Here is a 72,089-nt window from a genome sequence, read left to right on the forward strand (position 1 = left end):
TATGAGTTTCTTTGGTATAAGAATAAATCGAAAAATAGACATATAGATTTAGGTTGATCGAAGTGGTATAATTAATTTCTATTTATGTAGTTTCTCTTTTGTTTTGGTGGGGCTTCTCTCCAGCTTGTAGAGGTTGCGAATTTTGACGTTTTTATTTGTTTATAAAAGTTTACCGTTCGGGAGAAAGAACAAGTCAGTTAAACCTCTTTTCTTACGGAAAAAAATCACAATTTAACACCAGCTTGACATCAGTTGTTAGCAAGTTTACACACCTATGAACGTCAAAACACGAACTGTTCAATTACTTCAGTGACAAAAAAAGATTGTATTTATTAAGTTGTTTCTTTTATATATATATATATATATATATATGAAAATGCATCGTGTTCTTTTGACGTTCACCTATGATTATTATAATCATATAAAATATAATTGTTGATGCTTGCACGACGGGATTAAATGCATATTATAACATTTGTCACATCATTAGTACTATTAATTTATGAATAAAATGTTCTGAACGAAACTCTTTCAGTGCCTATGTGTTAGTGAATGTGTGAATTAAAATGAGTTGTATGTGATACGTAGCAAGTGAGGTTTTCACATCTCACACCACAAAAGATGTGCTATCAAGGATCACGGAGGAGGCATGGTAGCCACGTACATCAACAATAGCGGCGTAGCACACTGCACACCCGACGGTAGGGGCGTGTGAACAAGTGAAGTACTTAGCGGGCGTGAGGGTCTAATTTGTTGTTTGTTGTTGTTGTTATTGTTAAACAAATAACTTTTTCTCCGCCTCACCCATACCACATTTCTCATAACACCTTGTCCATACCACATTTCTCATAACACCTTGCTATAACACATTGTTTTAACGTGAAATGTGAAATTCTCACCGCCTACTTGACAAAATCACATCTCACATATCACATCTCTCGTAACACATAACTAACTTGTGAGAAAAAATATGATTGTAAAATGAGGTGGAGGTGAAATAATTAGTTCTACTATTAATAATTAATAGTTAAAAAAAATCCCTTGCCCTCATGCCCTCTCACACCTTGCCCTTTCGTGCCCCACGTGTGATGGTGTGTCATGCCTGTGATGCCTACGTGGTAGGGGCTCGCAGCCACTCATTACCAATGTTTTAAAAAACGGTATTTTACCCGTACCGAATTTGGTTTAAAAATGGTACAACCGGTTGAACCAGAATGTACTAGGAGGTTCAACCGGGTTAAATAATTTACCTTGTAATTTCATATAAATGCACTTTCAACTCAAAAAATAACCAAAAAACATTAATAAACATGACACTTGAAATAAATATTGCACATGAACAATAGTCAAGTTAGATAGAAAGTTTATATACTTTGTATACAAAATTAGTCAATTACAAAAGATGTAAATAAACAAACATGGATTTGCATGATACAAAATTGGTTAAATAACTAATCGTCGTTTATCGTGTTTACTCGTTTCACCTTTATCCGCTATGTTAAAAGTCATTTTTAAAAATATGGGCCGCAAAAAATATCAAAAATCTTTTGGATTTAAAACCGGTTTGCCGGTTTAAACCGGTATGTTCAAAAAAAACCGGCGGTACGATGTTCTACCAAACCACCCGAAAATACCGGACTCTAAATATCGGCGACCTTACGAAAATCCTGTATAACCGGTTCAACCGGCCTGTACGTACCGGTTTTTAAAACACTGCTCGACATAGCACATGTTTTAGTATAGGAAAGGAAAATATTTAAGATGGCGTCTTTATTCATGTGGTAGGATGGATTTGTGTAACACACGAAAAGAAAATATGTAAAAATTCATGTGTAGAACTCGTGTTACATATATGTGTGTGTGTGTGTGTGATATATAGATTTTAATGAATTTTAAACGTCAGATAATATAGCATTATTATTATTATTATAAGGTATTACATTGCTATTTTAATTAAAAGAATCTAACATACAAAAGACAAGTAGAAAAAAATAACAATTTAAAACATAATTATAAGTCATGCCACATATTTCTAACTTATATCATGAAACAAAAAAGACATATTAATTAAAACTTCATCATCTACTGAAGTCATATGTTGTAAAATATGAAACGTAAACATTTAGATGCTGTATCATAAGTTGTGTGTTATAAAAACTATTTTTATTGAAATTATAAAACATTTAAGTACACAACATAAAAAATGCTAAAAATATGAAGATAACAATGAGATATAATTAAAATTTTTATAAAACCACGTGTTTAATAAAGCAACAATATAATCCAAACCTCGTGACTTAAACCACCATTTCAATCCAAGCATCCATGCATCCCATCCAAACGTTTATAAATAATTTCCCAAAATCCAAAAAAAAAATAACAAAGTCTCAAAATTAAAAAAAAATAACAATGAAAACAATTAATTGTCTTTATTACTCAATAAATGATTATTATAACAATTTATTTTGAAACTTTCTTGAACTTAGGAGTTAATATTTAAAATTAATGTTCAAATTAGCATGTGGAAGTTATATAAATGGAAAATTGATGAATTAGAAGCCTATGTAGACATGCTAGTTGAATGTCATGTGAAAACCTTGTATTGCTTTAATAGTATAGTACGATTAGAGCATGTTTGGAATTGAGTTTGAAAAATGCTTATTGGTTTATTGGTGTTTTCAAAAAGCCAATAAATTAAAATGTGTTTGGCAATCACAAAAATCTTTTCTATTTTAGTTTTTTGAAAGGATTAAAAAACAGTTTTCCAAAAGCCCCAAATCCTAGCTTTCAAAATGGCTTTCTGAAAAAGCCAATAAGCTAATAAGCATTTTTCAAACTCAATCCCAAACACCCCCTTATTACGGATTGTTTTACATTATTTATTTCTAATATTTGTATATATTTTATTTTTATTTTATTTATTGTAAGGAATTTAATAATATACTTAAGATTTGATAATGAAAGGATTTCACAAATAAATGAGATGTTATAACCCGATTTAAAAGCTATATGGGTTATGTGAGACCCATGACCCGCTTATTTTTTATTATAAAATTATTTATTAATTATAAATAATGCACTTTAAGGGGAAAAAACGGGTATTAATTTTTAGTATATCCCTACTTTATAGGATTTTCTATTCAAATATTTGATAAGATTAATTTTTAATTCATTGAGATGTTATAACCTGTTTAAGAGCTATTTGGGTTTGGTGAGACCCATACCTGTAAATTCGGATCAAATGTATGAGAAGCCACCATTTACAAATAAAACAATCTAGTGACTTGAGAGAATGTAGGGGGCAATCAAAGAAATTTTAAAGAGTTCGTTTATATATATTAAAGATTAAGAATATTGTAAAAACTTACAAGTTTCTAAATATCAAATTTAAGGGAAAAGATGCAAAATTTGACAAAAATAATAAGTGTGGGAAGGATTTGTGGCCATACAAAAACCACTTAAAACAAATTCAAAAAAATAATAAAAAAATCATAAATCAAAACATAAATAAAATATGAAAAAAAATAAAAAACCAAAATCCCCCCCCCCCCACCCCCCGTCATTCCCTTTCTAAAAAATAAAAAAAAAACGAAAAGACACAACGCCGAGAAAAAAAACACAATGTCGAAAATGAACAAACAGCACAATGATAAATAAAAAAAAGACACAATAGGTCGTAAAAAAATATAACACAATAATAAGTAAGATAACACAATATCAAGAAAAAAAAACACAATTTCAAGGAAAATAGACACAATCAATGACGAAGATAAACAAAAAACACAATGATAGACACAATGATCTTCTTTCCTCGACATTATGTCTTTTTCAAGGTTTTTTTTTCTTTTCTTTTCTTTTTTTTATGAACGAGGAAGACGGTGGAAACATTTTATGTTTTTTTAATTAATTTTTGAGTTATGATTTTTTTATTAATTTTTAATTATTTTTTAAGGTGTTTTTTTTGCTACAAATTCTTCTCATTTTGTCCCCATTTGTATAATAACTTGACCCCAAACTTTAAAGACTATTTAAATCTTGATTTTTAAAATTTTGTTTTGTGTATAAAAATATACTAAGGTGCTGTTTGTTTTTCTGAAAAAGGTATGTGTAGACTCTTTTGTCAACGTCGCGCAGACATTGCCATCTGCATGCTGTTTGTTTTCTCGAAAATGTTTCATTAAAAAACGTCTTTGCAAGCTCTTCTTGAAACAAACTCGGTCCATTCACTTCTGAGATCTTCTAAGGTCTACAGAGGATTAAAACACTACACTCTACCAGCACTCACTGTCCACCACCACCACCCACTGTTCGCTACCGCCACCACCCACCCATCGTCCGCCACCACCAACACCACCCACAGTTCGCCACCATTACCGTCCACCCTCACCAATTACCCACCGTCCGTCACCCACCACCATCGTCCGTCACCACCACCACCACCGTCTGCCACCCACTGTCTATCACCATCGTCCACCACCAATATCCACCACCCACCACTGCCTTCAACCACCACCATCGCCTTCTACAACCACCACCATTCTATCACCACCACCGTCCGCCACAACCCACCACCCGCCACCACCACCCACCACTATCACCATCCAGCACCACCATCACCCACTACCACAGTTTGTACATCACTACCTGTTTATTTTAGCAATCTACAGACGTTAAAAAATAGTTTTCTTATTACAAACTACAGGGGTTTGGTCCGTCTCTTCTTTTACAGATATCTGCAGATGTGGTCTGCAGACTACAAACATTTTACCTATTAAAAAACAAACAGCACCTAAGATTTTCAAGCAGATACTTTTGCCACTTTTCAGCAACTCTTACTATAATTTCTCGCCTTTATTACAATGTATACCTTTTTTTTCCTTCCTTTTTATTTGATTTTTTTCGTGGTAACTATCTACTGAACTTGTAACAAAAACACAATTCAAGGGTTAGGTTCAAATAAGAAATTTGATTTTTCTAGGAAGGAGGGTATTTTAGTCTTATACTTTAATATCAAAACCCACTTATTTTAATCTCAAAACCCACTTAAATTAATTTCAAAAACCCACTTACATAAAACTCAATTACATCTTCACTCATCTCTTACAACCACCACCACTCCACCGCCCACCGCCACCACAACCGTCACCCACCGCCACCACATCGCCGGAAAAGTCCGAAAAAACATAATGAAAAAAACACAATGGAAAAATACACTATGAAAAAAAAACACAATGATAAAAACACAATAAAAAAACACAATTGTATGACACAATGTAAATAACACAATGGAAAAAACACAATGAAAAATACTATTGTATAACACAATTTTGTAAAACACAATTCGGTAAAACACAATTTGTAAAAAACCCACTAATTTTTTTTTAATTTTTATATTACAATATGGTACTCATATAAAAGATAAAAAGACACTCGTTATTATGGTGAATTTGTTTTTCAATAAAAACGTCGTAAAAAAAAGTTATGGACGTTTTAAAATGATGGGGGAATTTGGCATGCGTCTTGCATGTGGAGAGAGAAAGTCAACAAATGTGTTATTCCTTTTATGCCCTTTACCTTGTGTTCACACTTGATTTCTCCTAAACTAATCTCAACCCTCCATATTCAAAATCAATGGATAAGATTACTTCTTATCTTTCCTACAAAAAGTATACTTCCTATTATAACCTAACCCCACAATTCAATACAAGTTAAAATATTGCGTAAGTATGAGATTTTAAAGTTTAGAACTAAACAAGGTAAAATGATTATTTTATTAATTCTTTTAACAAAAATATATTCACTTTTAGAATGAACGTATATAATTCTTTAATTACTAAAGGGGTGGTATACAATCTTATCTTATCTTATTTTACAATACTAATAAAAGAAAACGGAGCAAAGATAATGTTGAAGATTAGGTGTCAAGCCTATATTTCTCCTAATTTCTAATCTCTCATTTCATTCATTCTAGCTATTCATGAGTCATGGGTTAAAATCATTTTGTCAAACGGGTTATAACATGGTGTGGATTTTATAACATAGTGTTATTTTCATATCTGAAGTTTGACCAACTACGCAACTTTAGCACATTTTTTAAATTTCTTGCAAATCCACACCTGACGTTTCCAAAACCATGCTATTTTAGTAACTTTCGTTAACCCGTTTATTTTTCCTTTAAGTCTACATTAAATTAATTCATAAGTATTTTGAGAATCACAATTGAAATAACAGGCCTTATTTATTTTTATTGTTTGATAAATCCCATATAATACACGTATTCAAAAGCTAGCTATACATAATATTCATAACTTTCTTTGAATAAAAATTATTGAACATTGTGGGCCTATTTTATTAATTTGCATTTTTGTGGGCCGATTGCTCTTTTCGTTATTTATGGCAATGTGGCCCATTAATAGGCTGGACCGAGTTCAATTTATTCCAGGCGTAAATAGAGGTGCATATATCGGGTTTTTCAAATACCCGGGTTTGGGTATGGAACCGGGTTCGGATATGACCGGGTATTAGAAAATCGGGTATTGGCAATACCCGGGTCGGGTTCGGGTCCGGGTATTCTCTCTAAAAACCATACCCTATGCATCGGGTCGGGTATAGAACCGGGTATTTGAATACCCTATTTTCGGGTATTGAAAAAACCCTATTTTTGGGTTTTTTTGGGGCTTTTTCCGGGTTTTTTTTCGGGTATAAATTAGATTTTTTTAAGGGGTATTTTTGAGGTATTTTTCGGGTACAGATCGGGTATTTGAAAAACCCGATTTCAGGTATTGGAAAAACCCGGTTCCGGGTATGGAACCGGTTCCGGCCATACCCGGAACCGGGTTTCGGGTATTACTGGGTATAAATCGGACCCGGTTCCGGGTACGGGTTTTGGTACCGAAATGCATACCCTATTGGCCTATTCGTACCCTACGGGTAGGGTCGGGTTTGGGTATAAAAAAAACCCGGTTCCGGATATTTTTTCGGGTCCGGTTTCGGGTTCGGGTTTTTTGTGCACCTCTAGGCGTAAAACCCCAAAGAAACTGAAATTAGCCGGGCCGACCCAAAATATGTTGAAATCTGGAACCCAAAGGGCCTTGGATCTCAGGTTTTATTGGGCCGGGTTTCAGAATGACAATGACTTGCGTAAAAAAGAAAACATTTTTACATGGTTTATTCATGTTCTTGAAACAAAACACAGCAGCATTCATTTGTCATATGGCCATTTAAAGTACATATTCATCAACTATAATCTTCTCAAAATACAAAAACCTATCAAGTGGAAACAACAAATGAAATGCTACAAATGGAATTTAATATGAGAGACGCACGTAAAGAAAATAAGATCGTGGATTAATAAAAGTCGGCTGTCCCGTTGGTGTTAGGAAGCCTTTGACGTCTCTCCACATAAGCAGACGGAAACCACCCGTTTCTACCTTTGCATTCTCCTTCTGACCATCCTGATGGACTCACCTGAGGATAATAACTAGATGTAAATATGTGAACGGCCGATAGGTCAGGTAATGGGTCAAACTGGTTCGGGTTAAAAGTTGAAATAGATAAACCTATTTAAAAAGTTAAATTTATTAAAAACTTGGAAAGACTTTTAACCAGTTTGACTCAGTTCAACTTTAAGCTCGAAAAACTATTTGCCCCGTTTGACATAAAATACAGCTAGGGGTGCAAACGAGCCGAGCTGCCCGCAAGCTACTCGAGATCGGCTTGTTAAAAAGCTCGATCGAGCATTCGAGCCAAGCTTAATCGAGCCCGAGCTTAAAAGTAAGCTCATTTAATAATCGAGCCCGAGCCCGAGCCCGAGCCCGAGTTTCACTTATCGAGCTCGAGCCGGTTCACAAGCCAAAACGAGCATGCCATTTATATAATTTTTTAAAATATATGTTTAATAATTATTAATATATATATATATATAATGTTATGAAAAAATAAATAAAAATAGCTAAATAATATATATTTTTATACATAAAATTATAATAGAAAAAACTATATATAAATAATTATATTATATAATAAATAATTGATAAATAGTAAACAAGCCGAGCTCGAGCCTGAGAATCTACTCACGAGCCGAGCTCAAGCTTTGAAAATAAAGCTCGAAATGAGCCGAGTTCGAGCCTAGTCGAGCTCGGGCTCGGCTCGTTTGCACCCCTAAATTATACAGCCCAAATTGACCCGTTTGTAAACTGCTAACCTTTCGCACTACAACATAGTCGCCAATTGCGAGGCTTAGTTCCTTATCAGATGAAGCTTCAAACCCATGCATTGCCTGCATAACGATATAACATCAACCCAAATCAATTAATTAAGCAGGGCTCAGTAGTTGGGTCCCGTATTAAACAAAGATTACCTTAGCCAAAAAGTACTTAGTTTTATCCGACACAAGATTAGACGGTACTGCAGGCGGTGCGCACTCTCTCCTTTGTTTATCAGAAACCATCTATCAAGAAGTTCGCAATATCACACAAACCGTCAATTGCATATAGTAGAGGTCGCCAAACGGGTGGGTCAGGTAACAGTCAAATGGGTCCGGGTCAAAACACGTGTTTTGATAGTTGATACACTTTGGATAACTTTATACCCGTTTGACATGTTTCATATTTTGTTAAATTCTTTAGCCTGACACATTTTACCTGTTAGAAATAAACGACAACGCAAATAGGCCCGTTTATAGATAAACGGGTAAGATTGCCACCTCAGCAAATTATTAGCACTTACCTCAGCTTCTATCTGGTGCAGAATAGCAGCTACTCTCTCATGATATGTTCTTTCACCTTCAACCTTCAAATTCATTAAAAATATTATTAGAATGTTTAAAGATTGTTCTTTCAAGTAATAAAAGATGAATAACCGTATGCACACGAACCATTGCAACAAGTCTCTGGAAAGTAAGCCTTTGTTGCTGTGATTCAACAGCAGCCAATGCAGCAGATGCTTCTTTACCTAGTACAGACATGTTTGATTTAAGTTCCTGCATTCTAGCTTCGGCTGCATGCAACTTGGTCACGTTCTCGGGAATTGGAGCTTCTCTAACTCGGGCCTGTCTTCTAGAAACTTCTGCTGCCTGTTTGCTTTCATATTCAGTTATAACTTATAATCAATGTGACAACAAAGTTTAGAATCAGTAGAGCATGTTATCAGAAGTGGGAGTTTCGACCCGTTTACTTAAGAACGGGTCGACCTGTTTACATATCAAGGGATTACCTGTGTCTCTGCTTCTTGCCTCATTCGGCTGTAACGTTGAGCCAGATGGCGAGCGTCTTCCAAAGGAGCACCACTTATCATTGCTCTCAAAGGTTCTAAAATCTGAAATTTTGAGACAACTTGTCAACTGCGGTTAACAAGAAAATGAGATATAGCTTATAACATGTCATTAGAATAGATTATTAACTAACCTGTGTGAATAACAGTCTTGTGAAATCTTCTTGCTCCTTTTCCACATGTTTACGTGCATCACCGTATATAGATGCGGCCTTGCCCAAAATTTCATCATTGGCATTCTCCAATCCATATTTGCAGCATTCTTCAGACAACTTGGTTCCTAATTTTAATAATAATAATAATAATAATAATAATAATAATAATAATAATAATAATATATTAATGTTGGAAAATTGTAGCATATAGTGGTTTGGACTTTTCGCCTGCTTCTATATGCTTATATCCTATGGCTGTAAAAGCTTCTGCTGCTTTAACCAGTTCTCTTTGAAAATCCTGACAAAAATAAAACAAAGAAAATTTGGGCCAATATTTAAATATGTTAACGTAAAATCAATAAAGTGATTAACATATGCATTGTTACCTTTCCTGAACGAGTTGATCGGTAGAGCTTTTCCAGCTGCTGGTGTCTTTGTAATTCCAACTCATCAATGACCATTACATCTGAATGTTCATATCCGCTCGCACTGAACTGCTTTATCACAGCCTGAAACAATCAATATAAAGAATGTTAAATTACATATAGGCATATCCAGGAAATACCTACTTACAAATATATATTTGACATGAAAAAACAAACAGTTTTTTGCATAGTTGTCAAAGGTGCACTCAAGGTGCAAAGGCTGAGCCTTGGGCCTAGGCAAGAGGCGCTAGATAAACGAGGTCCAGAAATAAGCAAGGCACATAGCAGAAGCATATGGTTTTTGGGGGTTTTAGACACATTTTAGCCTTGTTTTAAGGATAGTATAACCATGAAACTGATTTTCCTTTTGAACCATTATATCTATTCTTCACTACAACAGTTCTATTTTATTAGTTCTAACTGCCAACTCATCGGACTCCCATTCGCTTACACTCTCGAGCTAAATATATAAACCCAAGTTTGTTAATTGGGAGTGACGGAAAAACACAATAAAAGTCTAAACAATTAACATAACACAAATTACAAAAAAAGCTCAATCATGGCCAGCTATGAGGCGGGGCGGGGAGGTCGACTGTCCTCGGCCCGATTACCCTGGTAGCCCTGGAATTTTTTTTTCAAAAAAAAAATTATTTAACTATTTTGAAAAAAAAAATATGTATTCTTAATGTTTACACCCAATTAATCAATTCATTTGAGCCCATTTTAATAAAAAAAATGTTTTGCACAAGCCAAAACATAACCAGTAAACCCATTTAAAAATTTAATTGTTTAAGCCAAAAAAAAAACTCTTTTTACTAAGACCATCCGTAGTGGTGGCCTTATTGTGGCGTTTTGAAGCCAAAATGCCTGGGAACACCATCCCCCACCCCCGGCATTATGGGTGTTGAGTGAGCATTTTGGGTGGCGTTATGTACATAACTTGCAATGGCCCACGTTTTGAGGAGAGTTGTGTGAGAGATAGAGAGAGAATGGAGGAATAAAATAATGATTGTGGGAGAGTTATGAGGGCTGTTCAAAAAGCTCGAAGCTTGGGCTCGTGGCTCGCTCGATAAAAGCTCGAATAAAACTAGCTATAAAAAGTTGATTTGAAACATCCTGAGCTGATTTGGATCATTTTTGTAACCGAGCCAAAATCGACCCAGGCTCGGCTCTTTGGCTCGATCTTAAGCTCGTTTAACTTCAAAATAGAGATAGAACCTAGCTGCCTGAGCTCAAAACCACCCTGGCTCGACTCGGGCTCAACTCGTGAACAGCCCTAGTACTTATGGAATTTTCCCACTACACTTGTTTTTTGTGAAACTTTGAAATGCTGACTAAGCGCCAGATGGCGTAAAATGCCTGGGCTTACCTAGTTTTGACTACGCATGGTCTAAAGGTCCAATCTTTTTTTACGATTTTCAGGATGGCCCTTAAATGAATTGGAGTAATAATTGCCACTAAGTTAGTACTTAGTATACTGATAAATGAACATAAATTGGGTTGACCCGAACACTGCACGAATAAGTATATTTTAAGTTTCAACCCTATTTCTTGATTAGTGCCTAAATGGCCAAATGTATAAACAGAAAGCCCCAATTCTCCTCATAACAAAAACCCTAAACATAAATCTCAAACCCAATTCCCAATTCACTTATTATTGACTATATGCATACAAATTGAACCATAAAGATTCAAACTTTAAGTCAGTAAGATTCTTGAATCAGATAATTAAGGGTGATTGAATTACCTGTTGTTGTTTGGCAACTTGATCTCGAAGCTTACTTGCTTGCTTCCTTAAAGCATCCATGATGATCAAGAATTGGTTTATTTGACAAATTGTGTGTGAAGCTGAAAATGATGAAGGTTTATTATCAGATCTTGACAGTCTGCAGAACGAAAGAATGGACTAATCTTTTCTTATTTGCATCTGGGTCCTTTAATTTCATGTTACATGCCAAAGAGCTTTAACTCACGTGGTATCGGAATGTATGTGAAGATTTGGGCCGAAAGCCGTAAGGTTTCAAGTTCGAATATGATCCCATTTGGGTTTATCGCAGTGACCATTCGAACTATGGTTTTTCTGATGTTTACTATCGCGGGTGTATAAGGTCGCCTTGTGTCATTAAGTTATCCCGAGTAATCAGGTTTAATTTGTTGGTCGTTCGAAAAAAAATATGTTTGTGCAATATTTTTTATTTATTTTTTTTTGTTCTTGTTTTTTAAAATATATTTAAGACTATATGTTACATAGGCTAAGACAACCTATAGGATGTTGTTCCAACAAATTCTTTTATCTAATAAATTCAACAATAAATCAAAGACAAGCAATTTAACCAAAATAAATAGAATTTATGAGTGGGACCAACCTTGTTGCCCGACACTATGATAAAAATGAAACTCGAACCCTATAGGATTACCCGAAATCCAAAACATATGGACGGATATAGGGTCGGGTAATCAAGTATGAATTTAGTTTTGGAATTTTCACGGATATGGACCAAGTTTACTATTTTGTGATAAACCGAATTACTCAAATATGTTACATGATAACATATACTTATTTACTCAATTATATGTTCCACATGGTTTTCTTTATTATTTATTTATATTAGGTATATACAATATATAATATGCACAATTAAAATCAACGTTCCTACCAACTTAATTTATTTTAAATATATGCAACATAAATATACCTAACGAGTAAGTGTTTGATAGATCCTTGATGGATTTTAAGTTAGGTATGGGACATGATTTTATAATTGGGTGTAGGTTTGTGATGACTTAAACCCAAGTCATTGTGATCCCTACCCGACACCTTGAACATTGACACCCTATTCATCGCCGCCACCCCCCCCCCCCCACTCCACCTTCGTCGACAACTCTATGGCACCACTCCTCGACTGCCTAGAGTTGTAGTGGTCGTGGTTGGGCAAGAGTAGCAGCAATCGGGCATTATAGGTGGCATCAATGATGGTGGAGATGGGGTAGGGGTAGGGGTGGTGAAGGCGTTAGGTGAAGTGGCTAGTATGGGCGATGGGGTTGTGGAAAGACGTCATTGGTGGTGTCACCAGTTGGTGGTGGCCGTAGTAATAGATTTTATTTCTTTTATGACTCTTTTATCATCCAAATTCGTTACAACTAATTTTATATATTACAATTGCTATAAGTTTTGAAGCATTCAGGCAAATTCCAAATACATCCATTAAAGTGCAATTCATTGACGAATTTCAATTTATTCAAAAAAATCTCTAACTAAGCAGCCTTTTTTTAAAAAGTTGGACTTTCGTTGCTATTATCAATCCTTATAAATTAGCATTTATAGGGTTGAAAGGGACTAATGGAGTGCATCAAAACAACGCCCTTGATGGCGAAATCAAAACCACTAGAAACAATTGTCAAGTTGATGTCAACGGGTGAGGGAGAGATAGGGTTAAGGAGAAAGATGATGAAATGGGGGCTTCACCTACGAAGTTTCATATAAGTTTATTTTATGTTTTTAAAATACGAAAAAAAAGAGGGTAAATTGGCTATGTAAAATAATTAACCTCTATTTTAACATTAAAATGAGTGAAAATACAAAATCCACGACAAACACAACATATAATTGATAAATCCTGGCATCCTGCAATTTATAGATATACAATTTCAAATAAAACACTACATCATTAGTTTTGTATCGTGCATTATGTTTCTATTTCATTCTAATTAGACCTCCAAATCCACTATACCTTCAATCTTCATCTTCTCTGCATATGAAACCTCCGCTTCCACTATATGCCTCATTCACCACAACCGCTTCGTTCTTCCTCCACCACCATCTCAATCACAATTTTCATTTCCACCGATTTGCTAAAACAAATTCTTTACAGTAAACAAAAAAGAAAAAAAGAAACTTTTTAAAATAATATAAATTATGCAAAATCAATAAACATATATCTATTAATTAACAAGATACCAAATTAAATAAAAATCTCAAAACATGATTTAAAATCATTTTGCACAAAACAAAATTTCAAAATTTGTAAGGAAATCATTAAATCTAGACAAGATTCTTTTCTTTTTTATTTTATTTTTTTCATAAAAAAATTTGTGATCTTGGACACCCACCCCCACCCCACCCCCATACCCCTCAGCATATGCAACCTGCCAAAAAGTGCCAGTGACACTATTTTGTTATTTTTAACTTTGAATCTTTATTATTATTATTATTATTATTATTATTAATTACTACCCAAGCCAACAACATTCATTTCATCGGGTGGTTGTCTAGCCATTAGCCAAGGCCTACCCCAGACAGACAAAGAGTCCAAGACAACCAGCACCCCTTGTTCTTCTTGAATCATGCCTTCAGGTACTAAGAAGAGAAAAGCTGCCAAGAAGAAGAAGGTTAATGACTCATCCTCAACTCACCCTCATCAAGGTACCTTTTTTAACCCATTTTGCTTCATGGGTATGCCTTTATTTCACTTAAAGTTTATTAATTTAGTGTTTGCACATCTGTCTCTTTATCATGCATCCACTTCTTGTAGCCTTTGTGGGTCTTGCTTATCTGTATTGGGTATTTGATTAAAGTCCAATTTGAGTTTAATTTGTGCAAAAAGTTTGAAACTTTTGAGTTGTTTGACAACTAGACTCGCCCAATTGGAATATTTAGGGCTTTTTTAAGTTCAATTTGTGATTGATTTGAAAATTTGAAATAATCTTGATTTGGATGGATCCAGTGATTGCAGAGGAGAATGATGGAGGGGAAGTTAGTTCTCCGACCGCGCAGGGTCCGTCGGTCGAGGTCGTGAAGAGGGAAGATAGTTCGTCTGAAAAGATATCGAAGGATGGGAATGAGGAAGAGGGGAGTGTTGTGGTTGAAGCGGTGTCGAAGTCGAAGTCGAAGAATGTTAATGGGAGTAGTTCGAGTTCTAGTGATAGTTCGGATGATGAGTCGCGTGTGGTGGAAAAGGAAGTGGTGGTTATTGAATCTGCGCCGGTTGAGTCGGTTCCTGAAGAGATTTCGCCGATTGTTGAACCGGTTAAGCCGGTTGATGCGTTGGTAGAAGAAGTGTGTGGTTGATGAGATAAAGAGTGCGGAGAGTAAAGATTTGGTTGTAGAAGAGGTGTCGCATGTGGTTGATGAGATAAAGAGCGAGGAGAATAAAGATTTGGTTGTCGAAGAAGTGTCGCGTGCGGTTGATGAAACAAAGAGCGGGGACACCAAAGATTCGGTTGTAGAAGAAGTGTCATGGGTGGTTGATGAAATAAAGAGTGAGGAGAGTAAAGATTTGGTTGTAGAAGAAGTGTCGCATGCGGTTGATGAAATAAAGAGCGGGGAGACCAAAGATTCGGTTGTCGAAGAAGTGTCATGGGTGGTTAATGAAATAAAGAGTGAGGAGAGTAAAGATTTGGTTGTAGAAGAAGTGACACAAGTGGTTGATGATTGTGCGGATTCTACTGTAGTTGCAGAACCGGTTTTGAAAGAAGATGAGGTGGAAAGATTGCAACCGTTGGTTGAAAAGACTGAGTCGGAATCAAAGGATAACGTGTCATCTTCTGTACCTCCAAAAGACTTGGTTTCTGATGCTAATGGTGCAGGTTGTGCTAATGAAGTTGTGACAACTGAACACTCTGTTAGACATGTATAATCTTTATTGTTTCAAGATATTATCTTTTTTTTTTCTATATGTGATCTTTGAATGCTTTATAAAACTGTGAAAATGTATGCAGGTGGTTCCAGCAGCTTCAACTCCGATAGCAGTGCAAAATACGACCTCGTGGAAGAGTTGCTGTGGAATATTCGAGTTGTTTTCAGGATCCGGGCGGTAATATCAGGTGTGTTATCTTGAAATAATCTTAAAGTTGTTTCTTTTTTAGTTTTTATAAATTTTTTTATCTGGTTGTCAAATGTTAAAAGATTACTAGTAATAATGTGACCAGGTTGGGGTGCTGGATGAATCTTCGAAGCTATTTAGTCCGTTTCTTTTATAATTCCATAAATAGTTATTATGATGTGAAAAGTTATTGTTATAATAATAATCAAAGTTCTTTGAATAAAATGAGATTGTAAACACTCTGATGCACTTTTGGTGACTTCTAAATTACTTAATTCATTTGGGCCATTTCTTTTTAGCTTGAAATTATTATTGTACTTTTGGGCCCGTTAGCAGTATAACACACTTTTGCATATATGGGTCAAACATGTTACATGCCCCCTTGATGTGAAACATACCAACAAGTAATCATGTATACACTGTTCGTTTTGTTCGAGTGACATAAGTTTTTTTCTTGTGTAGTTGTGTACTTATTAAGGAAACATGAAAGGGGTGATGCTTTAAAGATTTGTTTGGTAATTAGGACAAATTTATCGTCTTAGATGCATTTTATGTTACAAATTTGTTTTATGTGCGAAATTTAGCGACAATTTTTTAGTACATTTGTATTTGCAAGACAAAAACATTATGTTAGTATTATTAGTATTTGATAAAACCATGGATCGGATCTGGATCTGACATGCAAGTTGGATCTTGGATCAGATCTGAATATCTGATCAGGTTATCGTCTCATATCCATACCGAATCAACAACTTATGATATTGTATAATAACATTTTAATCTTATATGGGATTTATTTTCTCTGCTCTTATCGTCCTTTTTATAAGTAATTGTATCATTAACGATTTTATGTTGACTTTTGAATACAGAAACATGTCATCGTATCGAGCTATGGGACTGCTCGTCATTTCATGATGCTTTGGCCAAGGTAGCTTGACGACGTTCTTGGTTTACTTTTGTATTTTTTGTTTCTCGCGATATCGGATAGTGTTTTCACTTTTATATTATTGTGGGGTGTGTTGTTATGGAGGCTGGTTTTGTGTTAAATATGTTGGTGCATTGAGTACATGGCTATATGTTCTTAGTATACAAATGGATGTGACCAATTTTCAAGCTTAATATGTTTTTGGTTTTATCATATGTATTTTTTAAATATGTTTTATTTATTTCTTATATAATTTTTGAATTTGGAAACTTAAAGCCAGATAAATAATAAATTGATGTAGCCATGTATATGAGGATGAATTTGTAACCATATTTGCTCACCTCAAAATATTTGGTTAGAATAGTCAAACGACTAAAATCCGGCAATCTGGTCCAGTTCAGCTCATAATTTTTATCGAAATTGACCAAGTTACAGTGTAAACGCCCATGTCTTGAATAATTCTAAGGTATTTTCTGTAATAAATAATTGGGTCAAATTTACAATAAATGGATGGATACATTTTCAAAGTCTAGAATTAACCTTACTTACCTAGTTATTTCCTTAATAGTAATTTTTGTCTACTCCTTTTGTAGTATAATACCACACTAATGTAAAGGAAAAGATGCACCATCATATATACTCTTTCAATTTTCAAAGATATATAGATATTTCTCCACTTCTCTTATAACACTTCTAAAAGCACTTAAGAAATAACACTAATCATGTGTTAGTCATTGTTATATTATAACACGTTATTAGCACGAATCGTTGTGGCTTAATCAAGAAGATCAACCAAGTAACAAGACGTCAATCATGAACAAGGTAAACATATCATTAATAATGATTAAAAAGACAACTATAATGATAAAACAAAATAAATATAAAATACATCTTATTATAAACTTTTAATAATTATGAGACTAATAACCCTCTAACCTTTACTTACTATCTCTATAACTTTTATTATGCACACTAAATTTTATTCATGTGCTAATGATTATTTATGTATAATAAACAAGTTCATTAGTATTATTATTCTACATACTAATTTTACATCTTATTTAATAGATTATCATTTATATCTCATTTATTCTATTATTTACAAAATAATATGTATGTATGTATGTATGTATGTATAACCGCAGATGAAATGATCATATAGCCGTTATAAAATGGTTATAAATTTTTCACTATAAATAACCAATTATCAATCTCAATTTTTTCACAAATACAAAACTACTCTTCTCAGAAATACCTAAGACAATATTTTGAAAGATGCTTCACCCAGTTTTGATGTTAACCACCATATTGATGATATATAATCTTATTGTTCTTAATTTGTACTCTTCCACCTAAGGAGTTTGATCTTTTCTTTTTTCCTTTATCTATTTATTGCTATACCTTTGTATTTTCTTTCAAGTTTAATAAGCATGCATTCCTAATATTTATCTAATTTGTGTTTAGTAATAAAATGAAGAATATTGTAAAGCTTGAATTTTTGGCTCTCAAAAGTTTTGGAGAGAACTATATGCCATAGACAGCAAATGGCAAAAGACATCTCAAATCAATGGATGTGTTAGATGCAACTAATGAAAACAATACATTGGATGACCACAATAGAGCAAAAGCTGATGTCTTTATTCATAAACACATCGATGAAATACTTCAGTTGGAGTATTTTAATTATGATAATCCGAGTGCTTTATGGAAAGAATAAAAAAGCAGATTTGATCATTAAAGGGACTCATTACTCCCTACTGCTAGAGCTGAATGGAACAATCTAAGGTTCCAAGATTTAAAAAAAAGTTAATGATTATACATATACTCTATTAAATATATGTTCAAGGCTTGAATTTTGTGGACAAATTATGTCTGAGGGAGATAAGTTAGAAAAAACTTACTCTACTTTTCACGCATCAAATATAATTTTGCAACAACAATTACAGTTGCAAAAATTTTCAAACATACTCTGATTTGAATACAAATCTTATCATAGCAGAGAAAAATAATGAGCTATTAATGAAAAACCATCAAGCTCGTCTCATAGGATCATTAGCCATACCAGAAGCAAATATTGCTTATAATAATGATCATAAGAATTCTGGACGTAAATGGGAACAAGGCCGTGGACGATGCCGTGGGCGTGGCCGAAACTATTTCAATAAAACCCATTTTAATGGTCGCAACCACTCATTTAAATGGAATAATAATCGTGAATGTGTACACGGTCGTGGTTGTTGTAAGGCCCCGTTCCCGGTAACCCTACTTTGGTGTTGGATTTACTTATAAACACAGTTCTAAAACCAGAGTTAATTAAAACTTTCGCGGAATAATTAAAACTTTATGCATTACATTACAAAACATCGAATCTTGTCTTAACAAAAGTTAACTTATCTTAAAACATAACATAATAATTCATAACATTTCTTCCCAAGATGCCAGTCTTCCCGTCCCTACCACGTGCCATCCTCAAGCCAGCTCCTTCAATCTATTTACCTGCGTGCATACTAAAAGTCAGCTACGCTGAGTGAGTTCTAGCTTATCAAGCTATAGGATTATTCTTACACGTTCCTTTATTTACGTACAAATATTATTTGGTACTATTCTTACATTATTCTTACATTTTCTCACGTAGCATATAACTATTCTTACATTCTTGCACAGATATTATAAGGGTCTGCCACCCAACCTCTAGCACAAATATTATAAGGGTCTGCCACCCGACCTCTTGCACAGATATTATAAGGGTCTGCCACCCGATCTCTTGCACCTATATTATAGACTCGGCCCCTCTATTCTTACCCAGGTATTAGGAGGGCCTGCCACCCTGATTCTTTCATTATATTATATTTGACTCTTACAATCATATCTAGTTATCAAACTAAGCACATACAAATTCTTACCACTTTCTTTCATTATTGCATTAGTTATTCCTCTTCAACATATATGCATATATTTGTATATAACTGCATATACTTCTAGTCTTACAAGTATGCACACAACCCCGAAAACATTTCAAAGAGAAATGGGGCTAGAACTCACCTGAAGACGATTCCTTTCCGAGTTTATCGTAACTCCCTTCCTTAACTGAGCTCGGCTAACTATGTAACAAGTTACGAGTATCAATTATCCATTACTACCACTTCTTACATCTAAGTTAATGAAACCCTCAACTAATGGGGGTCCGGGGGCAGCGCCCCTGGTAGCGGGGTCTAGGGGCGGCAACCCTTAGCAGGTTCCAAGGGGTAGAGCCCCTGGCTGGGGTCGAGCTGCCAGGTCAGCTTGAAAATTTTTTTATTTTCATTAATAGGCCCTTTATCAAAAATGCATCAGAAAATGAATCGGGTCACTTTTTACAACAATTTGAAAGAATTCACATGGACCATTCGCTTCGCATGGCCATTCGCTTCGCATGGACCATTCGCTTGGCATGGCAAGTGATGCGATTCCTTTTTTGTGCGGATATAATCTCCTTTTCTTCATTTTTATCATTTTAAAGCCATATTTCTCTGTGGCTCCTCCTTAGGACTCGATTCTACCCTTTTTATGGGTTTTGGGTTGTACCAACTTTGTATACACGTGTTTTACATAGTCCGAACATCACCTTTTTGTCCTAAAACGAAACCGTTAACACTCGGCCCAACAAGTTTATATTTTCTTACATCTTACAGCCCGATCAATCGTTATATCGGTTTGCATGTCGAAACCAACCATAAAACTTAACATTGTTGGCCAAAACTCACCTTTTTGGTCTCGGTCGGGTTCGGATCTGGACAACCCGTAGATCTGGACATGTTCTTGTTGTTTCAAGATGTTGAACATGAGATTTGTCTTACCTTTGGCTCGAATTGGAATCCGGGTTTGAGAGAAATATGTGTGTGTTCTTGAGTGTGTGTGTTGGGAGGAAAAGAATGGGAGGAGAAAATGGGATTTGGATGTTTGAGGAGGTTTATATAGGGTTCCATGGGCCCTAGGGCCCATAAACTTCTCCTAACCATTCCCAAACCCAAACCCAACATAATCCAAACACTATCACACACAATTAAATTAACGACACACATGTAATAATAAATTTTCTTTTATTATTGTTCTCAAAATACAAATGTTACAGTTGTGGTCGTAGCCAAAAAGCTAATAATTACCACACTAACCAGCATAACAAGTTTAAAAATGATGTTGGTACGTCCCAGAATGATGGAGGCTCATGTTTCAGATGTGGAGATACTAATCATTGAGCAAAGACTTGTTGAACACCTTCACATCTATGTGAATTATATCAAGCATCTCCGAGAGGAAAGGAAAAGGAAGTGAATCATATCGACAAAATTGATGATATTTATATTGAGTTGAATGCCTTAGATTTTATCAATGAATTAGAACCCTGAAATTGATATTGTTAAATTATAAGGATAATTATGTCTTTCCTTTCACGTTTATGTCTTAACTATGTTTAATTACTTTTCCTTTCATGCAAAAATAAAAGTTTATTGTAATAAATTTAGGAATGTACAATATATGCACTTACTGTTTTTCTTTATATTTGAAGATTAAAATGGATTTCATTGGAGCAAAAGATCAATCAAATGATGCTGATTTATGCATAGCGGATAGTGGTGCTACACATACTATCTTAAAATCTCAAAAATATTTTTACGAATTAAAACTAACAAAGGGAAATGTTAACACAATATCAGGTCCTTCAGACATAATAGAAGGAGTGGGAAAAGATAGTTTAGAATTACCGAATGGTACAAAGCTTTTAGTAGAAAATGCTCTATTTTCTTCAAAATCAACCAGAAATTTGTTGAGTTTCAAGAATATATGTCATAATGGATATGATACACAGTCGAGGACTGTTGATAATGAAAAATATTTACATATTGTAAAGAGAAGTCATATATTAGAAAGGCTACCAATGCTTCATTCTGGTTTGCATTATACATATATAAGTGTGCCTCAAGCACATATGGCAGTCAAAGAAAACTATTGTGATTCTGGTATCGTAAACTTATGGCATGACAGATTAGGCCGTCCAGGATGCACAATGATGAAAAGGATCATTGAAAATACACATGGGCATCCATTGAAAGATCAAAAGATTCACAAAATAGATAAAATGCCTCAATGTACATCTTGTTCTCTTGGAAAATTAATTACAAGGCCCTCGCCATTAAAAGTTGATAAAGAGTCACCGATTTTTCTTGAAAGAATTCAAGGTGACATATGTGGACCAATTCATCCATCATGTATACTATTTAGATACTTCATGGTCCTAATAGACGCATCCAGCAGATGGTCTTATGTCTCTTTATTATCGACTAGTAATGTGGCTTTTGCAAAATTTCTTGCTCAAATTATCAAATTACGTGCACATTTTTCCGATTATACCATTAAAGAGTAAGGCTTGATAATGCGGGAGAATTTACATCGCATTCTTTCAATGATTATTGCATGTCTGTGGGGATTGTTGTTTAACACCCTGTTGCTCACGTACACAAGCAAAATGGCTTAGCTGAGTCGTTGATCAAATGCCTGCAACTGATAGCTAGACCATTAATAATGAGGACAAAACTCCATGTTTCTATTTGGGGTCACGCAATTCTGCATACTAGATCATTAATTCGTGTGAGACCAAGTGCAAGTCATAAATACTCTCCCATACAACTTGTTTCCGGCAATGAGCCAAACATTTCCCACCTTAGAATTTTTGGGTGTGCTGTGTATGTTCCTATTGCACCACCACAATGCACAAAAATGGGTCCTCAAAGAAGGTTAGGAATATATGTTGGATATGAAACATTTTCTATCATAAGATATCTTGAACCTTTAACAGGTGATGTATTTACAACACGTTTTGTTGATTGCCATTTTAACGAGGCAATATTCCCCGTATTAGGGGGAGAAATGAAAAAGCAAGAGAGTGATATATCATGGTGTGTGCCATCATTGTCACACCTAGACCCAAGGTCAAAACAAAGTGAGATAGTGGTTCACAAGATAATACATCTACAAGAAATTGCAAATCAGTTACTTGATGCATTTACTGATACAAACATGGTCACTAAATCTCATATACTAGTTGCTAATGCTCCAGCTCGAGTTGAGATTCCAAGTAAGAAAAACCATGATAATGTACCTCATGAATTCCAAAAACTTATAAAACGTGGGAGACCAATCGCTTCAAAGGATAAAAATCCTCGAAAAAGCAAAGATTATGAAAATCAGGTAAATGATATAACCTTCCCTCATAAAGAAATAAATGATTCCAACAAAGAGTTATCAATCAACTATGGCCAAACACGTATAATGTGGGATCGAGATGGAATGGAAAATATTGATGATATATTTTCTTATTCCGTGGCAAGTGATATCATGGAAGAAAATAATGATCCTGAACCAAAATATGATTGTCAAAATCGACAAGATTGGAACAAATGGAAAGATGCCATGCAAGCTGAATTAAATTCACTAAACAATCGAATGGTTTTTGGACCTATTGTCAGAACACCAAAGTCCATAAAGCCTGTAGGATATAAATGGGTTTTTGTGAGATAACGTAATGAGAAAATGAAGTTACAAGATATAAAGCTAGACTTGTAGCTCAAGGTTTTTCTCAAAGGCCATAAATTGACTATGAAGAAACGTATTCCCCTGTTATGGATGCTATTACGTTTAGATATTTAATCAGTTTGGCAGTTTCTAAAAAATTAGAAATGCGTCTTATGGATGTTGTCGCAACTTACTTATATGGATCACTTGATAGTGACATCTATATGAAAATTCCAAAATGATTTAAAATGCCTATAGAATTAGGCTCAAAGCCCAAAGAAATGTGTTCATTCAAATTACAAAGATCTTTATATGGGTTAAAACAATCTGGAAGGATGTGGTACAATTGTCTGAGTGATTATCTGATAAGCAAAGGCTATACAAATAATCTTATTTGTCCATGTGTTTTTATTAAAAAGACAACGTTAGGATTTGTGATCCTAGCTATATATGTTGATGATCTAAATATAATTGGGATGCATAATGAAATCCATGAAACGATCATTCCTTTAAAGAGAGAATTTGAAATAAAAGACCTTGGGAAAGCCAAATATTGCCTTGGTTTACAGGTTGAGCATATGAATAATGGAATACTTGTCCACCAGTCGAATTATACTGAAAAGCTCTTAAAACGTTTCAATATGGACAAAGAAAACCCTTTAAGTACCCCAATGGTTATTAGATCACTTAATGTCAACAATGATCCATTCCGCCCTTGTGAAGAGAATTAAGAGGTTCTTGGTCCAGAAGTACCATACCTCGGTGCAATTGGAGTGCTAATGTATCTTACTAATTGTATGAGACCTGACATTTCTTTTGCAGTTAATTTGTTGACGAGATTCAGTTCATCCCCTAATAAAAAACATTGGAATGGCATTAAACATATTTTTCGGTATCTAAAAGGAACTGTTGATTTAGGTTTATTTTATTCGAATGACTTAAAAGAAGGGTTAGTTGGTTATGTAGATGCAGGTTATTTATCAGATCCCCCACAAGGCAAAATTTCAAACTGTATACGTGTTTAAGAATGGAGGAACTGCAATTGCATGGCGCTCACAGAAACAAACACTTGTTGCAACGTCCTCAAATCATGCTGAAGTCATTGCACTACATGAAGCTTCTAGTGAGTGTGTTTGGTTAAGATCTATGACACAACTCATAGTAATACTCTTGTGGACTAGAGATAGATGCAAGTCCAACACCAATCTATGAAGTCAATTCAGGTTGTGTCTCACAAATGAAAGAAGGGTATATCAAAACTGATAGAACATAACATATACCTCCAATATTCTTCTCATATACTCAAGATCTTATCAAATATAAACAAGTTGAAATAAGATGTAACATTCGTCAATTTTCAAACCCGAAACCCGACCCATTTTAAAATTCTCATATAATTTGTATCCGCATTTATTGATTTCATGACATTTTGATTCGTTTTTTTAATTTAATGTTGTTGCTGCTAATGTTGTTGTATTATTATTATTATCTAAATACTCATACGATCATTGACTAAGTTTTCGTCATTAATTTATTTACTTCTCATGTATGTCTATTATTTATTTTTATAGCAATTTTAAGTCTTATATGTTTGTGAATTCACTAATAGTTTTACGCTCGGATTAGTGAAACAACATTCATATCGTGTCAATTTGTGAACTCAGATAAACAATATAGAGTTTATCAAATGGAATATGTACTACTAATATATAAGTTGATTGATATGGTCTAAATTATACATATTATAATATCAATATTTCTTACACTTTTAAGTATTTTTGGGGCTGTTTTATTAAAACATGTTCGTTCATGGTTCATATTTAGACTTAAAAGATTTCAAGTACAAACAAGCTAATATGGATTATTTATTTTAAACTTGAGACAAACGAGTACATCGACTTAACAATAATAACCTACTGGTCCATTTATTTTAAATACTCATATATTTATGTATATTCATATTATAAGTATAAAGTCTAAAATCAAATGAGTATATGTAGAAAATGGTTGAATGATACATAGAATTATAAATGAACTTTTTAATTATTATGTAGCACTAATATTTATTTTGACAAACAGGATATGCACGTGATCAGATAAGAATTTGAATTTGTCAACTATGATTCCATTGGATCAAAGAAGTTTACATGGGCTGCTAAAAACCCTTCATCATGGGTTAATAATTAAAGTGAGTCGGCAATTGAGTCAGGGGGTTTTATATAAAAGGCGGCAGATAAAAGGAAGAAAAATTACCCTAGGAACGAAACAGAGGAGGTCGACAATTATTGGAAGACGTACTTTGGGGGCAGCCGTGAACAAAAAAAAGAAAAGAATAAGAGAAGTAGCAAGCTTTGGTGCGACCAGATAGCGTCCAGGTTCAACATATACTCATCCAAGAATCCTTATTATTTGGTTTGAATTTATTAATTTCGCCATGAATTTATTGTTTGAACCTATTTATTATCTTTTGGTCTTGAGTATGGTTATTGGCTAAACCCTTAGACTGCCTAGGTTATGATGAACCTACTTTGATGTTTTGATTTGACTTGGAATTATTTATTGTTATGGTTTTTATGGCTAAAGATTTATTTATATTATATTGATGCGTACGAATGCTTAGGATTGTTTAATAAGTTTTATTCCATAGTTTCTTTGATTATTGTTTGTCACTATGATAGGTTGCTATTAGATCAATTACTTTGTGTTCTTGATTATTTTATGATTGATTTCATGATAAGATCATAGGAATAATATTGTCAAATAAATCTAAGTGTACTGCTAACCTAAAATCTGTAAAGTACTAGGTTATTGATAGATCTTTATTATTTAATCCTGCTAGATTTAGTTCTTCGTAAGGAGTCCGTCTAGGGTTGATTATTTATTATTGTCTATTAAATCAATTAAATATTTTAAATTGCCTTTGATTTCCGCACTGTAAGGTAGGATTTCGTATAAAGGAACTAGATCATAATTAATTAGGTGACCGTAAGGGAACTTGATTTTTAATACTGGTGTGCGTTAAAATTTATTAGAAACCCATAGGTGTCTTCTTGAGAAGGTTCAGGGGTCATGTTCGGGTTTTCTTTTAAGTGTCTATTTTACGATCCAAGTCCATAACTAAATATTTTCCCAGTTAATTCATAACTAAAATTTAGGTGATTATAGCCTAGGTAGTTTTCTTATCATCATCTTATTTTAAATTAACAAACTCTTGCTTTCGTTTAAATTACTTGTTTTCTTAATTAGTTTTTAATAATAGTATTAAATTAGTATTTTAAATAAAAACCCCCAAACAAATACAAATTAATAAGTCATGTTTTGTAGTCGAGTCTAATTAGCTAATAAACGTAATTTAGAGAGTCTCGTGGGTTCGATATCCGGACTTACTTAGCTTTACTAGAGTCAACCGGTTCACTTGCTGGTTAGTAGTTTAGTCGAGTTTTAGAGAGTCTAGAGTATTACTTAGTGTTTATTTTTAGTTAATTTAGTTAATAAATATTAAACTACTTTTAGCACATCAAGTTTTTGGCGCCGTTGCCGGGGAATCTTGGCGATTGCGTTATTAGCTTTGATTAGACTTGCTTGCTATATACGTGCTATTTTCTTTATTTATTGCTTTGAGTAGTAGGAGTCTAATTTTAAGTGTTAGTTATTTTATTCTATTTTCAGTTTTTTATTTTCGAGTCTTTTATTAGAGTCTACCAATTTTGTTTCGTGCGTTTTGTAGGTACATGCCACATCTCCGTTCGCAAGGACCGCCGTTGGATTGCTTTGGACCTATTCCGTTGAAGTCCGAGGCTAGTTCGTCGTCGTTAGAAAAGCAACCGATCACCATAGATATCTCACCGAAGTCATCACCCGCAAGTTCACCACCACCGAGTCCCAGAACCATCCCAGTTAAGCATATGGCCATAAATAACCGCACCGTGTACCAGCAAGCTTTTGAAGGGTTCCATGGAGATCACTCACCCGTTATCGCTCCCGAGATTGATAACCCTAACTCATGGCAAATTCCATCCTACGTCATGACCAACATCACTCAACACCACCAATTCCATGGCCGTGAAGATGAAGATGCACCGGCACACATCAACCGTCTGACTCGTGTGTTCAAAATGTTCAATCTGCAAGGTGCTAATGAGGATTCAATCTTCCTTCACTTGTTCCCATTTACACTTTTGGGTCGCGCTGCCACTTGGCTCGACTCGCAACCTGCTGGAGCATTCACTACTTGGGAGGCGCTTCGCAATGCATTCATCAAGAAGTACTTTCCACCTGCTAAGGCTTCTCGCCTTCGTGATCAGATCCACTCCTTTCACATGGAGCCGGATGAGCCATATTACCAAGCTTGGGAGCGATTACAGAATCTACTATTACGTTGTTCACAACATGGGCTCACACCTTGGGACCTTGTTGAGAAGTTTTACAATGGGCTTACTTATGAAGCTCAAGCAAGGTTTGATATAGCTGCGGGGGTAATTTGATAGACAAGAATAATGTGATCGAGTGTTACAAGATGTTTGAAAGTTTCACGCAATCGAAGTACGTGAAAAAGCCACGAGGCGGGAATTCCAATCTCGTCACCAGTACACCCTCATTTACTCGAGGTGTACACCAGGTTAATCTGATACTAATGTGGTTGCTACTTTGGAGAGTCTTACCCGAGAAATAAAAGAATTAAGGGCTAAAGTGGATAAGTGTGAGATGTGTAGGGGTGGTCATGGTACGTTGGAGTGTCCGTTGATGAACAATCAAGATGTTGACTTTGTGGCTGGTCAGAACAGGTACCCTAATGCTTACAACAACAACAATCAGAACTGGAACAGCTACAAGAATCAGAACCAAAATCAAGGGCAAGGTAACTCGAATTGGCGTCCGACCAGTGGGCCACCTGGTTTCCAAGCTCCCTATAACCGAAATCAGGGATAGTATAACAATGAAGGTTATAATGGTCAAAGTTCGAATAATGGGCCAGATTTGAGTAAGAAGTTGGACGAGATGATGCAGCAAATCGTTACTAGACATCAAGTTACTCAAAAGACTCTTGCCGATCATGACCTACTTTTCAAGAATCAACAATCGGCTCTACTCGACATACAAAGGTCCATTGGTGATATTGCTCGACTATTGGATGAGAGACACCCAGGACAGTTTTCAGGTTCTACTCAGCAGAACTAAAGGCGACTACTACTCGTAGCGGCAGGGTTTTGGATCCCGATGTAAGAAGGAGTGAGGTTGAAGCTAAAGATGATGAGGTGATGGATGAATAGATAGAGATGGAAGTACCGGGCAAAGTGCAGAGCACTGCACCGGTTGCGTCGCCAGTAGAGAAGAGGTCGGTTGAAATCCGGCCATCACCGGTAATTGATTACTCTCGTGTCCCGTATCCCGCTCGCTTGAAACATCAGAAATACACACGGGAGTATGGGCACTTTCTCGACATGTTCCGACAGTTGAAGATTAATCTTCCGTTCATTGAAGCCCTCCAACACATGCCGAAGTACGCAAAGTTTTTGAAGGACCTGTTGAAGAGGAAGGAAAGGTTGGGAGAGGTTTCATCGATTCCTCTTATGGGAGATTGTTCGGTGGTAGTGTTGAACCGCGTGCCCGAGAAGTTGTCGGATCTAGGTGTGTTTACGATTCCTTATTTGTTTGGTAGTGATGCGATGAGCCATGCATTGGCGGACTTGGTGCGAGTATAAATTTGATGCCCTATTCTTTGTACGAGAAGTTGGAGTTAGGCGAGCTTACAACGACTCGCATGTCATTGTCATTAGCCGATCGTTCGGTTAAGTATCCACGGGGGATTATCGAGAATTTGCTAGTGAAAGTTGATAAGTTTGTGTTCCCGGTAGATTTTGTGGTGCTCGACATGGAGGCCGATGAGAAGGTCCCCATCATTCTTGGACGTCCGTTCTTACGAACCGCAAAGGTGCTTATCGATGTGTACGATGGGAAGATCACACTTCGGGTTGGTGATGAGAATGTTACTTATGATGTCGCGAGGTCTATGAAGCATCCGAGTGATCAAGATGATTACAGTGGTCCATGCCACTCGGTTTATTTCATTAACTCTTTTATTGCATGTGTAGATAGCTGTTTCGATTATATTTGTGGTGCGGATCTTGTGGGAAGTAGTGGCTTGGTTGATTGTGATGATTTGGGTGAAGATGAGTCATGTGAGAACAATTTGGTTTGTGATGAGTTGGTTGAGATTTCGGGTTTGCCCGAGATTATAGAGGTGAATGAGATTAGTTGTGAGAGTAAGGCGGGTTCCGTGGAGAATCCAGCCCTGTTGGAGTTGAAAGTTCTCCCGTCACACTTGGAGTATGCGTATCTTGATGAGGGCTCGAACTTGCCCGTTATTGTGTCTTCCAAGTTGACGGAGGAAGAAAAGTCAAAGTTGATAGACGTGTTGAAGTTGCATAAGGGGGCGATTGCATGGAGACTTTCCGATATTCAAGGTATTAGCCTCGTTAATTGCACGCACCGGATTCTAATGGAAGATGAGTACAAACCGGTGGTGCAACCACAAAGGCGTCTCAATCCGAATATGTAAGAAGTTGTGAAGAAGGAGGTATTGAAGTTGATGGATGCCGGGATGATTTACCCGATTTCCGATTCTCCATGGGTAAGCCCAACCCAAGTTGTTCCGAAGAAAGGAGGTATGACTGTAGTGTTGAACGAGAAGAATGAGCTAATCCCCTCGCGTACGGTTACCGGTTGGCATGTGTGTATTGATTGTAGGAGGTTGAATGATGCCACCCGAAAGGACCACTTCCCGTTGCCATTTATTGATCAGATGTTAGAGCGTTTAGCAGGTCAGCAGATTTATTGTTTTCTTGACGGTTTTTCAGGATATTTTCAAATCCCCATTGCACCGGAAGACCAAGAGAAGACGACTTTTACATGTCCCTATGGCACGTTTGCGTACCGTTGCATGCCGTTTGGACTATGTAATGCTCCGGCTACCTTTCAGCGTTGTATGGTGGTCATCTTTCAGGATATGATAGAGACGTCCATGGAGGTGTTTATGGACGATTTTTCGGTTTACGGTAATTCTTTCGATCATTGTTTGGCTAATCTTGAGAAGATGTTGAAGAGGTGTATTGAAAAGAAGTTGATGCTAAATTGGGAAAAATGCCATTTTATGGTGACGGAAGGGATCGTGTTGGGTCATAAGATCTCGAGAGATGGTATTGAGGTGGATCGGGTGAAGATTGATATTATAAGTAGACTTCCTCCACCGACGAATGTGAAGGCGATCAGGAGTTTCTTAGGCCATGCGGGATTCTACCGGCGGTTTATCAAAGACTTTTCAAAAATTACCTTCCCGATGACCCGACTCCTCGAGAAAGATGTGCCTTTTGTTTTTGATGATGAGTGTGTGAAGGCGTTCACGTATTTGAAAGAGAAGCTCGTAAGTGCTCCCATTCTTTGTTCTCCCAATTGAAGCTTGCCGTTTGAGCTCATGTGTGATGCTAGTGATTATGTGGTTGGAGCGGTTTTGGGGCAAAGGCGAGATAAACATTTTCACCCCATCTATTATGCTAGTAAGACGTTGAACGATGCTCAGGAGAACTACACCACCATCGAGAAGGAGCTTTTAGCCGTTGTGTTCGCATTTGACAAGTTCCGCTCGTATCTCGTACTTTCCAAGACCACCGCTTTTACCGATCATGCAGCCTTGTGTTTTCTCTTCTAGAAGAAAGACGCGAAGCCTCATCTTATATAGTGGATTCTTCTACTTTCCGAGTTTGATATCGAGATCAAAGATAAGAAGGGGGCGGAAAACGTAGCGGCCGATCATCTATCCCGTTTAGAGGATCCGAAGAGAGAAGAGTTGCATGAGGAGGAGATTGGAGATACATTCCCTCACGAGTCGATCGATTTTGTTGTGGCTGAGAAGCAAGGTATGCCATGGTTCACTGATTTTGCTAATTATTTGGCAAAGAATATTGTGTTGGAGGGTATGACTACGCAACAAAAGAGGAAGTTCTTTCGAGATGTTAATAGGTATGTATGGGATGTCCCGTTCTTGTTCAAGATTGGTGGTGATTGGATTCTGAGGAGATGTGTGACGAAAGGGGAAGGTTGGGATATTCTCAAGCATGTTCATGAAGGGTTGACTGGAGGTCATCTTGGTGCGCATGCTACCGCGCAAAAGGTGTTTGATAGTGGTTTCTATTGGCCGACGGTTGTCTGAAGAGTTTGTGAAGCTTTGTAATGCGTGCCAAAGAACATGTAATATTTCTTCCAAGAATTAGATGCCTCAAAACCCCATACAAGTTCTTGAAATCTTTGATGTTTGGGGCATCGACTTTATGGGACCGTTTCCCACTTCGAATGGTAATAAGTATATTTTGGTAGCTATTGATTATGTGTCTAAGTGGGTGGAAGCCCAAGCATTAGCTACGAATGATGCATGAGTTGTTGTGAAGTTTCTTAAGAAGTTGTTTACTCGTTTTGGTACCCCGAGAGCTTTTATTAGTGATCGTGGAACCCATTTTTGTAATACCGTCATGGAGAAGGCGTTAGCTCGTTATGGGGTTACTCATCGTACCTCTAATGCCTATCATCCTCAAACGAATGGTCAAGTCGAGAATGCTAATCGAGGGGTGAAGAGGATTTTGGAGAAGACGGTTGGGGTAAGTCGGAAGGATTGGTCGGAGAAGTTAGATGATGCATTGTGGGCATTCCGGACCGCATACAAGACTTCGTTGGGTACCACACCGTTTATGTTTGTTTATGGTAAGTCTTGTCATCTTCCGGTTGAGTTGGAGCATTATGCGTACTTGGCATTGAAGACGGTTAATGTCGTTCTTACCGAGGCCGCGAGGAAAAGGTACTTTCAGATTCATGAGTTAGAAGAGCTTCGGGATGCGGCGTATTCTCGATCGTTGAACATCAAAGAAAAGATGAAAGCGTTACACGATCGACGTTTGAAAGGCAGCAAAGAGTTCAAGAAAGGCGATAAGGTATTATTATTTAACTCTCGTTTGAAATTGTTTGCAGGAAAGTGGAGATCGAAGTGGACGGGACCGTACTTGGTGAAGGAAGTTTTCCCTTATGGAGTGGTGGAGCTGGAGAATCCGGATAATGGAACGTCTTGGAAGTTGAACGACCATCGTTTGAAGCACTATCCTGGAGGATCGGAAGAATCAATCGAGATGGAGGAAACTCCTCTTGATCCGTCGCACTGATTCGTCACACGAGGTTCTTAGTGTAGAGTTTGTACATTCTTTTCTATTTTTATTTCTATTTTATTTTTATTTTTTCCTTGAGTCGCTAACGTAGTTTTTTTTTGTAGTTTTTATTTGTTTTTAAGTTTTGAAAGTTTTGAAGGAAAAGAGTGTGAGATTGAAGATCCCCTTGAAGCAAAATGCAACATTCAAGTGTAGGGATGGAGCAGCAGGAGCTGTATACTTTTATAATTATTTATTTGCTGCTTTTATCCATGTTTATTGGTTGGGTTGGTTGGTTTGGTTACATACTTTGAATGATTAATATCTATCACGTTGATATGATGAATGTTTAGATATTGTTTGTATTTTCGCTGTTTTCGTTCGTGTGGAGTTGGAGGGCATTTATGGAAGAAGACTTTAGCATAATACTTCATTCGCATATTATTAGCTAAGTCTTTTCCTTTTTACTTTGTTTTTATATTTTTAGTTTTTAATTTTTAGCTTTGTTTTGCATTTATTTATTTTGTATTTTTAGGTTTTGTTTTCTTTTAAATTTTTGAGTCGTGTTTCCGTTCCTGCATTGAGAACAATGCAAATTTTAAGTGTGGGGATGGGAATACGTGTGTTTTTTCGTTTTAGTTTTTTTTCGTTTGAGTTTTTATTTATATTAAAAAAAAAGTTTTGAAAACTAAATGGGAGATGAGGATACTTATCGGGAATAGGTTTTTCAAACTACTAATAATAAGATATAATTAAAGAACACGCACTTAACTTGGGATGTGTAGGTAGGCTCAGCCTTGAGAATGAAAGGGCAGTTTGATAGTTGGTTTAAACGATAAAATATGATTTTAAGTGGGAAACATGTTGAGTCTGTATAAAATACGAGATGAAAGGTCTGCCATACTCAAGCCTCATTTTTAGTTTGATTGTAGAAAATTATGAATTTTTAAAGAAATCTGAAAACGCTATCATACGATGCTTGGGTTGGTTTAAACATTAAAGTATACCGTGTAGCCTGTGATATAAACTTAAATCTTTTCACTTCTAGTTTTAGTGGTTAACACTTCATAGGCGTATGGTTTTATAGCCTTAAATCCTGTATTGATGGGATGCCTCGGGTTCGGAGACCACGGGTCGTTTTATGGTTGTTCATTTGGGTATCTTCGGATATTTAAATAAATAAAAGCTTTTAAGCATAAACCCGTAGTTTACTGCAATCATTACACTCACTTACATCAATTACAGTGAAGTAAAATCTTGATGATCCAGTGATCATCCCGCTGTTAGTCATACGTGGTCCTCTTACTTGCGTCCCATACCATTAAGAACAAGATCAACTAGAGACACGGCGTATGTAAACTGACATATGGAAACTTGTAAAATCACGGGTGGTAATGGATCTGAGGTATTGCTTGATAACGGGGGTATGTCATGTAGTGGGGAACACTAGCTAGTTAGTTGAATAATTGAACCTTAATCGTATCTAATGGCTGCTTGGTAGACTTTGATGCTTAAACTTAGGTGGATAAACAATATCCTTGATCGTCTTAGCTATTCATGAAAAATGTGCAACAAAGTTTTAATATGCTATTATGAGGTTTAAGTCAAGTTGGGGTGGTTTGATCCGGTAAAATCTAAAATAAAACGGGTCTTGACTGTGGGTTCCACGAGATTATATTAAAATAGTAATAAATAATAGTTGATCTTACTTGTCCCGGTAAAGACAAAGGCATGGGTTTAAGTGGACAACAATATCGGCAATCGCGATTTTTGCGTTCATCTGAGCTTTAAAATAACCAATATGTTTCTAATACCATATTTTCATATTTAGATCCCATTGCAACTAGACTTTTTCAGGGACGAAAAATGTTTAAGTGTGGGGATATTTGATATGGTCTAAGTTATACATATTATAATATCAATATTTCTTGCACTTTTAAGTAGTTTTGGGGCTGTTTTATTAAAACATGTTCGTTCATGGTTCATATTTAAACTCAAGATTTCAAGTTCAAACAAGCTAATATGGATTATTTATTTTAAACTTGAGACAAACGAGTACATCGACTTAACAATAATAACCTACTGGTCCATTTATTTTAAATAGTCATATATTTATGTATATTCATATTATAAGTATAAAGTCTAAACTCAAATGAGTATATGTAGAAAATGGTTGAATGATACATAGAATTATAAATGAACTTTTTAATTATTATGTAGCACTAATATTTATTTTGACAAACAGGATATGCACGTGATCAGATAAGAATTTGAATTTGTCAACTATGATTCCATTGGATCAAAGAAGTTTACATGGGCTGCTAAAAACCCTTCATCATGGGTTAATAATTAAAGTGAGTCGGCAATTGAGTCAGGGGGTTTTATATAAAAAGCGGCAGATAAAAGGAAGAAAAATTACCCTAGGAACGAAACAGAGGAGGTCGACAATTATTGGAAGACGTACTTTGGGGGCAGCCGTGAACAGAAAAAAGAAAAGAATAAGAGAAGGAGCAAGCTTTGGTGCGACCAGATAGCGTCCAGGTTCAACATATACTCATCCAAGAATCCTTATTATTTGGTTTGAATTTATTAATTTCGCCATGAATTTATTGTTTGAACCTATTTATTATCTTTTGGTCTTGAGTATGGTTATTGGCTAAATCCTTAGACTGCCTAGGTTATGATGAACCTACTTTGATGTTTTGATTTGACTTGGAATTATTTATTGTTATGGTTTTTATGGCTAAAGATTTATTTATATTAAATTGATGCGTATGAATGCTTAGGATTATTTAATAAGTTTTATTCTATAGTTTCTTTGATTATTGTTTGTCACTATGATAGGTTGCTATTAGATCAATTACTTTGTGTTCTTGATTATTTTATGATTGATTTCATGATAAGATCATAGGAATAATATTGTCAAATAAATCTAAGTGTACTGCTAACCTAAAATCTGTAAAGTACTAGGTTATTGATAGATCTTTATTATTTAATCCTGCTAGATTTAGTTCTTCGTAAGGAGTCCGTCTATGGTTGATTATTTATTATTGTCTATTAAATCAATTAAATATTTTAAATTGCCTTTGATTTCCGCACTGTAAGGTAGAATTTCGTATAAAGGAACTAGATCATAATTAATTAGTTGACCGTAAGGGAACTTGATTTTTAATACTGGTGTGCGTTAAAATTTATTAGAAACCCATAGGTGTCTTCTTGAGAAAGGTCAGGGGTCCTGTTCGGGTTTTCTTTTAAGTGTATATTTTGCGATCTAGTCCATAACTAAATATTTTCTCGGTTAATTCATAACTAAAATTTAGGAGATTCTAGCCTAGGTAGTTTTCTTATCATCATCTTATTTTAAATTAACAAACTCTTGCTTTCGTTTAAATTACTTGTTTTCTTAATTAGTTTTTAATAATAGTATTAAATTAGTATTTTAAATAAAAACCACCCAAACAAATATAAATTAATAAGTCGTGTTTTGTAGTCGAGTCTAATTAGCTAATAAACGTAATTTAGGGAGTCTCGTGGGTTCGATATCCGGACTTACTTAGTTTTACTAGAGTCGACCGGTTCACTTGCCGGTTAGTAGTTTAGTCGAGTTTTAGAGAGTCTAGAGTATTACTTAGTGTTTATTTTTAGTTAATTTAGTTAATAAATATTAAACTACTTTTAGCACATCATTGATATATTCACTTTTATTTATTTATTGATATAAACTTATTAGTTTTAAGAATTTTTCATCCTCAAGTACCTAGACCATATTTAAGTATTCGAATATATTCATATTTTATCTATTGAGTCAAAGCCATTTAATTCTCCATTAGTATTGCTTAAGACTAGCCTTTTGACTAGTTCTTGAAGCTAATTCTTTTTACCTTGTTATTAACGATTTTATGGCTATATAAACATAACTGCATCTATTATTTCTCTTGCCCAACTCATTTCTCACTCAAAGTCTATATTTCTCTCTAGCTTGTTGCATTAGTGTTAAAGTCCAAGTTTGACCAAGAAAGTCAAACCGTACAAGTTCTTTTTCTTTGTTATTTCATCCTCAGGTAATTCATTATTTTATGCACAAAACATCATGTTGTCATCACCATGTTGTCACCTTATGTCGACAGTCATGGTTGTGTTTCACTACCGCTTGTCGGCTCATTTAATGTTCGATTATAAAAGTTTTATGTTAAAAAAAAAACTAACCTTTGCAAAACTAATAAAACCAAACTAAACATTTCCAACATGTCACTTTATCTTATTATTTCAAATATGTTAGACATAAACCCGACTCAAAACCGAGTTCATGTTCGACCAAAAATGAACCACTCGATTAACTTACTTGCTTAAATAATAATCGGTTCGGCAACAAACCGAACTCATTAAAATTAACTAGTAAATATTATAACCTATATTTTCTCAAAAACTAAAATAAATTGACTAAAACTTAAGCAACTAATTTGTTTTTCTCTTAACTTATAAAAATAGAATAAAATTATATTTTTAACAAACTTTTTATTCATGAATTTATAAACCGAACATGTCGGCCATCTTTTTTCTTATCTTTCCTCAAACTCATTTTGACCCTAGTTATTTTCTTATCTAAGGTCGATCGTTGAACCAAACTTTGTCGGTTCACTCGCTTAAGACATCTTCGCTTATTTTCTCTTTTCACGCTATTTAACATGTGAGTTTTCCATAACCCCTTTTTACTTTTACACATTTTGGGGTGTAGCACATTACAAACTTTAATTTGTTATTTCATATTTCATGTTGTAAACTAAAATTCACACGCGTGTCTTGTATGTATTTGTTTTATATCATATTTTAGTTCACACGCGTGTCTTGTATGTATTTGTTTCATATCATATTGTTTATAAATTATGTGATTATGTGCTAGATGTTTATTGTTTTTGTTGGTGGAAGAGACTCATACACATACTCAAACGTAAAGTGGGAGGGTCCGAGGGGACGTACATGCACCACCCATTTTTCAACTTTGTTAATAAATGGCGGTATCATTATCATTATCTATATTCCAAGTAGCTCGGCGAACGGGGGTTTCTTAGTAGATTTGACTTATGTCAAGTGAACAGGAATATCATGTATTTACTTTTCTTTTTTACTTTATGATTGAGACATTACATCTTGACTTGTGAATTTTACAATTTTCATATTATATACTTATGCAAAACTTTATTAATTCTCACCAACATTATTGTTGACAAAATATATTATTTTAAACGTGCTGCACGTTGAAGTTTAATTTGAGGATTGAAGACTGGATAGTTGGACCATTAGGTTATTAGAAACATATCATAATGAAGTTCAAAGTTATTTTATTGTTATTTGATTAGTGACAAATTGTGTACTTGTAATTTAATGAAATGAAATAATTATATTTATCCCATTAATAGTGTCATGAGCTTGTGAGCAATCTGTACATACCACCCCGACATATTCCGCCCTGGCATATTATGCTGAAGGTCGGGGTGTTACATAAGATATGTCTAATCTAGCAACAATTCAGCTGATCTATTCACAAAGGCACTCCCTACAGCGATTTTCAGGAAACATATTCATGATATTGACATGCAACATGTACGGACAATGTAACGACCTACAATTTGAGGGGGGAGCTATATACTGCACTCTTTTTTCCTTAGCTAAAGTTTTTTTCCCACTGGGTTTTCTTTGGCAAGGTTTTTAATGAGGCAGTACTTCAAGATTTGACTCCAAGTTTGAAAATGCATCATCTAAGGGGGAGTGTTGTAAATAATTGGGTCAAATTTACAATAAATGGATGAAAACATTTTCAAAGTCTAGGATTAACCTTACTTACCTAGTTGTCTCCTTAATAGTAATTTTTGTCTACTCCTTTTGTAGTATAAATACCACACTAATTGTAAGGCCCCGTTTCTGGTAACCCTACTTTGGTGTTGGATTTACTCATAAACACAGTTCTAAAATTAGAGTTAATTTAAACTTTCGCGGAATAATTTAAAACTTCAAACGTCACATTACAAACATTCATTTTTGTCTTAACATACAAATTGTCTTTCTATTAACATTAATTAAAACAGTCATGACACTTCTTCGTAGATGCTAATCTCTTCCGTTCATGCCATGTGTCCCTCCTCAAGCCAGCTGCCTCAATCTATTTGCCTGCGTGCATACTAAAAGTCAGCTACGCTGAGTGAGTTCTAGTTAATCATTTAACATACAATACATTCATATCCTTACTCATACGTATCCGAAGATACGTATTCATACCTTATTTACTCTTACTTCTTTCATACAAACTTTATATACATGCACACACGCTTACATACTTTCTTTCATAAGGCCTTGTAATTTACCATAGGCTATTCTATCTCTACCATCACAGATATTATTAGGGCCTGGTCCCTTCTGTCTCAGATATTATTAGGGTCTGGTCCCTTCTGTCTCAGATATTATCAGGGTCTGGTCCCTTCTATCTCAGATATTGTCAGGGTCTGGTCCCTTCTGTCTCAGATATTTTTAGGGTCTGGTCCCTTTGTCTCCAATAACTATACCTGTCACATCACTCGATCATCCATTCATTTTCATTCATGCATACTTTACATATCTTCTGGTCATGTATATACGTATATATACATATTCATTCATATAAACATTCCATAATAACATTCAATACTTAGTCATACATATAACATACACATATCATACACTTACCACTTAAGTTAAGTGTATTAACGACTATCACAAAGGAGTATGCACATAGCCCCAAAAACATAACGGATAAAGGGGCTAGAAACTCACCTGAAGTCGGTTTCTCTCGCCGTTAATAGTAATGCCCTTCTTTAGCTGTGCACGGCTAACTGTATAACGCATTACGAGTGTCAAATATCCATTACTACTACTTGTTATATCTAAGTCAATGACACCCTCAACTAATGGGGGTCCGGGGGCAGCTCCCCTGGTAGCGGGGTCTAGGGGCGGCAGCCCCTAGCAGGGTCCAAGGGGTAGCGCCCCTGGCTGGGGTTGAGCTTTGCATGGAAGCATTTTGCTTCGCATGAAACTGTTTCGCATCGTATGAAACTGTTTCGCTTCGCATGGCTGAGCGAAGCGAAATGCCTGTTTCGCTTCTCAAGGCTGAGCGAAGCGAAATGCCTTCCTTTCTTCGTTTTTACCATTTAATGGCCATTTTACTTCGTGACTCTTCCTTAGGACCCGATTTTACCCTTTTTAGGGGTTTTGGGTTGTACCAACTTTGTATACTTGCGTTTTATAAGGCCCGAACATCACATTTTTACCATATAACATTCTCGTGGGGTTATAACTTATCAAGTTCATGTTTTTCTTCCATCATATACGCCGATCTATCCTTCTATCGGTTTGCATGCCGATTCTAACCATAAAACTTAACCATTTAAACCGAAACCTACCTTTTGCTTCGGGTTCGAGTTCAGATCCGGACAATGCGTAGATCTGGGCGTGATTCTTGTTGTTTGATGATGTCTACACACGAGATTCTTCCTCCTTTTTACACGGATTTGGATCCGAAATGTAGAGAGAAAGTGTGTGTGTGTGTGTAACAAAATGGTGAAAAGAATGGAGAAGTTTGGCTTATATAGGGGGCCATGGGCCCCACAACTCACTCACAATTCCAAATCCAAATATTATCCAAACACTTAACACACGTCTAACTTAACGACACACAGTTAAATAACAAAACTTTCCGTCATTTATTATTTAACAAAAAGTTGGATGTTATACTAATGTAAAAGAAAAGATGCACCATCATATATACTCTTTCAAAGATATATTGATATTTCTCTACTTCTCTTATAACTTTTCTAAAAACTCTTAAGAAATAACACTAATCATGTGTTAGTCATTGTTATATTATAACATTTTCAAAATTTTCAATCACTTATCATATTATGATTCTTCTTGTCATCCATCTTCCATGTGTTTTCTTAAATATAAAATAAGTTTTAATGGAATCTTTTTATTTGAACTTCACAAATACAAATATCGTTTTAAACTTTTTATTATTTTATATGCTAATTTGAAGCATTTATTTTTCAGGTTTCAATGCCTGGGTTTTACCAATATTGTTTATACTGAAACAAACATAATCGATACCGATCGAGTTCGTGTCGATTCGTTGTTGTAAAGCTCGATTTTTACCTTCCAGGGTTTTACTAACATTTTTTTAAAAATATTTTTTTCTGTCAATTCGGCGAATTTATTTTTTGTGTTAAATTTTGGTGCTGTGACGAATGTAACTGATACCGACCAAATACGTGTCGACTCTTTGCTGCAACGCTCTGGTTTTACCAACATTCGGGTTTTCCAGAATAAACATTGTTTTAAATATGTTAAAAAAATATATAATATGTTATACCAGTGCCGCTATTTTATTTTTGAGTTTATTTATTTTATTTAAATATGTTAATTTGATGAATATTTTTTTTATGTTGCCAATACCATCTGAATTCACATTTGCTCGCTGCTGCAACACCCGGGTTTTACTAACCGAATTCTAAGTGCAACGCGTGCGGGAAAATCTGTTTCGTTACCAACACGACCTTTTTAATATGGTAATTTTTAACTATAAGTTATACGAGTGTGCTACTATTTCCAGCGTTGACATATTAAAGTTTGCAATATAATATCGGTATCTTAACGAGCTTAACCTGTATATGATTTGTTGTAAAACACTCGTATTTTCCGCACGTTTTATCTATGTATTATATCATATTTTATATGTTTTAACTCGTTTTAGATAGGTTTTACATACATTTATTAATCTTGTAGGTTTTGGGTGAAAGAAAGAAGAAAACCGGGACTTTTCGAGCATTCTACGAGCCTTTTTACGCATACAAGTTCAAGACAAAGCTCAAGGCCCGACCCGTATGCATCATGGAGGCCCAAGACCATATTATATTATAACATAAAAAAAAATAAAAAACCCTAGGAGCTGGATACTGGTCTGATCGCAGCAGTAGGAAAGAAAGAAAAAGAGAAAAAGTTTTTTGGGAGCTAGGGTTTGATCGTGTAGCGGCTAGGGAAGGAAGAAGACACAAGAACCTAGCCTCGGGAAGGTTTTTCATCAGTTGTTACAGCCAAGGAGCAGCCCGGAAACATCCATATCCTTACATCATTTTCATTGTTCATATACTTTGATTTACTTGTTCAATTGACTACATAGTTTTGCAATTGTGTTAGAGATTGACTTGTTTATGATTGTTATTGATCGTTGGATGATTGTTAAGATGATTGGTATGAGTTTATTAATGGTTTTATTTAATGTTCATGGCTGTCCAAATATGATCATAGGCTAAACTTGTTTGTTCTACCTAGGAATGATGATTATTGTTAGTGTTTGATAGGTTTTATGGATTGTTTGATTAATAGACTTGAATTGTTATTGTAAAGTTTGATTTAGACATGAAATAGGTTGTGTTTAGTGGCTGGAAATTTTAGTGATTCATTGCATAAACCCCGTGTGTTGGTTGATTAGTTTCGTATTGATTGATCGGTACATTGTTTGATTCTAGACTTTGTGTTTAAGGTTTGTTTGCGGTAGGAACAACCGTAGGGTTTTGTTGCGTGATTATTTGGATTAAGTACAGCGGTTAAACACCTTCCTTGAGACCGAGAGGTGATAGGAAGTTAGGGTTGTCTCATTTCCTTTGCATGCTAGAATAAGAATTGCGCGAGAGCGAGTTTGTTTCTTGTCAGGTTTAGGTGTTTTGAGCGACTAGTTGATCTATTTTGGTTTAAGTTGAATTGTTCATCTATCCTTGGTTGTGTAGTATTCATTGCCATTAGGGTCGAGTGTTGGTGAGACCGAGAGGTGATCTAGCATTAGAACACGTTAGCAATTGTTTCCCGGTTTGGTCGTTTTAGCCGATTTTGAGTAGTTAGGCTTGTTGGTGAGACCGAGAGGTAATCCAGTGAGCCCTAGCGATCCTTAGTCGTGTCATCTTTAGGAACCGGTATCTATATATCATTCAATCCATTAGCTTGTTAGGCCTACAATTCGATTCAGACCTAGGTAGACGTTTTTCTCCATACTAAGTTAACACAGTTAGTTCCCCGTTAAGTTTTCTATTTTTGGTAAGTTGTGTTAGTCAGTCTAGTTAGTTTAGTTAAGTAAGTAAAAATCAAAAATCAATTAAATATTATTCTAAGGTAGGTCTTTTCTAGGGTTAGTGATCTTTAGCGTTCTAACGTGTCCACGTGTTCGATACTCGGACTTCCTAAGTCTATACTACTTGCGATCGGTACACTTGCCGGTTGTGTGTGGTGTTAGGATTTTCGTTTTAATATTAAAGCTTAGTTGTGAGGGTTATATTTATAGGGTTATTAGTCACACATCAAGTTTTTGGCGTCGTTGCCGGGGACACGGTTTTAGGCGTTTTGAGAGCAATCCGAGTTAGGACTTATCTTTTGTGCTACTTGTAATTATTTTTTGTTTTATTTTGCTTATTTGTTAGAATAGTTTAGACAATCTTATTTCTAATTATAGTATTTATGCGACAGACTCGATCTCGTGGACCACCCGACACTGAAGCATTTCCCGAGCCAGAGAGAGAGTTTCGTGAGAGACATCGTCCCGTTTCACCCTCGTCCACTTCTTCATCCGTTGACCCCGACGATAGGGATAGGATCATGGGCGGCATTCCACCACCGAGGAGGACAGTTGCGGACCGGGCCCGACCGGCCAATGCTGGCGCGAGATCCAGCATCGCACCACCCGCCATTGGAGTTGCGACGAACTGGCAGATCCCGTCAAACATTCTAAATACCATTGCTCATTCTGCTCAGTTTCACGGGTTGCTTCATGAGAACCCGCACTCTCATCTCACTCGCATCGTGCGTATTTGCGATACTTTTCATCTTGCGGGCGTTTCCGAAGACGCCGTTAAGCTCCGCGTCTTTCCGTTTTCTCTCGCTGATCAAGCGAGTCTGTGGCTCGAGTCCCTCCCACAGGGCTCTATAGCTACTTGGGCTTCCATGCAGACCCAATTTCTTGAAAAATACGATCCTCCGGCAGAGGCCGCTCTTTTGCGTAACCAGATACATTCTTTCCAGATGGAGGACACAGAGAGTTTTTACGAGACCTAGGAGCGGTTCAAGAATTTATTAGCGTTGTGCCCCAACCACGGCTTGCAAGATTGGGCGGTCGTTGAAAAGTTCTACAATGGAGTGACGTACGCGACGCAGAGACACGGCGGCGGGAGGAAATCTGTTGACAACAAAGGACCCCAATGAGTGTATCGCTTTATTCAATGGGTTAGCTATGAGTGGGTACCAGAGACCACCCACCAGAGGAGGCAAGACCGTCGATTCCATCTCACGAGGCATGCATTCGGTGGACACCACCACCGCACTGACGGCACAGGTCGAGGCATTGGCGAAGATGGTAAAGGATATGCAGACGAAGAGTAAGTTGTGTGCGATCTGTAGAGGTGGGCATGATACCGTTCAGTGCCCAGTCAGTTCCAAAGAAGAGGCCGTAGACTTCGTAGGAAATCCAAACCGAAATCCAAATTCTTTCAATTCTTATAATTCGGGATGGAGGGGAAATCAGAACTCCAACTGGAGGAGCGGCAACCAGTCCGGTTTTCAGCAATGCCAAAGTTTATTTCAGGATGTCGGTGAGGGAGCGAGCAGTGGGGAGAAGAAGCCCACTTTGGAGGAGATGATGGCGCAACAAACACAGATGCTGTCACAGCTTATGTCACGAGAGGATTCCCGACACAAGGAGACGCAGGAGAAGCTTTGAGAGCACGAGCAGTTCATGAGGAATCAGGGAGCGTCGATTCAAAGTCTCGAGCGGCAGATGGGAGAGATAGCGAGTAGGTTGAACGAGAGGCCGCAGGGTTCACTACCAAGTAACACCGAGCAGAACCCAAAGGGATTCGCTAATGCTGTGACAACGAGGAGCGGTGCAGGGGCACGAGAGAAGCCCGGGATTCAGCAGAGAGGAGTAGTCGAGGAGCCTGCAGTAGTTGTAGAGGAGCAGGTGGATGAGGAGATTCAGATGGAGTCTCCACCGGCCCAGGTGCATCGGAGAAGCAGCCCAGGGAGTTCAGCACAGGCCGAGAGACAGCAGCTACCGAGTGAGCCGCCGAGAGTCTACAAGCCCAGAGTACCATACCCTGGAAGACTCCGCTGAGACAGAGATGAGGAGCAGAGTTCCAAATTTCTTGATCTTTTGAAGCAGCTTCACCTTAACATTCCTTTCCTTGAGGCACTGACTCAGATGCCTAAACACGCGAAATTCCTCAAGGATATTCTTTCGAATAAGGAGAAGCTTGCTGAGGTCGCTTCCATCCCATTGAGTGCTAGCTGTTCTGCTGTCTTACAGCGAAAATTATCGGAAAAGATGGCCGATCCAGGGAGTTTCACGATTCCCTGCATCTTGAGTGATGATACAGTTATTCATGCGCTGGCCGATCTCGGTGCCAGCATTAATCTCATGCCGTATTCTGTGTATCGCAAGCTGGGTCTAGGCGAACCGAGGCCTACCAGGATAAGTATCCAGCTTGCTGATCGTTATGTGAAATACCCTCGAGGGGTGGTCGAGAACATGCTGGTTCGTGTCGACAAGTTCATCTTCCCGGTGGACTTTGTCATTCTGGACATGAACGATGATGATAGCGTACCGCTTATTTTAGGCCGATCATTCCTTGCCACTGCACAGGCGTTGATCGACGTCTGCGAGGGTAAGTTGATTTTGAGAGTTGGGGATGAGAATGTCACCTTTGACGTTCGACAGTCACTGAAACACCCCAAGTCTGCTGATGACTCCCTGTACTTTATTGATACCATCATGGAGCATGTTGGGGAGTTTTTCAGCGAGATCTGTGGAGGATCTGCCTCTGACACTCAGATTCTCGATAGGGACATTCCGGAGATTGAGATGGTTGCCATGACCGATCAGTCAACGGAAGATGACGCCGAGTCATATCACCCTGAGTCTGAAGTGTCTGCTGAGATCGTACGTTACGATCCGATGGACCGACCTTCTGTCGAGAGCCCTCCTCCTTCCTTAGAGCTTAAGGATTTACCTGCCCATCTGGAGTACGCGTTTTTGGACGAGGAGAGGAAGTTGCCGGTTATTGTCGCATTTGCTTTGACGGAGGTCGAGAGAGAGAGATTGTTGAGGGTGCTTCGAGAGCACAAGGAGGCCATTGCATGGAAGATTATCGACATCAAGGGTATCAACCCTTCGTTTTGCACGCATAAAATCCTCATGGAGGATAATTATAGGACTGTCGTTCAGCCGCAGCGGCGGCTTAATCCGAAGATGCAGGAGGTCGTGAAGAAGGAGATCATCAAGCTCCTTGATGCGGGGATCATTTCCCCATTTCCGATAGTTCGTGGGTTAGTCCAGTCCAAGTGGTTCCCAAAAAGGGTGGCATGACTGTCGTCACCAATGAGAGGAACGAGCTCATTCCCACTAGGACTGTGACCGGTTGGAGAGTCTGCATCGATTACCGCAGACTGAATGATGCCACGAGGAAAGATCACTTTCCTCTACCTTTCATTGATCAGATGTTGGAGCGTTTGGCAGGTCAGCAGTACTACTGCTTCTTAGATGGTTTCTCCGGGTACTTTCAGATTCCTATTGCTCCCGATGACCAGGAGAAAACCACGTTTACCTGCCCATATGGTACATTTGCCTATCGACGTATGCCGTTCGGACTGTGTAACGCTCCAGCCACATTTCAGAGGTGCATGGTGGCTATATTTCATGACATGATCGAGGAATCCATGGAGGTGTTCATGGATGATTTTTCTGTGTTTGGGAGTTCTTTCGATCAGTGTCTCTCTAACCTTGAGAGGATGTTGGCCCGATGCGTTGACACCAACCTAGTTCTTAACTGGGAGAAGTGTCACTTCATGGTACGCGAGGGCATCGTTTTGGGGCATCGTATTTCGAGTGCGGGGATAGAGGTCGACCGAGCGAAGGTCGATACCATCTCTAATCTTCCCCCGCCCACTTCCGTGAGATCCATCCGGAGTTTTCTGGGTCATGCTGGGTTCTATCGCCGGTTCATTAAAGATTTTTCTAAGATTGCAAGAACCATGACCAAACTCTTGGAGAAGGATGCCCCGTTTGTGTTTTCTGAGCAGTGTATCGAGGCGTTTGATCGTTTAAAAGACAAACTCGTTAACGCCCCGATCATGATTGCTCCCGACTGGTCGCTTCCCTTTGAGTTGATGTGTGATGCGAGCGACTTCGCAGTCGGAGCTGTTCTTGGACAGCGGAAGGATAAACACTTCCATCCGATTTACTATGCTAGCCGGACCCTGAATGGCGCACATGAGAGTTACACCACCACCGAGAAAGAGCTTTTAGCTGTGGTGTTTGCATTCGACAAATTCAGGTCCTATCTTGTTCTGTCCAAGACGATTGTGTACACGGATCATTCTGCCATTCGTTATCTCATTAGCAAACAGGATGCTAAACCACGCCTTATCCGATGGATCCTGTTGCTTCAAAAGTTTGATATTGAAATCCGTGATAAAAAGGGGGCCGAGAATGTGGCGGTCGATCATCTTTCGCGTTTTGAGGGAGCTGAGTTAGGAGAGCCGGGGGTCAGGATCAATGACCACTTTCCGACAGAGAGTCTTATGTTTGTTTCGTCTCAGGATGAGGGTTTCCCATGGTTCGCCGACTTTGCGAACTATCTTTCTGATGGGTACTACCCGAAGATGTCTTACCAGCAAAAGAAGAAATTCTTTGCTGATGTTAAGTTTTACCTGTGGAACGACCCGTATCTTTTTCGTATAGGTGCTGACCAGTTGATCAGGAGGTGTGTTGACGTTAAGGAGGGATGGCAGATTCTTAGCCATTGCCATGTTGGACCGACAGGAAGTCACCACGGTGCGAGTTTGACGGCAACGAAGGTGTTTGATTGTGGATTCTATTGGCCTTCGATTTTTAAGGATGCGCACGCGTTCGTGAGGAGTTGTGATCGTTGCCAGCAGGTCGGCAACATTTTTTCGCGAAATGAAATGCCCCAGAATGCTATTCAGATTTGTGAGGTTTTTGATGTTTGGGGCATTGATTTCATGGGATCGTTTCCATCTTCACGTGGGAACTAGTATATACTCGTGGCAGTTGATTATGTCTCGAAGTGGGTTGAGGCCAAGGCCTTACCTACTAATGATGCCCGAGTTGTACTCCGTTTTCTCAAAAGCATTTTTGCTCGTTTTGGTGTCCCGAAGGCGTTGATCAGTGATAGAGGAACTCACTTCTGCAATGCGCAGATGAAGAAGGCGTTGCGTCGCTATGGGGTCACCCATCGGATTGCAACCGCCTACCACCCATAGACTAGTGGGCAGGTAGAAGTGAGTAACCGGGGGATCAAACGTATTCTTGAGAAAACGGTTGGTTCGAATCGTCGGGATTGGTCCGACAAGTTAGATGATGCGTTGTGGGCCTTCCGTACTGCCTACAAAACTCCGACCGGTTCCACACCGTTTCGGATGATTTATGGGAAGGCCTGCCACCTGCCTGTCGAGTTAGAGCACCGTGCTTCTTGGGCCCTACAGAGGGTCAATTTCGTTATGTCTGCCGCAGAGAGCACTCGTTTCCACCAGTTGCACGAGTTAGAGGAGCTGAGAGATCAACCTTACGCGCAATCATTTAGGTATAAGGAGCGGACGAAGGAACTGCACGATAGGAAGTTGAAGGGTAGCAAGCAGTTCAAGTGTGGGGATTTGGTTTTATTGTATAACTCCCGGTTGAGGTTATTCCCGGGAAAGTTGAGATCCCGATGGTCGGGACCGTTCACGGTCACTGAGAACTTCCCGTATGGCACTGTTGAAATAGAGGATAAAGGTGGGAAGTTTAAGGTGAACGGTCATAGATTGAAGCACTACATAGGAGAGCCGGTGACTGATAAACAAATCTCAGTTACCCTAGCACGTTGCGCTGGGAAAATCACTAGTGATCATAGTCAACTAACCTACAAAATACAAATTTGCTGTTGGATTCCTAGTAAATTTTCTTTTCATGATGCATATGGGTTCGGGTTCCAAAGCTAGTCTTAAGATAATACAATACTTTCATGATAACTCAGGTTTATATTTAACTGTAACGAAATATTTAAAAACCGACGACACTACATAGCATCCTGATCACCCTTTGTCACTCACTTATATATACATGTCACAAATGATACATGCAATTTTTTGCGAAACTTCGTGCATTGTAGGCCTTATTTCAGGGTTCGAATTAATGCATTTAATGGCAAGAATCAATATTGACATCAGAACTTCTTTAAATTCCAGGGGTGGAGCGAGCAGCCTATGATCCAACAACTCTGTGAAGTTGACAATTTCGGTTGATGAAGTTGCTAGGGAAGTAATCATATCGCCAGGATGCACTCCTTTGATGATTTCTAAAGCGAGAACACCAAAACTATAAATATCACCCTTTTCGGTTGCCTTCATTGTGTAAGCGAGTTCTACGAAAAGTAATAATGTACACGATGGCATTAGTAATATGTTATGATGATTATGAACAATTGGAAAATAACTTACCTGGTGCAAGGTATCCAAAATGTCCCGGCCACATTACTCCAGTTAGACGAATTTGGGTTCAAAATTTTGGATGTACCAAAATCCGAAACACAAGCTTCGTACGTTGAATCAAGCAAAATGTTTTTACTTGAAATGTTGCGATGAATGATAGCAGGTGAACAATCATGATGCATATATGACAAAGCGTATGCGACCCCTTTGATAGCGTTCACCCTCTGCGTCCAACCAAAACTTTTAGCACTTTTGCCGCTCAATATATCAGCTAGACTACCCCCTTCGAGATACTCATAAACCAAAAATGAGTTTTGAGAGTGCGAACAGTAGCCGAGTAGTTTGACGATGTTTCTATGTCGTATTCTTGTCAATGCCCTAATCTCATTTAAGAAATCATTGTGATTGATCACCTCAGAAGACGAATGAAGTCTCTTTACTGCAACTGTATCACCTGAAGACAACTCCACTTTGTACACACTTCCACACCTGCCCTTTCCGATGCAATAGGCTTCGTTAAACTCCTCTGTCCGGGTGACAATTTCATCATAAGTCTCTCCCATCGAAGGTCGAAACCAAAAAGAAATATTTGCCATGTTTAGGTTGGTTTACAAGCTGTGTTGATGGTAGAATTTTCGATGGGCAACTATAGTAGACGAATATTCCCAGTAGACTGCCAAGTAGAAGCGCTCCAATAAGCGGAAGGGAAACCACCAGCGCGAGTTTGTGCTTCCAATTTGGCGTAGGGCTTTCTGTAGAACATTGTTCCAACCCACTAACGTTTCCGCACAAATCAGTGTTCCCTTGCAATGCTTCTATCGAAAGATTCGCAAAGACTTTGCTTTTGGGAAGGGGGCCTCGTAAGTGATTATACAAAAGATCAATGTTCAACAGCGCGTTCATTGATTTGAAGCTCTCTGGAATTTGACCCGAAAGTTCATTGTGACTCAAATCAAGAACAGGCAGCTGAACCAATCTACCTAATTGGATAGGGATTTTCCCAGTAAATCCATTATGGCTCAAGTTTAGGTAAAAGAGTTTCGAGCACTGCCCAAGGGAGAACGGAATGGACCCATTCAACTTATTCATGGACAGATCAAGAGATAAGAGTTCTGCTATTACTTAAAAAAAGCTTTTCCATGAGAGGCATCTTTCCAAATTCTTTAGGTATCTCTCCAACCAAATCATTGGATGAAAGATTAGCAACTCCCAACTGAAGTAGCTTTCCAAGTGAAGTAGGTATGCTACCTTGGATTCGATTCCCTCCCATCTGTATCGTGGCTAAGTTTTTGCACTTACTCCAGTTGTCTGAGATTTCTCCATGAAGCTGGTTATCATTGAGATTGACGTAATTGAGGTACGGATAGACTCCCCCGAAGATCTCTGAAACATCTCCGGTAATCTGGTTCCCATCAAAACGAACTCGTATCAAGCTGGAGCAGTTGTGCAAGCTCTTCGGAATCTGACCTGATAGTTTATTATAATTAAGGGCAAGATACTCAAGCTTCCTCCCGTTGCAGATTTCATCAGGCAACCTACCAGAAAAACTATTGCTGCTCATTTGAAACACCACCAACTCCAGATTTCCTAACTCCCGCGGAATGGAACCGCTGAGTTCATTGAATGCTAAATGCAGAATAGAAAGAGACGTCAAGTTTCCTAACTCTGGTGGGATGGGGCCAGAAAGTTTGTTCGAATGGAGACGAAGAGTGTAAAGGGATTTTAGTTGGCCTAGAGAGGCGGGGATAGGACCGGTGAGATTATTCAATTGTAGCTCCAGCCAAATGAGTGAAGTCAAGTTACCTATTTCTTTAGGGATTGATCCAGTCAACTGATTTTGGTACAGAGTTAAATCGGTTAGATTCTTCAGATTGACCAACGATTTGGAGATAAATCCAGTTAGATAGTTATCGTTTATATAAAGCTTCTCTAGCTGGTAAAGATTTCCCAATTCATGTGGAATGGAACCCGAAATATTGTTATCGTTCAGATAAAGAAAACGCAAATTCAATAACTGGCCGAAAGAGATAGGAATTGAACCAGAAATTTTGTTACCATTCAGATAAACATAAGTCAAATTTGATAACTGACCGAAACAGGAGGGAATTGGACCGAAAAGATTGGTATTAGACAACCCAACCTCATAAAGTGATCTCATTTGACATACAGCTTGCGGAATAGAACCACTCAACTGATTCGTAAACAAATTAAGGGTGGAAAGTTTTCGCAGTTCACCAATCTCTGGTGGGATTATTCCTGTGAACTGATTAACCGAGAAATCAAGATAAACAAGTTTTGACAGGTGACGGATATCAGATGGGATAATCCCAGAAAAGTTATTTATGCTAAGTTCAAAGTATGCAAGATTCGGGAAAGAGGACAAGGACAAGTGATCAAGCGTACCATGTAAACTGGATGAGGAAAGGTTCAATCTGATTATGCTGCCATTATCATTACATGAAATGCCATACCAGTTGCATGGAGACTCACTCATGTTAAGATCATGTGTCCATGAAGGTAGAAGGATGCTGGCATTTTGGGTATTGAAGAGGTATGTACCCGCCTCAACACCAAGCAAGGCGGGTCAACCCACAAGATAAAGACATTATGAAGGCACAAAGCCAAAACCCAGGCGCATCGCGCATACAAAACATGCTCAGGCATCATATGCTCGCGCATAACATATGCGCGCGGCGCATATCGCATGCTCTTGCACATCACATATGCTCGCGTGTCACATATGCGCGTGGCGCACCAGCGCGCGGCGCATATCACACGCTCGTGCATATCACACCTGCGCATGAAATATCTGCGCGTGAGAATAAAAAGAAGACTTCGCGCATCCTCAGGATGGGCGCATATCACACGTGCACATAATCAACCTCGTCCTTATCCAAATCAGGATCAGGGCAACCTTGATTGTGCACGTCAGACACTCTTCTAGAAGGCATCTTTTTAAGGAGTAAGAATATGCTGATGTTGACAGCTGCCAAATGAAAGGTCGACAACTCAGCATGACACATGTGCTACCACATGATTTCAACCAACGAGAAAGCGCCAGGTGTCCCAGAGGACACGTGGCGCAGTGCGATTGGAGGAGGCCAACGAGGCTGAGCCCAGCCAGTGGAAACCCTAGCACTATAAATAAAGCATCAACTCCACTTTGATGACACATTCATTCACACTCAATCATTGACAGTTACAAGCAGTGATATCACATTCAATCATATTGAATTATATTCACTCATAGTCAGTTACAGAAAAACACACAGTCACACAATCAAGAGTATTCAGCGATTCAGCAATACTCTTGAGATTTCACTGACTCACACTTTATTATCTTCTCCACAAAGATACTGATTCTCACGCCGGAGGGTTACCCCAAAGAGGACCCCTCTGTCCCTTTCTGAGGGGTAAGTAACGGCGCTGTTCATTTTGTAGGTGGAAGAACACGGATTCAAAGGAACCATCGGTGAAACAGTTTAATCATACCCGAGGAAAGTAGATCTGCTACCAGTGAGTAGATCCACGTTTCTTCAGGTATGGAGGGTTGCTTTCCATTTTAGGAGAGCATTAGCTTCATCTGAAGCATTTAGGGTAAAAAACACTGTGCATGTTGCAAGTAAGATGATTGAAAGTGAAAGAGGTGCCATGCTCTATGGTTATGGATATGTTTGTGGTTATGCTATAAGTAAGCTTCTTTGCGGTAATTTATATTGACATTTGACAGCTTTTGAAGACTTGCTGTTTGAAGTCTCCTCAACATAATTTTCCACAAATATAAATATGAATGCAAGACTTTACTGTTTGAAGCCAAGAATGAAATTAATGTTTTGAAAATTTGCTGTTGGAAGTCTCAACAAGATTATTTTCCACAAACATTATTTAATGAATGAAAGACTTACTGTATCAAGTCTCCTCCGAAGGACAATTTTGTAGCAAAGTATATATATGAAATTAAAGAACTTGATGTTTGTAGATAAGATGTAATGCATTCTTTAAAAAAGAAAAAAAGAAAAAAACACACAAAATTTGGTGTGGCCAACTGTGCTGCGCCACTTGGCTCAATTGAAGCTCTAGCGGCACCAAAATCTTATTTAGTCTTGTGATCTATTCTCGCGATGCGAGACGAAATCGATCGGTAAAATCCGGGGGTGGTGACGACGAGTCAATGTGAATTTGGTTGCTATCCCCTATATTCGTTATGGTAACGGAACTAAACCTAAAAAAATAAATTTGTAAAATTAACATAATTAACATAAAAACAAGAGTAAAGTGTCAAAACCGTCCCTAAGGTTTGGTCGTTAATGTGATTTTCATCCAAATAGTTTTTTTTGGGCAACTGGGCCATTGAGGTTTCACATTTCTTGCTAATTACGTCTTAATCGCTAACTCCGTTACTTTTTAACGTTAACTGAAGGGTAAAATTGTCTTTGTATATGGCTATTTAAAACAATAAAATAAAAAGCAATATACTATTATTATTTTTGTTATTATATAAATATAATTAAAAAAATTGACACAAATAGGCCCACCAAAACATAATCTATACGATCACCTCTATCCTTCCTTCCACACAGATTTTTGCAGACAACTACCACCGTTCTACTCGATTTTCCGGCGACCATCACCCATCACCGTCTGTCAAGGTTCGATATGGGTCTCACACTATCACCCATCACTTTGAATCTTCTCATTGATTTGCTCTAATTTACTAAAAGAAACCTTCATCAAGGTCGGCTAGCTGATTCCAGTTGCTCTCGGCTAGCAGGTATGAGCTGCTTCGCCGGAAAATCACGCACAATATTTTCCGGAAAATGCCCAGATCTGAGCTGCTTGTAACACCCCGGCTAAAGCGGAATACGCCTGGGTGTGACGTACAGATCACTCATAAGCTCGTAACGTTATTGAAGCGACAATAATTATATTTATTTCATTTCAATAAATCACAAATACACAATCAAATAACAATACGATAAACATTGGATTTCATTATGTTGTATTCCTAATACCCTAATGGTCCAACTAATCTAGTCTTCAATCCTTAGACTTCAACCTGTAGAACGTTTAAAATAATACATTTTGTCAACAATAATGTTGGTGAGAATTCATAAAGTTTTGCATATGTATAATACGAAAGTGTAAAATTCACAAGTCAAGATGTATAGTCTCAATCATATAGCAAAAGAAAAGTAAATACATGATATTCCTGTTCGCTTGACATAAGTCAAATCTACTAAGGAACCCCCGTTCGCCGAGCTACTTGGAGTATAGAATATGATAATGATACTGCCATTAGTATATGGACGGCGCAGTTACGTCCCGTCGAACCCTCCCACTATGAGTATGTGTATGATACCACCATTAACACATGGACGGCGCATGTACGTTCTTCGGCGTCGTTGAGTTACTGTGAACGACCCGCTGAACTCTTTTCAGAAACATAGCAGCATCGGGGGCCCTACAGTAGATAAGCATATCCATTTGTAAGGCCCCGAACCCCGGGAACCCCACAGTTGGTAATCATTCAAACACTCGTAAAATTTAATAAACTTAAAAACCGTTTCTTCCATTAAAACAAAAGTATCAGAGTATAAATTTTGCGGAAAACATGAAAAATGAAATAAGTTCCCGAAACCCGGGAATTTTGCCCAAGAACCAAAATCAGTATAACTTTTATAAGTTTCCTTGAAATAAAATATTCATAAACAATTCTTCCTTCCAGTATGCCCTTTACCATCCAAGTAGCTCCGTGTACGTCCAAGCGATAAGGCATCCTTTTCCAAATCCTGAAACTTACACTAACATGCACACAAAGTCAGCTTGAGCTGAGTGAGTTCAAGTTTTAAGTAAAAGATATCAGTAGTAAAATCATGATAGCCATACCAAAGGTTTTCTAAAAGTAAAAGGGTACATCCATCTAATCATCATTATCGAACTTAAACATCCTCATACATACATATACAAATGTATATGTAAACATCCATTCAATAACATCCCTATATACATAACAGTATATATATATAACATCCACGTATAACATCAGGGTCGAGCAAACGTACAACCCAAACACATAACATCAGTGCATGCAAACACGAAGTAGGCATACACAACATCAGTAGTCGAAACGACTACAACATCGCCAAATAGAGGCCAAGAAATAATGTATATACATATATATATATATAACATCCCAAGGCTTACCATATACTAGCAAGCCTATATAAAATCATTTTAAAAACATTTCATCAAGTAAGAAAACATTTAGGTGCGCATGCTAGCCCAAAAGTAAAATGAGTAAAAGGCGCATCAAGAACTCACCTGAGTTCGATCGAATACTTGCAACGAGCTAGGATGTTCCTAAGGGCAAAATCACAAACAAGGGCCTGTAAATTATACATAACGCGTTACTAAACTAGACTGTAGGAACACTCTAGCCTAATGGGCCGTACAAGCCCAACACTTTGGCCCAAGGCCCAACAACTTGGCCCAAGGCCCAACACTTGGCCCAAGGCCCAACAAATTGGCCTAAGGCCCAACACTTGGCCCAACAACTTGGCCCAAGGCCCAACAAATTGGCCTAAGGCCCAAAGATAGTCAAATCGGGTCGAATGCGCGTGAAATAATTCTTAAAATCATTTGTTAACCGAATCAGCCCCGAATGGACCAAATTCTGTCTTAACTCTTTTCATTCATCATAATTATGTCACCCGAGTTGATAGGGTTGACGGTTCCTTTATACAACACTTACTTTAACATTTAAACGAAAATTCGCGCACCGCTGACTCGATTGACGAATCACTAACCACGACAGCCCCGAGCACCAAAAAAATAATTTTTCCACAGCCCTTAAACCTCCCTAGGGCTGCACAAACTGAATCGGTTGGTCACCCGATCAACTAACGCATCAAACTCAACAATTTGCAATTCTACACCCGATAAACCCTAGTTTTCGAACTAAAATCGATTGACCGACCTAAACACCTCAAATGACCATGAAATTTTAATATGACGTACATGTCATACCTAGTGGGATTTTGATGCGAAAACCTCACTCAAAACAGCCCCGGAAATGCTCAATTGGGCAGCCACCCGGTTAGCCTACAATAAGACGTTTTTCAATCAATACGCGCAATATGAGGGTCAATTAACGTGAAAAAGACTTGGGGAATCGTAGTACATACCTTGAATTGAAGTTCTAAGGCTTAAAGTTGGCTGAAAAAAAGAAAATCGGTGGTCTCCTCCTTGGTTGCTTCTGCCGATCGCACAGCTATAGGGGGGCTAGGGTTTTATTTTTTTTTATGTTATAACTTAAGATATTACACTCTAGTCCTTGTAGATTCAAGTGTAAGGCAAAATAGAAGGAATGTTTAGGTTCTTTAACGTACCGGGATGACGTGAAGGCTTCCGAGAAACGTCGGTTAAGTCCCGAGAGTTATACATACTCTACAAGCTTTAGTTCTTCAAACCGGAGTTAACGGGTGTTACACCATTCTGGATTGATTCTTTAAAAACTAGCTCCTGTAATCAATCTCACCATTAGCACTTGGCCCAGTCAAAACTTTGCGGCAACTACATATATTTTTAGTCTATATAAATAACATAGTAATAATTATTTGATGTTTGAATGGAATAAATGTATGGATATGCTTATCTATTGTAGGGCTTATGTGATATGTTTAGGTTTATGGTTTATGGTTTATTTATAAACCTTCGTTATTTGTAATTTTTCTTGTCACCAATTAATAATTTGGCGAGTTTATATATTTGGTATTAATAAAATAAATCTATCATCTAATTGAATATAGGCTAATGGATGTGGACCAACCTCTATTGGGTCCGCTATCACACTAGGCGTAGTTCAATGTATCAAGAAAGTTCATAGTATTGTGTCAGACCTCATTTCTTGCGTAACATCTCGAAAAAACCCATATTTATTTTGGGCTAAAAACGAAAAAATCTGAAAGTTAAAGGACTAAAAATGCCAAATCTGGAAATATAGGGACTGAAAATGAAATTTTGATTTTCGTGCATCTTCGCGTGGCGCGAAGATGAAGGCTGAGCAACTTTGCGCGACGCAAAGATGCTGGCACACATTTCAACGTTATCCGGTTAGGTGTCGACACGTGTCACTCCAAGATTGACATGCAAAATTACGACGCCCCCGTGCACCTTTGCGCGGCGTGAACCGCCATACCCTGCATCTTTGCGCGGTGCGAAGATGGACAAATCATGCCTATATAAAGGCAGCTACGGGTTCAAGCCTAAACCATCCCATTTCACCTTCACATAGTTAACTTAGGAGTGCGTGCCAAGGTGTTCCGATGTTCCAAGGGCTTGTTTTCGTGAAGAAACGAGGTGCCGAGACGCTTTTAACGATTTGTTGCTCCATTAAACGAAGCACGAGCAAAGACATTGCCGATTTTCTTAATTCTTACTGATTAGCCGATTTCGTGGATCGTGCCAAGCTTCGAAGCTCTGATGGTTTAAGTTCTAGTACGCGATATAGAGCAGGATGCCGCTCGATCAGTCATAGGCATTTAACTCCAAATACCCGTGCGAGGTAGGGTTTCTGATTAAGTTATTATTTTATTATTATTATGACTTAGACCATAGTCGGGGTGTAGCCCAAAACTTGATTACTACTAAGCATAATATAATTTTTATAAGCAAAGGTTATAGACAAATTGTTATTTCTTCATGATTAAGAAATGTAAGCATTTTCATACAACGGGTATAGATAAAGTAATGTTTCTTCCTGAAGAAGAAACCTGGTATAGATGTTTCTTCCTGAAATCTGGCATATAAATGATAAATAAATAAAAGGACTAAAAGTCCAAATGTTTTATACAAACAAATGATTTGTCAAGGTTAAAGCTATGCAAAACCAGACTTAAGGTCTGCTGAGTTAAATCAGACTTAAAATTTGCTGATCAGACCAAGAATCTGTTGAACTGAATCAGACATAACGTCTGCTGATTAGACCTAAGGTCTGCTAATTAATCAAAATATATTTATGCAAACCTATTACAAATATAGGTTAACAGCATACTGACAGGAAAGGTTTTCAAACGTCACCGAACTGACAACAACAGGTGAACACGTTAACCTTTTATGGTCTAAACTGATTTTACTCTTGTAATAGACAGGTTGTTTATTTCAAAGAGTCTGAAAATGTTTGCATGAGATTATTGTCTCTAAAATCGTTATAATACAAAATAAATAATAAAAAGCAACTCAGACCGAATACGCATGTGTCTGGATCCAAACATAACTGATAATTGGCATACAAAACCAAGTGAGTCATAATTAGTTCTCCAACAGGGTCATATATCCTAGGGGAAGGTTGTCTCCGAACAGGGGCTATGTAACTCGGGGAACCTTTGAATTGTGTGTGTAGGGCAATGGTACAAATCCTAGGAACGACAGGCGTTCCTGCTGAGCTTGTGAAACAGAAAACTATGTTTGTATTTAACGACTGTTATAGACTATTTTATTGAGTCAACGTTTCACTAGCTGTGTGCTGAATTATTCCCCCCCCCCCACATTTTAAGGAAACAGTAAAGAATAGAACTGACAGGCAAGACAGACTAGAAGATTGGAGATGTAGTCATTAGAGGTGATCTGATGGCTCAGATATTTTATTCAGAATATTATTAAAAATCCATATTTTAAAAAGTCAGGTATTTGAGATATTTAACGTGTATTTAAATCCTGAGTTTTTAATATATTAATATTTTATTAAAAGGCTTCTGCTCATATTTTGTCAAATATTGAAATGGGTATTTGAACCCATTATTTTATTATAAGAATATTATTTAAAAGACTTCCAATAAAACAAACCCGCAACTCTGATAAATTTTCAAAACAGATACCAACTAACGGGTGTCGCACCTAGGCCCTAAGTCGGGGTGTGACAGGTTGGTATCAGAGCCATCGGTATTAGCGAATTAGGTATTTATTTATACCTAGGCTTTGATCAAAAGATAAATACCAATCTTATTATAGAGCCATCGGTTTCAGCAAATTAGGTATTAAAAGATTAGTGCCTAAGCTATAACCATTTATCTGATAAGTAGGGATAAGCAATGATTGGTAGTTTACCTATCCCTAAGTAATAATCTGTGTAGATGTCTTATACAACCTACTACGGGCAAAAGACGCCAAGTAGCAAGTCGCTCTAAATCTGCACCTGATCATGAACCATCTAATATGGTCAAACAGTAATTGTTATTGTTACGGTCACAAACAACAGACTGAACTGATAAAACTGACTGATATGAAAATTCCGAACTGAACTGATAAATCTGACTGATCTGATAATTCCGACTGATCTGACTGATTTGATAAAATCTGACTGATCTGATAATTCTGATTGATCTAATAAATCTGACTGACCTGATAAATCTGACCGATCTGTCCGATGAATATGACTGATCCGATAGGACTGACTGATCCAATGAATTCAATAAATCCAATCAATCTAATAGATCTGACTGATCCTTATTTGACTTACGGAAGTCAACTAATGTATATTCTTGATAGCTCACAAATGCCAATAGAAATATCTAAGTAATACTTCTGAGAGCATTCTGTAGTATTATCCGTCCGAAATTCTGACTTACCATCTTTCCGAGGAAATGAAAGTCCAGAGCAAGATTAAACAGGAACTTAGTACAGATTCATCCAGTTGGATGAACTGCCATTTTGATTAAGGTAAGCGGCACTTCGGGTCGCCACTGGCTAATTATTAAAATCTGCATGTAACAGCAGGACCATGCCATAACACTAAAAGTAAGGGTTACCATACCTCTGAAAGAATCCTATTCTTAATGCCAACCAGTTTTCTATCTGAACTAGATGAAGAGAAGAAGGAAGATGAGGAAGAAAATTAATCTCCTTATTCTCCACCGTATCATGATTCCGTGCTAACAATCTCTGAATAGGCTAACAAAAACAGGAAGGGGCCCGACTGGGTGACAAGTTCTATACAAACGACAAACAAAATGAAAGCTTATCCGTATTTTGCACCTAAAGGAAATAGCCTACCTTTTCTAGTAATATCCGTATCTGTAAAGCAATTCAAGATTCTTGTTTTGCTTATACTCAAGGCGCACAACTAAATATAAAAGGAGTATTTAACATTGAAGATGATTCAGTTCATTCTGAAATCAATGTTATCAAGTTAGTAGAAGTGATGTTTTAGAAAGAAATGAATACTAAAAGAAGGGCAAAAGAGAAAGATATTAGCAAAAGGATAACAAGGACAAGGAATTTATTATTTACTGGAAGAGATAGACGGTAGTAATAAAAGATGTGTTTTATTTCTTCGAAGTAATAAACTTATCTTTAAGTGTATGTTAAGAAATGATAGCACAAATTCTTAAAGTGATTATTTTAGCAAATTTAGAAGTAAGAAAATATCAGCAGTAAGACTAAGAAAAGTCAAAGTGAACATATTCTACAGGATGATTAACTTTAAAGTCAATGCTAGATAAAACATTAAAGGGAAAACAGAAAAAGAGAATTAAAGAAAATCTCATGGCCTGTTTGTACATAAGAATGTCGAATCCTAGTGATCAAAAGAACATTGAGGAAGCTCTAAGCAATAGGAACATAATAGAACTTGTATAGAAGATTCCTTACAGCATCTAGTCAAAATGAAAGAAATGATTAGCAACACGATAGATGAAATAAAAGAAGAGATACAGACAATTAGAAATTATCCATACCGGAATCCATCTTGTCATGATGAAAGCATTCCTAAGACTATTTAGTAATCCAAGGTTGTAGTTTCGAGGAATTCAAAACTCTTGAATTAAAAGAGTTTTATGGTGAACAAGGTATCATACCAGCTTTACAATAGCTTGATAAGATCAAAACCATAGTTAACATTAGTCGATGTACTAAGATTCGGAAACCAGTACGTATCTCTGAAAAATTGAAGCTGAAAACTTAGAATGGTGGAACAATTTAACGGGGCAGAAAAACCGTATATGAAATGAAATGGGAAACGTTCAAAGAACTTGTATTACAATAGTTTTGCCCATACATGAAAGTCGACCACATTCAAATCAAGTTTCTAGATCACAAGATGGAAGACACAAATTTCAAGGACTATAATGCCTATTTTCATGAATAGAAAATAATAAAATTTTACAACACTCAGAACAGATATTATCTCGAGAGACAACGAGAAATAAATCTAATGTCTGGTGACATCAGATATCATTGAAAGGAATTTCTATTCAAGACGTCAAGAAATATGATTGATAGAATACCAAATAATATTGAACAAAAGTACAAAGGTACTGTCAGAATACAAAGAAAAATCAAGGATTTGAATACGAGATGGAATAGATTCGATAAACTGAAACACATCAAGTAAATGTTTAGAATACAAATAGTAAGGTAAATAATTAAACACAACTGGCCACTGTGTTTAGCAATTTACAAATTACTTATGATATTCTGAACTTTTGACTGATTACATCAAATAAGGTGTAAAGTTAGCAATAGAGATAAATCTGAAATTTTAATCATTCTGCACTGACAGTTAAACTCAAGAATCAGATTAGATGGAATCAAACAAAGAGTCAACAATGTAAAAGCATCCAAACCTAAGACAAGCGAATCTCGAGGAAGAGATTCATTTTAAGGTGGGGAGGATGTAACATCTCGGAAAAACCCATATTTATTTTGGGCTAAAAATGAAAAAATCTGAAAGTAAAAGGACTAAAAATGCCAAATATGGAAATACCTGCCTGTCAGTTTTATTCTTTACTATTTCCCTAAAATGTGGCATTTTTAGTTAATGACTAAGCCATCAGAACTATGGATTTTTAGTCATTAAAGGACTGAAAGTTTATTCTTTACTATTTCCCTGAAATATGGATTTTTAATAATATTCTGAATAAAATATCTAAGCCATCAGATCACCTCTAATGCAAGACATATTACAAGATTGGAGATGCAGTCATTAGAGGTGATCTGATGGCTTAGATATTTTATTCAGAATATTATTAAAAATCCATATTTTAAAAAGGCATGTATTTGAGATATTTAACAGGTATTCAAATCCCGAGTTTTCAATATAATAATATTTTATTAAAAGGCTTCTGCTCATATTTTGTCAAATATTGAAATGGGTATTTGAACCCATTATTTTATTATAAGAATATTATTTAAAAGACTTCCGCTAAAACAAACCCGCAACTTTGATAAATTTTCAAAATAGATACCAACTAACGGGTGTCGCACCTAGGCCTTAAGTCGGGGTGTGACATCTTGGGCCTACGAAACCAATTAAGCAATGACTCTATTATGCTAATTCTATGTAATAGACTAAGTTTAATGGGCTACCTACAGTAAACACTTGCTCGGGTATGGGTATTGTAAGGCCCCCGACCCGGGTGCCCTACTTTCTCGCTGGTTGGATTTACTCATTCACATAATTCGTAAAATTAGAGTTAATTTAAACATTTCGCGAAAATAAAAGTCATTCATTCATACATAACATAAACATCTTGTCTTAAAATAACATAACATAAGTCTTAAACATAAAACATAAATGAGACGGGTGTCTTCTTAATAGCGATGTCAGTCTTCCTCTTATTACCACGTATCCTCATCAAGCAACTTGTCTCATTCTACTTGCCTTCGTGCATACTAAAAGTCAGCAACACTGAGTGAGTTCTGGTTAATTAACATACATTGCATTCACTTACTTACTAATACGTGTCCGAAGATACGTATTAATGCTTACCTGTTCATCTATTACTCAAACATACATTCATACATTTATTCTTCTTACTGACTACATACCTCAGATACTATAAGATCCGGTCCTCGCATACCTTGGATATTATAAGGGTCCAGAACCTACATACCTCGGGATTAATAAGGATCTGGGGTCCTACATACCTTGGATATCCTCAGAGTCCAGTCCCTACTTACCTTGGATATAATAAGGGTCCAGCACCCTACATACCTCAGTTATTATTAGGGCCCGGTGCCCTCTAACATACCATTCCATTCTACCTTCATTACATTTTTTTTCTTTCTACTTCTTTCAATCATAACTAATATGACAACCACGTGCATACTAGTTAAACAATCCATAACATTCACATTCATACGCAAACATATATCTAATATACACTTACCATTTAAGTTAAGTGTATAAATCTAAACACATCGTAGTATGCACACAGCCACGTAAACATAACACACAAAAGGGGCTAGAACTCACCTGGATCCTGTTACGTTCACCGTTAATAGTAATTCCCTTCCTGAGTTGTGCGTGGCTAACTGTTTAATAAGTACACGTATTAATCCTCTATAATCTCTTGTCATTCATTTCTAAAGCTAACGGGGTTAACTTTCAAGTTAACGGAACCGACATGTATTCATCTTTAACCGTTCATATTAATTTAATATACCTTAAATCCTCATTTATTGTTAGTATATATTTATATCATATCCACTTCATTATTATTAACTCATGTCCTTAATGCGTTTATGAGTTAACGTCCTTAAGCGAGTTTGGGTTCATGTGTTTGGCTCATTTTCATCTTATATTCATTTACTTGAGGCGGGTCACAGGTTGTTAGACGAGTCGGGTCTCGGGTCTCGTTTACTTTCTTGCCATGTTTCTTTTACAATTACTTTTATTATTATTATTATTATTATTATTATTATCATTATTATATTAGTATTATTATTATTATTATTATTATTATTATTATTATTATTATTATTATTATTATTATTACTTACTATAAACACCCAAGACTCCAACCCCACCTTAACCCTATCCTTCCTCCCTCTCACCTCTCCTCCTTCTTCCCTCATTCCCGGCCTCCACCGCCGCCGGCCATAATACCAACGGCAACACCACCGCCACCTCCTTCTTCCCTCCCCTTCACCAGCTGCCACCGACCTCCCTATCTCCAGCCTCCAGGGTGATATTCGTCCTCAACTCGCACCAAATCCGTTCGCCTATAAGGATTTGCTTGGGTCCTTTCGAACGCCTAGAATTCGCACAAGGTTCTAGTTTCGCATAGGGTTCAGGTGGGTTCACACAGGTTCAGATTCCACCTGAGATTCGAACTGTTTGGGAGTGCTTACCAGTGTAGGACAGAGAACAGGTTAGGGGGCTCATTTTGGGTTCTCGGTCCGAGCCTCGACGTCGTAAACCTGGTGCGGGTTCCTTAACCTGGCCGGGCAATTTAGGATCCAGGTTCCGTTTGAACTTGCTTAGCCCGGTTCGTTTTATGTCGGGTTGGCTCCGTTTATGAGTTAACAACCTTAACGAGAAGGGAATCGAACTAAATAAATATAAAGTTTAACTTTTAGATTGGATGAACCTTGAATAACTTGAATGGATGAGATTGGATTTGAAATGTTTGTGTACAGGAGATTTATGTTGTATGTGTATGTGTGCCAATGGTTGGAAGATGATGAAATAGTAAGGATAAGGATGGATTTAGGGTTTTAGGGTTTAAACAGGCAAAGCCCAAAGGCTTTTAGGCCCAAATCGTTCTTTGGTCCAATAACTCCCTATTAATATTAACCATACACTACATATTATTTAATTAATTTAACCGGCATCTCTCGACACGACAATTAAAATAAACTCGTATCACTTATTTATTATTTATTGGAACTAGGGCGTTACAAGTCTCTCCCCCTTAAAAAAGGTTCCGTCCCTGAAACCTATCTATTACATAAACAACTGCGGGTAGAACTTACGCATTTCCTCTTCTGGCTCCCACGTCGCATCGGATCCCTTGCGATGTTTCCAAATCACATTAACCAAAGGGATAACCTTTTGACGAAGTTGCTTATCCTTACGATCAACAATTTCGACTGGCTGCTCGATATAATTCAATTGCTCATCAACTTCTATGTCCATCAACGGCACGTGAGACGTGTCGTCAGCATGACATTTCCTCAAGTGAGAAACGTGAAAGGTAGAGTGAATCCCTTCCAGTTCTGCAGGTAAATCGAATTTATACGCTATTTCTCCCACACGAGCTATGATCTTAAACGGTCCAATATATCTCGGACTCAACTTTCCTCTCTTTCTAAAACGGATGATACCTTTCCACGGCTAGACTTTAAGCATCACGTTGTCGCTAACGTTAAACTCGATCGGTCGTCGTCGCTTATTGTCATAAGTCTTTTGTCGGTCTTGAGCAACTTTCATTCTGGCCTTGATCTGATCAAACTTAGAGGAGGTTTCTTGCACAACTTCCAGACTACCAATCTCTTTCTGACCAATCCCCCCCAGCATACAGGAGTTCTAGAGCGTCTACCATACAACATCTCGAATGGAGGCATACCAGTACTCGAATGATAGCTGTTGTTGTAAGAGAATTCTGCTGAATGAAGATGATCATCCCAACTTCCTCCAAAATCTAACACGCAAGCACGTAGCATATCCTCAAGGGTTTGGATAGTCCGCTCAGACTGCCCATCTGTTTGAGGATGATACGCTGTACTGATGTTCAATCTCGTTCCCATTGCTTCATGGAACCTCTTCCAAAATCGGGAAGTGAAACGAGTATCTCTGTCGGATACGATTGACAAAGGCACTCCATGCTTCGTTACCACTTCTTTAATGAACACATTCGCTAACGCTTCTGACGATATAGCCTCTCGAATAGGTAGAAAGTGAGCACGGTCCACAACCACCCAGATGGTATCATGATTCTTAGCTATACGCGGTAGCTTAGTTATTAAATCCATAGTGATGTGTTCCCATTTCCACTCAGGTATTTCCAAAGGCTGCCTCTTCCCATACGGTTTCTGGTGTTCGGCCTTAACTTGTAAACAATTCAAGCATTTACTGACATAATCAACCACTTCGTTCTTCATACCTGGCCACCAGTAGTCCTTCTTCAAGTCTTGATACATCTTGTTAGATCCTGGATGAATCGAATATCGAGATTTATGAGCCTCGTCTAGGATTCGACTTCTGAGATTCCCATGGCGCGGGATCCACATTCGATCTAATCTGATCTTTACGCCTTGTGTATTATCAATCAGCTCAGTTTGTTGCCCATAGATCCTCTCTTTCTTCATTAACCCTTCGTCTGCCAGCACTTCTGTCTGAACCTTGCTAATTTCTATAAAGAGATCTGAGTTGACAATCAGTTTGTATGACCTCACAGTTGCTATCACTTCTTCATTCTTCTGGCTTAGAGCGTCGGCAACTAAATTCGCCTTTCCCGGGTGATACTTAATTCCACAGTCATAATCTTTAATAAACTCTTGCCACCTTCTTTGCCTCATATTCAACTCTTTCTGCTCGAAGAAGTACTTCAAACTCTTGTGATCCATATAGATAGTACACTTAGTACCATACAAGTAATGTCTCCAGATCTTAAGAGCATGCACTATAGCTGCTAACTCCAAGTCATGCGTCGGGTATGTACATTCGTGAACTTTCAATTGTCTAGAAGCATATGCTATGACCTTTCCTCGTTGCATTAACACGCAACCTAACCCTTGATATGAAGCGTCAGCATAAACTACTAAATCCTCGTTACCGTCGGGTAAAACAAGAATCGGAGCCTGTGTGAGCCTCTTCTTTAATTCTTCAAAAGCCTCTTCCCGATGCTTACCCAAATTGAACACCACAGTCTTTCGGGTCATACCGGTCAATGGTGCGGCTATCTTGGAGAAACCTTGGATGAATCTCCTATAATAGCCAGCCAACCCTAAGAAACTGCGTATCTTAGTCGGGTTTTGCGGCGTCTTCCAATTCTTTATCGCCTCAATCTTAGCAGGGTCCACAGTAATCCCTTAAGGATTGATTATGTGACCTAGAAACTACACTTCACGCAACCAGAACGCGCATTTCGAGAACTTGGCGTACAATTTCTCTTCTTTCAAGACTTCCAATACTTCTCTCAGATGCTTAGCATGATCAGACTCGTTTTTCAAATAAATCAGTATATCATTGATGAAAACGATAACCGAGTTGTCTAACATAGGCCGACATACCCTATTCATCATGTCCATAAATGTCATGGGAGCATTCGTTAGACCGAACGGCATTACGAGGAACTCGTAGTGTCCATACCGCGTCCGAAACGCTGTTTTAGGAATGTCTGCCTCTTTCACCTTCAATTGATGATAGCCCGATCGAATGTCTATTCGCGAGAACCAGCTAGCACCTTGTAATTGATCGAACAAGTTGTCAATCCGTGGCAACGGATATCTGTTCTTCACTGTAAGCTTATTCAGCTCACGATAATCGATACACATTCTCATGCTTCTGTCTTTCTTCTTTACAAACAACACCGGCGCGCCCCACAGGGAGACACTCAGTCGTATGAAACCTCTGTCGAGGAGTTCTTGCAGTTGGGACATCAATTCTTTCATCTCGGCCGGCGCCAGTTGGTAAGGTGTTTTCGCGACGGGCTGTGCTCCTGGTACTAACTCAATCTGAAATTCTACCTCTCGTTCCGGTGGCAATCCCGGAAGGTCCTCAAGGAACACCTTGGGATAGTCGCACACTATAGGAACATCTTTCACTTCCTTTGCCTCCGCCGAAGCGTCGACAACATACGCCAGGTAGGCACCGCACCCTCGCCTTAACATCTTATCGGCTTTTATCATCAAAATGACGTTAAGCCCCTTACTTTCCTTATCACCATAAACCGTCAGTGTACCACCATCTAAGGACTTTAACCTTATCAATCTACTCTTACACACTATCTGAGCCTCAAACTCAGATAGCCAATCCATTCCCAAAACCACATCAAACCCTCCTAAGGTCATTACATAAAGAGTAACAGGGAACTCACGTCCCTCTAATTCTGTCTTACCTTTCTTCACCATTCTCTTGATCCTAACAGAGGTATCACTAGCCGTTTCTACCATAAATGTTTCAGGCACACGACTACATATCACTTTAGCTAGCTTACAGAATGTTACATCTACGAAACTTCTATTAGCACCTTAGTCGAACAAAACAGAAGCAGAAATACCGTTTACGAGAAATGTACCTATCACAACATCGGGAATCTATTTGGCTTGTTCCTGAGTAAGCATGTAGCCCTGATTCTCGGCCTATTCTTCTCATCATCTCCCTTCCCACTTCCTCCAGCTTCACCCTCAGTGCATTCTCGAGCCATATGACTTGTCTTCCCACATTTGTAACAGGTGGGTTTCGCGTTACATTCATGAGCATAATGCCCCACCTTCCCGCACTTAAAACCGACATTTAACCCAAGTCTGCACTCCCCTCTATGAGGCTTCCCACATTTATGACACACATCGGTACCAGCACTCCACTTACATTCACCACCATGAATTTTTCCACAAGTCTTGCACTGTTTTCTTTCCCACACCTTCTGTTTCTTATCTCTCAGGTTCCACAACTGAGTACCGTACCTTTTTCCATGATTATCCCACTTCTTATCTTTCTTCACTTCCACCACAACGTCGTCCACTGCCAAGTCATCATAAACCATTTCCGCCAGTTCGACCGCAAAATCAAAAGTAGTAGGTCTATTTGCCTTGACCAGTGTGCGAACGTTCTGTGGGAGTCCTCTGATATAACACTTGATTCTCTTGGCTTCAGTGTTCACCATTTCAGGCACCAGTCTCGACATATGGTTAAACTCAGTAGTGTGCACACGGTGTGTCATCTTCCCCGCCTTCAAGTTCAGAAACTTCATCTCCGCTTTCTCGACCTCAGTATCAGCACAGAACTCTCTCAGATCATCCCACCTCATAGCCTTAATCTCAGCAGCAAACTATCTCTATTCAACAGTTTCCCACCAAAACATAGCTTCATCCGCAAACGATTGGGTAGCGAAGCCCACAGCTTGGTTGGGACGGCACTCGCTAATGCGGATAACCTTATCCATGGCGGTTATCCACTGAAAAGTAGCGATTGCGTCACCAATACCGGTTAGCTTAGGTGGGTCACAACCTTTGAAGGTTCTGTAGTTGCAACCACCTCGGACTCGCTTACCATCATTAACCTTCACAGTAGGAGCTTCGCTTGATGCCTCATCCTCAGTCTCAGTATCCTCCTTACTACCCTCCTCAGACTCCTCAACGGTCTTAGTACGGCTTTCAGTAGACTTGTCTGATTGGAGATTCTTCACTGCAGCAGCAATAGCTTGAGTAATCGCAGCTTGAATAGCAGGATCTAGCTGATACTCTTCTTCTCTCACAGTTATGCTCCTTTCTTCCTCAGTCTCGATGATCGGTTCCTCGGGGGGTACTCGGGTAACACGTGGCCTACCACGGCGTCCCTTGCGCCCTCCTTGTCCAGTAGTCTTAGTATCAGCCATCAGAATTCTAAAGGAAAAACACAAACATCATCACGTTGGGAACTATTTAGTACAAGGATAGTAAGGCTGCAGGTAATAACAGTGGCCAGCTGGGATTAGCTGCTCACGTTACTCTCCGTGTCCTATACTGTAACGCCCGTAAATTTTCGTTAAAAGGACTTATGCCTTGTAAGTTTGTATCTTTAACCGAGACCCGTTCGACATCTTCAGGAACCTCCTTGTCATTCTCGAAAGTATAATTATCTAACCTTTCATTGAAGTTATTATATTTTTACTAGTTAAGGGGCTAAAGTGTTAATTATTATATCATAACAAGAAAAACCCTAGCCCCCACCATAATTCCGATCGGCAGCAGCTAAGGGAGGCTCCTCCTTGATTTCCGTACAGGTTCCAGCCATTCTCCGGTATCCCGAGTCTAATTCAAGGTCATTTTTATCATAATATAACTCTTTTTCACCATTAAACCCTTTGTTGAACACGTTAGGGTTGAGTTTTGATTATAACAGTTTCTGACAGATTCGTACTCGTTTATTGTTCGGTCTGTAACTCGATGAGAATTTATTGTTTTTGATCAATTCTTGTTTCCATAATATTCTACTTTGAGTCTAGCTTCCAGAAAGGTATAATATGTAATTTTTGGACGAGATTTGAATGATTTTTATGATTTTATAAGATCGCGTGTCAAAGCTGATGCGGGGTGACGGATTCTGGTCTGTCTTCCCGACATTATAACTCTTTTTTAAAAATTCCAAATTGGTTGGTTCCACTCCTGGAACATCATATTTTGAGTTAATATTACAACCCAATTGGAATTGTTCAATTTAGTTTGGTAATGATTTTTAAACAAATAAAACACTTTTGCTGCGCACTGAAATAGCTGTACGTACCATTCTGTGTTGGAGAAATTGTTATGAATTTTTTCTCCACTGGAAAATTATGATAAAAATATTTTTATAAAACTAAGACATTTATGCAACTCTGGTAAAAATTTCATAATTTATTTCTATGGTTTTCCTATGTAATAAAATACATTTTTGCATGCTAAAATCTGCATGTTATACCAGTTGTGGATTGATACTTTCATTTTAGGCTTAACCGGTGGCTGCCCTTTCGTGCATCTTTTGGGGCTGTTTTGGTTAGGGTTCTTGCTCCGTCATATTTTTAGGTATGTCTAGTGTAACATACTTTAATATCGTGAGCTATGGTTTTCGTTTGATTGGTCAAATAGTGATAGATTGAAAACTAGTGTTCGGTTGTCTAGATTGTTAAATCGTTGCGTTTAGCGCGAGGTTTGAAGGAATTAACAACCAATTCAGTTTTTGTAGCTTTGGTTTGATATATGGGCTGTGGAAAAATTAATTTTTTAAGTATTGGGCTGAATTGGTTGTCGGTTACTCAAACGGGTCGGTACAACGCAAATTCGCGTTTGTTGGTAGTTTGTGCGTTGTGCTTGCGAATTACCTACCCATCCAACTCGTGCGGTGTCGTGTGGACTTGTCGGCTGTGATTTTATTAAATTTGGTCTACACTGGGCTGAGTTGGTTGTTAAGAGCATAAACAACTCATAAAAGCGCATATTCGTTCAACTTGCAACTCCCCGGGGTATTATGGGAATTCTTTGCCACCAGGATTAGCTAAGAGAGGTTTTGGTAAATACAAGTCCCCGGGGGCTGTTGTAATTGAAATTGGTAATGCCGAGGCTTTAGGTAAATCAAACCATGCTAGAACGCCTCGTAGGATAAACGAGTCAGTTCGGTTCCGTTAGTAATCTTTGCGTGTAATCCGACAGGCGTTTGAGTCGTGGAAATACTTAGGGACTCTTTAGCTCATTGTGATTGTGTGCCCCGTATCAGGTGAGTTCATGATGCCCCTATTTACCTTTTTACGTTTTGGGCTAGCATACACACCCTATTACAATCTTACCCGATTTTACTCGTTAAAACAATTTGAAGGACATTGTATAGCCTTGTTGTTATTTATGCATTTATGAAACCAGGTGTGGATTATATTCTATGCCTTAGTGATGTGTTGTAAAACACTCGTATTTTCCGCACCTTTTATCTACGTATTATATTATATTTTATGTGTTTTTACTTGATTTATATAGGTTTTACATAGTTTAATAATCATGTAGGTTTTGGGTGAAAGAAAGAGAGAAATCGGGACTTTTCGAGGAGCTTACGAGCCTTTTACGCATACAAGTTCAAGACAAAGTTCAAAGCCCGACCCAAATGCATCATGGAGGCCCAAGTCTTACCTTTATATCATAATATAAAAAAAATAAAAACCTAACAGCCCTTAGGACCTGCCGATCGGAAGTCGGCAGAAGAAAAGAAAAGAGAAAAAGTTTTTTGCAAGCTAGGTCTTGGTGTGTGGCGGCTAGGGAAGGAAGAAGGAAGCAAGTGCAAGCTATCGGGATCATTCACCATCAATTTTACAGCCAAGGAGCAGCCCGGAATCACTCCATATCCTTCCATCTTTTACATTGTTCATCATATTATTTTACTTGTTCAATTGACTATATAGTTTTGCAATTGTGTTAGAGATTGACTTGTTTATGATTATTGTTGATTGTTGGATGATTGTTAAGATGATTGGTATGAGTTTTATGATGATTTTATTGAGTGTTAGCTGCTGTCCAATTATGATTCTCGGCTAAACTTTTTAGTTCTACCTAGGGATGATGTTAATTGTTAGTGTTTCACGAGTTGTATGGATTGTTTGATTAATAGACCTTAAATGTTATTGGAAAGTTTGATTTAGACATGAAATAGGTTGTGTTTAAGGGCTGGAAATATTGGTTAATTCATTGCATAAACCCCGTGTGTCGGTTGATTAGTTTTGTATTGATTGATCGGTGCATTGTTTGATTCTAGACTTTGTGTTTAG

At 37.7% G+C, this 72,089-nt stretch overlaps 4 protein-coding genes and 1 pseudogene across 4 annotated transcripts; 3 read left to right on the forward strand and 2 right to left on the reverse strand.

The window, feature by feature from the left end:
• Positions 1-7,224: 7,224 nt before the first annotated feature.
• On the reverse strand, positions 7,225-11,670 carry LOC143538534 (SH3 domain-containing protein 3-like). The gene is made up of 10 exons (XM_077032077.1): positions 11,598-11,670; positions 9,812-9,934; positions 9,654-9,723; positions 9,405-9,550; positions 9,214-9,315; positions 8,876-9,073; positions 8,728-8,790; positions 8,360-8,449; positions 8,204-8,278; positions 7,225-7,467 (listed from the first exon to the last, which is right to left on the reverse strand). Exons 1-10 carry the CDS (start codon positions 11,655-11,657, stop codon positions 7,348-7,350), a joined length of 1,047 nt encoding a protein of 348 aa, XP_076888192.1. The 5' UTR covers positions 11,658-11,670; the 3' UTR covers positions 7,225-7,347.
• Positions 11,671-14,183: 2,513 nt separating this feature from the next.
• LOC143538535 (uncharacterized) lies at positions 14,184-15,737 on the forward strand. The gene is made up of 4 exons (XM_077032079.1): positions 14,184-14,273; positions 14,575-14,906; positions 14,962-15,480; positions 15,569-15,737. Exons 1-4 carry the CDS (start codon positions 14,195-14,197, stop codon positions 15,665-15,667), a joined length of 1,029 nt encoding a protein of 342 aa, XP_076888194.1. The 5' UTR covers positions 14,184-14,194; the 3' UTR covers positions 15,668-15,737.
• Positions 15,738-28,422: 12,685 nt separating this feature from the next.
• On the forward strand, positions 28,423-31,352 carry LOC143538548 (uncharacterized). The gene is made up of 5 exons (XM_077032082.1): positions 28,423-28,836; positions 28,878-29,558; positions 30,240-30,566; positions 30,723-30,794; positions 30,915-31,352. The coding sequence occupies exons 1-5, from the start codon at positions 28,423-28,425 to the stop codon at positions 31,350-31,352; spliced, it is 1,932 nt and encodes a 643-aa protein (XP_076888197.1).
• Positions 31,353-31,884: 532 nt separating this feature from the next.
• On the forward strand, positions 31,885-32,349 carry LOC143538549 (uncharacterized). The gene has a single exon (XM_077032083.1). The coding sequence runs from the start codon at positions 31,885-31,887 to the stop codon at positions 32,347-32,349; it is 465 nt and encodes a 154-aa protein (XP_076888198.1).
• A 16,155-nt stretch (positions 32,350-48,504) lies between these two features.
• On the reverse strand, positions 48,505-52,535 carry LOC143538550 (uncharacterized; annotated as a pseudogene).
• Positions 52,536-72,089: the final 19,554 nt, after the last annotated feature.

Source organism: Bidens hawaiensis, unplaced genomic scaffold, assembly GCF_021521415.1.
Source record: "Bidens hawaiensis isolate Kalapana, Puna unplaced genomic scaffold, B.hawaiensis_p1.1 tig00011638_1, whole genome shotgun sequence".
NCBI lineage: Eukaryota > Viridiplantae > Streptophyta > Magnoliopsida > Asterales > Asteraceae > Bidens > Bidens hawaiensis.

Coding starts and splice junctions, on each gene's coding strand:
- LOC143538534 (XM_077032077.1), bottom strand. CDS start 11,657: ATGGATGCTTTAAGGAAGCAAGCAAGTAAGCTTCGAGATCAAGTTGCC. Junction 9,551..9,653: donor ATATAAGCATATAGAAGCAG/GCGAAAAGTCCA, acceptor TATTAAAATTAG/GAACCAAGTTGTCTGAAGAA. Junction 9,316..9,404: donor CAAGACTGTTATTCACACAG/GTTAGTTAATAA, acceptor TCAAAATTTCAG/ATTTTAGAACCTTTGAGAGC.
- LOC143538548 (XM_077032082.1), top strand. CDS start 28,423: ATGGAAGTACCGGGCAAAGTGCAGAGCACTGCACCGGTTGCGTCGCCA. Junction 28,837..28,877: donor GCCATGCATTGGCGGACTTG/GTGCGAGTATAA, acceptor TTGTACGAGAAG/TTGGAGTTAGGCGAGCTTAC. Junction 30,567..30,722: donor CGTATTTGAAAGAGAAGCTC/GTAAGTGCTCCC, acceptor AACGATGCTCAG/GAGAACTACACCACCATCGA.
- LOC143538549 (XM_077032083.1), top strand. CDS start 31,885: ATGTTTGTTTATGGTAAGTCTTGTCATCTTCCGGTTGAGTTGGAGCAT.
- LOC143538535 (XM_077032079.1), top strand. CDS start 14,195: ATGCCTTCAGGTACTAAGAAGAGAAAAGCTGCCAAGAAGAAGAAGGTT. Junction 14,274..14,574: donor CTCAACTCACCCTCATCAAG/GTACCTTTTTTA, acceptor GGATGGATCCAG/TGATTGCAGAGGAGAATGAT. Junction 14,907..14,961: donor TTGATGCGTTGGTAGAAGAA/GTGTGTGGTTGA, acceptor GTTGTAGAAGAG/GTGTCGCATGTGGTTGATGA.